This window comes from Mastacembelus armatus, chromosome 9, assembly GCF_900324485.2.
Source record: "Mastacembelus armatus chromosome 9, fMasArm1.2, whole genome shotgun sequence".
Taxonomy (NCBI): domain Eukaryota; kingdom Metazoa; phylum Chordata; class Actinopteri; order Synbranchiformes; family Mastacembelidae; genus Mastacembelus; species Mastacembelus armatus.
This window is the reverse complement of record NC_046641.1, coordinates 3,662,141-3,720,480: the sequence shown is the minus strand read 5'-3', so window position 1 is coordinate 3,720,480 and position 58,340 is coordinate 3,662,141. Positions and strand designations below refer to the sequence as shown.

Genomic DNA, 58,340 nt, shown 5'->3' with positions numbered 1-58,340 from the left:
AACACAAGAAGGATAGATTTTAAAATCTTATTGTTAGTTTATAAAGCACTAAATGGTTGTGGACCAAAATATACTCAAGATGTATTAGTTCCCTATGAGGTTTCCAGACCCCTCAGGTCATCTGGGACAGGTCTACTGTGAGTTCCCAGAACCAGAACCAAACAAAGTGAAGCAGCATTCAGTTACTATGCTCCTCACTTGTGGAACAAACTTCCTGAACACCTGAGGCCTGCTCAAACTGTCAGCTCATTCAAATCAGGACTGAAAACACTGTTATTTACTGCTGCCTTCAAATAACTGTTCATCCTTGTTTTCTTAATGTGCTTTTACATCTTATTTTAATTAACTTTATTTTATTTAAATTTATTTTATTTATAAATGTATCTGTTTTTAAATGCTCTTTTCCATGCTTTTAATGTAATTATATGCCTTGTCAAGCACTCCGAATTGCGTAGTGTATGAATGGTGCTATACAAGACTGGTGTTGGCCCACCTGAAGAACATCACTGGACCCTTCCTGGACCCCCTGCAGTTTGCCTACCGATCCAATCGGTCCGTGGATGATGCAGTCAATATGGGGCTGCACTACACCCTGCAACATCTGGACAAACCAGGGACTTATGTGAGGATTCTGTCTGTGGACTTCAGCTCGGCATTCAACACCATCATCCCATCACTCCTCCAGAATAAACTCTCCCAGCTCTCCGTTCCTGACTCTACCTGTCAGTGGATTACAAGCTTCCTGACGGATAGGCAACAGCTAGTGAAGATGGGGAAATTTACTTCTGGCTCCCGCATCACCAGCACCGGCGCCCCCCCAGGGGTGTGTTCTCTCCCCACTGCTCTTCTCCCTCTACACAAACGACTGCACCTCCCGTGACTCCTCTGTGAAACTCCTGAAGTTTGCAGATGACACCACTGTCATTAGTCTCATCCAGGACGGTGAAGAGTCTGCATACAGACAGGAGGTGGAGCAGCTGGCTCGCTGGTGCAGTCATAACAACCTGGAGCTAAACACGCTCAAAACAGTGGAGATGGTTGTGGACTTCAGGAGAAATGCCCCCACCCACCCCCCTCTCACCATCATGAACAGCACTGTAGCATCAGTGGAGTCATTCAGGTTCCTGGGCACCACCATCTCTCAGGACCTGAAGTTGAGCCTGCACATCCAACTCCAAACCTCCCAGCAGAGGTTGTACTTCCTGCGCCAGCTGAAGAAGTTCAACCTTCCACAGACGCTGCTGACCCAGTTCTACTCAGCGGTCATCGAGTCTGTCCTGTGCTCCTCCATCACTGTCTGGTTTAGCTCCGCCTCTAAATCAGACATCCGAAGACTCCAGAGGACAGTTCGGACCGCTGAGAAGATCATCGGTGTTACCCTACCCACCCTCCAAGACCTGTTCACCTCCAGGGTGAGAAAACAAGCTCAGAAAATCACTCTGGACGCCACCCACCCGAGCCACCACCTCTTCCAACTCTTACCCTCTGGCCGGCGCTTCAGAGCTCCAAACATCAAGACAGCCCGGCACAAAGGAAGCGTCTTCCCTCAGGCCATCCAACTCTTAAACTCATAGCTCTCCACCATTCCCTTCCACCGCCTGCACTATGACACTGGCACCTTTTTGCTCTTTGCACACTAATTAGTTCCCCCTTTCATCCTGTTTCTCAGGTTATCTGTGCATTTTTCTTTTAGTTTTTTTTGTAGCATTCCTGTAGCATTTATGTTTACTGTTTGACCCTCTGTAGCAGTTGTATTTATACCTGTTTGCACTGGAGTACCCCCCCGTACCTAAACAAATTCCTTGTGTGTGTGTGTGTGCACACTCACTTGCCAATAAAGCTCATTCTGATTCTGATTCTGATGTACATAGGAAAAATAGCAGGAAAACTGAAATCCTCCCCATGACAGACCCCATACAAACTACAAGAGAAGCTCTGCTTCGGGGTGGTTTTGAATCAAGGACCTTTTGCATGTGAGACAGAAGTGATAACCACTACACTACAGAAACTGAAATGCTGAGATATGACACTGGGAAATGCAGCATCGTACACTAAGTCCATAGGACACTTTGTTTGGAGAATCTAAAGTCAAATGGTCCAACTGTGTGTCGTCTTTAGGAAATCACAAAGGAGACCTGAGAGATTTCTTGAAAACATACAGTTGTGTTCCTGTAGTGTAGATGTTAACACGTTTGCTTCACATGCAGAAGGCCCCTGCACCAGCCTTGAAAGTTAGGAGATAAGTGCAGCCACATTTCAATTTACAGCAGCTTTTTCATTGGCCAAGATTCAAACCCAGGGCTCCCACGTGGCAGGCAAAAATTCTACCATTGAACCACCAATGCATTGGGTGCGCTTGGAATGTGATGTGCAGCATGACTCCTGATCTTCTACATGTCCAATTTGATGAAGCACAGTTTGTCCAGTGTTCTCCTGTTCCTCCCTGGATCAAAAATCTCCATATCACTGCTGATAACATGTCCAGTCTCCCAGATCAGTTTGTTAATCCCTGTGATGTCCTTTTTACTGCGGTTGTTCCCCCAACAGACCCCAGCAAAGTACAGGGCACTTGCAGCCAGAGACTGGTAGAAAATCTCCAGCATCTTTCTGCAGACATTAAAGGATCAGAGCTTCCTCAGGAAGTAGAGTCTACTTATGTCCTTCTTGTACATACTCTTGCTGTTGTCCTTCTAGTCCAGCTTGTAGTCTACTTGTAGTGGTCCACTACTTCCACCTCCTGAAGTCTACAATGAGCTCCTTCATCTTGTCCACATTCAGGAGTAGGTGGTTAGGCAGGGACCACTCCACAAAGTCTCTCTCTTATATTGTATTTTGTTTGATTATTGTGATTCTGAAAATAAACTTAAGTTATCAGACAAATTTACTGATAGAAGACAATTTGATTTGTCATTTAAATCAATATTGCCATTTTATCTCTTTTTCAGCGCAGTCACAAATCAGACCTGTTTTTAGACTGGTTTGTTCAAAGCACAGAAAGCTGAAATGCTAATGAGCCTACACCCAAACTTGCCCCATGTCTGAAAGAATGCTAATGATTCTATTCAGTCCTCATTAACTCATGATTACAGTGAATCCAACAGCTCACTGGAAGTGTTAAGTGTCCACTGGACACACAATATTGTTCTTTTAATGGGGCTGGTCAAAAACAAGAGCAACAGACTTGCAACAATCAGCTCCATTCATTCACACATCAGTGGGCTGCATTCAGGCTATTTGCATAGTTACTAAAGCTGAGAATTGCACCATCATGGGTGATGGCTCTCAGACTTGGGAAGGCGTTGGCAGAATGTCATTACTTGGAAAAACACATTTCAGATCCAGTTCAAATAAAATCAGTTCGTTCCTGCTCATGTCTAAACATGTTATAGCTAAACTGAATTCATCTGTTTGTACCAGAGTTTAAACAGTGTCAAAGTACAACAAGTGAATTTGTTAGTTCTTGGCCTAATATGTCACCTGGATTTCTGACATTTGCTTCATTTTCTGTGTAAAGTGACTTTTTTAACCTCAGGCAGTACCACTTTGCTTTGTACCAGTTAATGGGCTTGAAGTGCTAAAATGGGAATTAAATCTGATAAAGTGGAGGTGTTATCCCAAAGTTTGAACCGGTGTGTGCTGTGTGACAGAACTGATGCCAATGCATTCTTCTCTAAATAGGAATTAGGGCTGTGAAAGTTAACATGATTCAGGACTCATGGGACCAACAGTTGTTATTGCGTATGTTCAATGAATTGTGTATGTGTATGTTATTGTGTTTGCACAAAGTCGGCCTATACAGTGGGTACGGAAAGTATTCAGACCCCTTTAAATTTTTCACTCTTTGTGTCATTGCAGCCATCTGCCAAAATCAAAAAATTCATTTTATTTCTCATTAATGTACACTCAGCACCCCATCTTGACAGAAAAAAACAGAAATGTAGAAATGTTTGCAAATTTATTAAAAAAGAAAAACTGAAATATCACATGGTCATAAGTATTCAGACCATTTGCAGTGACACTCATATTTAACTCACATGCTGTCCATTTCTTCTGATCCTCCTTGAGATGGTTCTGCTCCTTCATTGGAGTCCAGCTGTGTTTAATTAAACTGATTGGACTTGATTAGGAAAGGCACACACCTGTCTATATAAGACCTCACAGCTCACAGTGCATGTTAGAGAAAATGAGAATCATGAGGTTGAAGGAACTGCCCAAGGAGCTCAGAGACAGAATTGTGGCAAGGCACAGATCTGGCCAAGGTTACAAAAGAATTTCTGCAGCACTCAAGGTTCCTAAGAGCACAGTGGCCTCCATAATCCTCAAATGGAAAAAGTTTGGGACGACCAGAACTCTTCCTAGACCTGGCCGTCCAGCCAAACTGAGCAATCGTGGGAGAAGAGCCTTGGTGAGAGAGGTAAAGAAGAACCCAAAGATCACTGTGGCTGAGCTCCAGAGATGCAGTAGGGAGATGGGAGAAAGTTCCACAAAGTCAACTATCACTGCAGCCCTCCACCAGTCGGGGCTTTATGGCAGAGTGGCCCGACGGAAGCCCGCATAGAGTTTGCCAAAAAAACACATGAAGGACTCCCAGACTATGAGAAATAAGATTCTCTGGTCTGATGAGACCAACATTGAACTTTTTGGCGTTAATTCTAAGCGGTATGTGTGGAGAAAACCAGGCACTGCTCATCACCTGCCCAATACAATCCCTACAGTGAAACATGGTGGTGGGAGCATCATGTTGTGGGGGTGTTTTTCAGCTGCAGGGACAGGACGACTGGTTGCAATTGAAGGAAAGATGAATGCGGCCAAGTACAGAGATATCCTGGAAGAAAACCTCTTCCAGAGTGCTCAGGACCTCAGACTGGGCCGAAGGTTCACCTTTCAACAGGACAATGACCCTAAGCACACAGCTAAAATAACAAAGGAGTGGCTTCGGAACAACTCTGTGACCGTTCTTGACTGGCCCAGCCAGAGCCCTGACCTAAACCCAATTGAGCATCTCTGGAGAGTCCTGAAAATGGCTGTTCACCAGCGTTCACCATCCAACCTGACAGAACTGGAGAGGATCTGCAATGAAGAATGGCAGAGGATCCCCAAATCGAGGTGTGAAAAACTTGTTGCATCATTCCCAAGAAGACTCATGGCTGTACTAGCTCAAAAGGGTGCTTCTACTCAATACTGAGCACAGGGTCTGAATACTTATGACCATGTGATATTTCAGTTTTTCTTTTTTAATAAATTTGCAAAAATTTCTACATTTCTGTTTTTTTCTGTCAAGATGGGGTGCTGAGTGTACATTAATGAGAAATAAAATGAACTTTTTTGATTTTGGCAGATGGCTGCAATGACACAAAGAGTGAAAAATTTAAAGGGGTCTGAATACTTTCCGTACCCACTGTATGTTGTTGTCAGCACTGTCCTGCCTTGTCTTCCTGTGCACTTCTGTTAAGTTCTTAAAATGCACCTTAAGTTAATTTTTTTTTTTTTTAATTATAATTTCGTTTTTTTGTCATAGCTCTATGTTTGTCTGCGTCACTGCACTTTGTGTTCTGTTTTTAGACTGGTTTGTTCAAAGCACAGAAAGCTGAAATGCTAATGAGCCTACACCCATCTGTGTAGCACCTCTGGTCAAGGAGGAACGTTGTTTCGCTTCACTGTGTACATCGTGTGCTATATATGGTTGAAGTGACAATAAAGCTTCTTTGACTTTGACAAGTTGTTCAGTTAGCAGTGTTGTAAATGCCATTAGTTATGTTGTGGTTGAACTTAGGTCTATGTGTGATGTGGGGCCAGTGGCTATGGCTGAGAACAATATGAAGATAGACACCATGTTTAAGGAACCTGTGGTGATTCATTAAGTTAATGTAAGTGTTCAATAACAGTACCAGAGTTTAAACAACGTCAAAGTACAACAGGTGAATTTGTTAGTTCTTGGCCTAATATGTCACCTGGAAAACACTGTCACTGTAGCAAAAAGAGACAAAATCCTTTTCCATTGACTTGGTTGGATTATTTCTGTTCATGTCAAAGCAACTTGTGGAACTTGTCTGATTGTGAGGCAGACAAACCAAACACATGTAATCATTGTACTACATGTATACACTATGTCCCAGCTGCAGACTGTAAGGAAAAAGAGCATCCTCCCCCTTGATTCATTGTTCACCACCTTCCTGCTTCACTGAGACTCTCTCCTTTTTACTAAAACATGAAGTTAGTGAAGAAAATCAAAGTGAGCTGCTGAAAACATGAAGCTGCTTTTATTTTCCGTCTGAACTCAGTCGCCATTGTTTCACAGTTCCTGAAATCTGACTCCTTAGGAACCGTAACTAAGGGGCGGAGATTAACGGGCTCATAGTGACTGCAGCCTCTGTGAGCTGTGATTCTTTGAGAACAGGAGAACAAAGAGCAACAACGTGAACGCTAAAAACACGTGATAATCACAGTATAAATGATCGATCAGGACCACTACAGCAGCGGGATGATAAACGGGAACCAGGACCCGGATTTTATTCACCAAGACCACTACAAGAATGGATGTAAAGGCGAGAATTATGCGTTTAAAAATAAAATTAAACATCAGGCCCCGGACCCAGATTTGATCGACCCGGGCGAGAACAAGAATAACCAGAGCAATGAGTCCAGCTTGTCCTTTGCTCCCAGCGATCAACAGGTCAGTGTTCAGGGTTTAAATTTCACTTCATAAACTAAATACCCGAGACCGTACAGTTACAGTGAAGAATATGGTTCAACAATGATGGAATTCTACATGTGTTGATTATATTTATACAAATACAACAGAATGATCTTAGGAAGAGTGCCAAAAGCAGGTCCTAAAAACCTAAATAATGTTCGTCAAAATGTTTTTGGACGACCATTTTGTTGCAGATATATCCAGAACAGACGCTGTTAAAAACACTCAGCTGGTGAGACAAGGAATTCAGAGATTATATGAAGGAATGTGATGAAATCAATTTAGTGGCAAAATGATTGTGAATTTAGGAATTTTTGAACCAAATTAAATAGGAAGAAAAATGAAATACAGTATAAAACTACAGCTGCAATTACAGAGTAGAATTGTTGAATAATATTTAAATGTTCTCTGTGAAGCTCTGTTTACTCCATCTTTCCTGGAAATTCTGGGAAAATGTAGTTTCTTTTTTTTTTTGCTTGCACACGTCTCTTCACTTCTTTTCCACACTCTCTGTTGCTCTGGACTGTTGATCCTAGGTCCTTAAAATCCTCCACCTTCTTCACCTCTACTCCCTGTAACCTCACCGTTCTACTTGAGTCCCTCTCATTTACACACATTATTGAAATAACTAAAACTCATTAATACGAAAAATTATTTAATTTGCTTGTTTTCACAGTAAGTTTATTGCAAAACTTTTGAAGGTTTTTATTTTAAAATGTGATTTTTCCAACACCAGTGTCTTATTTTATTTTTGTTTTCCCCAGTGTCCTTTTTATTTTATAATGCTGTTTTTTTTGCAGCACTGTTCAGAACTTCTGAGCTGAGTTTTCAGTTTCAGTTCGATTTTGAATCACAAGGTCCAGGACTTACCCCTTTGCCACTGGGGTGAATGTGAAAAGAAAAAACAAAGGTCCTTCATTTGAGATAATGCAGGGTCCTTTCAGAATTCTCTCAATCTCTTCGGCTCGTCTATGCTACACCATTTTGTTTAATGTCATTTGTTCCCCCTTTGTCCCTGACAAGGGATAAATGACAATTTATTTTTTGTCAAATAAATTGATCTTTCTTAGGAGGTCAACCCATTTTGGGGACGTAAATATTTTGGTCATCATACTCCATTACTGTCACCTTGTTTTTGCAGGTATGAAATGGAGATGTCATCCAATTTAAGAGGCATCTTGAGATAGAACTGAATTTGCCAAGTCTTATGAAGTATCAAGTCTTATGATTTATAGACATTTAAATGTATTTTATGAGTTTTAGGTTGTTCTAGCATGTTATTTCACACCGACTTTCCTTATATTTTTCTATAAAAACAGAAAGGAGGAAAGCATCTCGAATCTCACTGCTGTCAGCACTGCAACAAGACCTTTGCAACATCGCAGAGCTTAAAGATCCATCAACATGTTCACACTGGAGAAAAGCCATACAGCTGTGACCAGTGTGGAAAAGCCTTCTCACAGTTAGGCTCCCTGAAAAGACATCATCGTATTCACTCTGGAGAAAAGCCATACAGCTGTGACCAGTGTGGAAAAGCCTTCACAGTGGTAGCCTCCCTGAAAACACATCAGCGTATTCACTCTGGAGAAAAGCCATATAGCTGTGACCAGTGTGGAAAAGCCTTCAAAGAGTTAGGCCACCTGAAAAAACATCAGCGTATTCACTCTGGAGAAAAGTCATACAGCTGTGACCAGTGTGGAAAAGCCTTCAAAGACTTAGGCACCCTGAAAAAACATCAGCGTATTCACTCTGGAGAAAAGCCATACAGCTGTGACCAGTGTGGAAAAGCCTTCACAGATTTAGGCCACCTGAAAAAACATCAGCGTATTCACTCTGGAGAAAAGCCATACAACTGTGACCAGTGTGGAAAAGCCTTCACAGTGTTAGCCTCCCTGAGAACACATCAGCGTATTCACTCTGGAGAGAAGCCGTACTGGTGCGACCACTGTGGAAAAGCCTTCTCATGGTTAGGCTCCCTGAAAACACATCAGCGTATTCACTCTGGAGAGAAGCCGTACTCGTGCGACCAGTGTGGAAAAGCCTTCACAGAGTTAGGCTCCCTGAAAACACATCAGCGTATTCACTCTGGAGAGAAGCCGTACTCGTGCGACCAGTGTGGAAAAGCCTTCTCACAGTTAGGCTCCCTGAAAACACATCAGCGTATTCACTCTGGAGAGAAGCCGTACTGGTGCGACCAGTGTGGAAAAGCCTTCACAGAGTTAGGCTCCCTGAAAACACATCAGCGTATTCACTCTGGAGAGAAGCCGTATTGGTGTGACCAGTGTGGAAAAGCCTTCACAGAGTTAGGCTCCCTGAAAAAACATCAGCGTATTCACTCTGGAGAGAAGCCGTACTCGTGCGACCAGTGTGGAAAAGCTTTCACATGGTTAAACCGTCTGAAAACACATCAGCGTATTCACTTTGGAGAGAAGCCATATAGCTGTGACCAGTGTGGAAAAGCCTTCACATTGTTAGTCTCCCTCAAAAGACATCAGCGTATTCACCCTGGAGAAAAGCCATACTGGTGTGAACCGTGTGGAAAAGCCTTTACAGAGTTAGTCTCCCTCAAAAACCATAAGCGTATTCACTCTGGAGAGAAGCCATACTGGTGTGAGCAATGTGGAAAAACTTTTATTAGTTCAAGTGCTCTAACAGCCCATCAGCGCATTCACACGAAGAAGAAACGTTAAAACTGACCACTGTGGTTGAAGTCTATATCAGAAAGCATAAGGACCCACCAAGACATTACACTGCTGTAAACAGAACATGTCCACAGGTCCAAAACCCTTGAAAATGTCCAGCATTTTGATAGTCAAGGGCCTCTTAATTGCTGGTGGAATCTGTGGGAGAAACTGTGGCTTAGGAGGTAGAGCAGGTCAACTGGTTCTGATTTGAATTATCAATTGATGATGTGGTTATGATGGATTAAGTCACTTGTTTAAACTGGTGGTGATTGGTCAGTTTGTCTTAAATAGTTATTCAGCTCATAGATGATGTATTAGAAATTCACTGAAATGCTCAAAGGGGAAATGTGGTGTAAAAATCCCACTGACATGATCTTCTTCACTTGATATAGCTGGATGTCAGTCAGTGTGTGAATAAAACTCGGAAAGACATTTCTCTGGTGTGTGAGTCTTTATTAACACAAACTGTCTCCACAGATTTACTAATAGAAAATTACTTTTAGAACCCTGGTGTTTCTGGGTTCATAAACAATTTATATATTCCAGCTACTTTCTTAATCAGAGGCTATATCCTGTTTATTGTTTAACGTTGAGGCACTGCTGGGACTTGAACTCAGGATCTCCTGCTTACTAGACAAACACCAACTAAACCACAGCACCACCTTTGGCAAAGTTTAAAATATATCCATTATTCCACATCGTCTGAGTTTTCACAGACACAGGAAAATGCAAGAACTGATTTTAGCTCTTGAGCCTGGAAAGTTTAGAAAGACTGACCCTGTTCATATTTCCTTCCTTTCTCCTTGCTCCATTCTCCTGTTTCATAAAGGATTCATGTTTGTCAGCAATGAGACATAAAGACCTTGTTTGTGTGCTGTAGTCAGAAGCAGTTCATACAACACATCCAGGTAAATGAAAATAAACCAAGAGTTATTGTTATATTATATTTCACCATCCAAAGTCCAAATCCTCTCTGCAGAACAGCGGAAACTGAATTGAATTGAAAAATTGTGCACTATTATTAATATTATTATAATGTACAGTTCTTCTATGACTAGTGCATGTTGTGCCATGGAGACATGGCTTTGTATGTTTGATGTTTAGAACAGTGGAATAAAGTTGCAATGTGAAAACCCCCATTCAGGCTCCTCACGCTAAGCTATCATGGGTACCATTCCCTCAGCAGGCACATGAGAAAACAGTTGTTACAGTGCAGGATAATGCAGAATAATGGATATAAGAAGTGCCTGCTTTGGCCCTTGTTTTGTTTTGTTTTGCACTCAGTCATATGAATGGTAGGGGAAACACTGTTGGTCTAATTGCTCAGAGGGGTACAGGTTCAGGTTCATGTTTCTGGTGTCGTCTACAGATGTGGCAAATTATGGAGGTGTCAGAGGCCAAGGAGTGATTCTGTAATGCCCTTTAGATAGGAAGCAAAAGGAACTCATATGACTTCATTACCACAAAGGTCAATGTGATGACTTTGTAGCCAATATGTTAATCTTGACTTTTTAGTGACAGTGATGATGGCGGATTATTGAGACAGGGAGGAAAATGGTGTGTATCCAGTGAGGCTTTGAAGATAACACCGGTCAGAGCTGGACAGTGCTTCAGGGTGGAGCAAGAGACAGAATCTGGTCTGGCTGCCTTGTCTAAGTTTTGTCTCTTGCACACTCTGTAAGTTATTGTTGCTCTCCTTGATGGTGAGAGCCATTGTATCAGGGGGAAGTATTCGTCTTTAGTGAGGAGCTGAGCAGTGCTCAGAGCTTCTGCTATGATGGGAGAGTTGGAGTTGGAGTGAATGAGAGGAGCTGGGGGGGTCATGTTGGGACTGTCCCTTTGTCTTTCAAATCAACTAGAACTGATTCAGGTTGTTGGCCCAGGTTGTTAATGGCGTGTGGGTATTTCTTCTTAGTCATTTTAAGTTGATGATCTGTCTGAGTCCCTTCAGAGAGAAGCGCAGTAATAAGCTGAGAATTGTTTTTTGAAGTTTCTCAGCACAGCCGTTAGCATCCCTCACCTTCCTGTTAAATCTGTATTTAACTATTTAAAACTGGCCTTGTTGCCACTTCTAAGTGCATCTTAAGTTTCCAACCTTGGGTTTCTGAGTTTTGCTGTGAACCCGAGTTTGTTGTTGTAATTCACCCTGGTCGGTGACAATACAAAGCAGTCCTCACAGAAACTGATGCTGGTTGTCTCAGCCTCTGTGTACTTGTCCAGAAAAGATCCCAGTGTGTGCTAGACTTGATGTCTCTTCATAGGGTTCACAGAGTAAATTCTAGTCTGTGGTGTCAAAACAACTTTGCAGTGTCTGTTAGCTTCCTGTGACCATCACTGTATTGTTTCTGAAGTAACTGGCTGCTGCTGGGTAATGGGTGTGTAGGTGGAGGTGGGAAATACCAGCCTATGGTCTGATCAGTAGATGGGGGACATGGCACTGAAAGTTTTAAAGTTAAAGTTCTGTATTCTGTGGCAGGGAAGTTAATGAACTGATTGTCAGTGTTGCAGAACGAGACATGTTATTATAATCTCATGAAATAAGCATGAAATGAAATTCACACCATCTGTTGTTGGGAAGAAATTTGTTGTGATTGCATATTTTTAAATTCATGTTTTATTCACAATCACGTTTTCCTTAAGAGTAGAAGGAGGAAAGAATTTTCTCCTTCCTGCTTTCCTTTTGGCCCTGGTTAAAGCAAGACCAAGAGTCTCCACATCTGAGGTTTGGGCTGCACAAAGAACTAAAACAAGAGAAAAACACATTTTCAAATATAACTGCTTTAACTCAGATGTACTCAGATGTTAGACACAGCAGATGCTGGTGGTACACAGGAGGGACAAACATTTGACCAATGAAAAGCTGTTTCAGAGAGCGAGGGAGGTTGGTGTTCACCAGAGAGAAAGGCTGGAGATAAGGTAAAGGAGCTTTCAGACAGAGCTATGCTCAGAAAGCTGCCTGAGATCTGCAGCTTCTCCTCCAATGATGGATGATGTTGAAATCTGCTTCCCAGAACTCCTTAACTCCTCCTGCAGGAGGCCACCCACTTCCTCACTCTGAGGAAGTGTTCATTTGCACCCTGATATTCTTCTTTCTGCTTGCTGCCATTCTCAACCTGCTGATCATTATCTCCATCTCCCACTACAGGCACTGACAAACCTGATCAGTCAGATCATGTGACGTGATGTTCAGGATTCATTACAGAGTTTGTGTTGTGTGTGAGCTGTTGTAAGAAATATGGTTAGAAAAGAGTTGTAGTATCTGAGAATGTCAAAATGTTTATGTGAGGCCAAATTTGTGCACAAATCATATTTGACATTGTCAGTTATTTTCTACAGCTACAAATCTTTTCTACACATCTGCAAACTTTAATTTCTTTTTTTCCTCAGGTTTACAGAGGCCACTATAACACATAGGCTGTTCAATTCTTTATGATCATTTCAAAAGCTCCCAGCCTGATCTGAGCACACAGCAGTGGCTTCAGCCTCCTTGTATTTTGATAGACTGTTTTGAATGATTCTTCCTGCTGTTGTTGCAGAGTCGCTGTTTTTTATGACGTTCTTTTGTTTCAGGCAGCTTCACTCCCCAACAAACCTCCTCATTCTGTCTCTGGCTGTGTCAGACTTCATCATGGGTTTCCTTGTGATGCCCGTTGAAATATTTATGATGTGGACCTGCTGGATGCTGGGTGACCTCATGTGCTCTCTACTTCTTGCTCCCTATTACAGTTGTCTCTGTTACCATAGGAAATATTGTGCTCATATCAGTCGACCGCTATGTGGCAATTTGTGACCCCCTGCATTACTCGACCAGATTCACTGAAAGAACAATTACCATCGGTGTTTGTATGTTTAGGGGGCAGTTGTGGCCTAATGGCTAGGGAGTTGGACTTGTAACCTGAAAATTGCAGGTTTGAGTCTCAGGTCTGGCAGGAGTTGTCGGTGGTATAGAATGAATAGCCAGTACTCTGTCCACCGTCAATACCACGACTGAGGTGAGACCCTTGAGCAAGGCGCCGCAGCATTGGCTGCCCACTGCTCCAGTTGTGTTTGCATGGTGTGAGTGTGTGTGAGGCTTGTAGTTTGTATGGTGTCTGTCATGGGGAGGATTTCGGTTTTCCTGCTATTTTTCCTATGTACATCAGAATCAGAATCAGAATGAGCTTTATTGCCAAGTGAGTGTGCACACACACACAAGGAATTTGTTTAGGTACGGGGGGGGGGGGGTACTCCAGTGCAAACAGATATAAATACAACTGCTACAGAGGGTCAAACAGTAAACACAAATGCTACAGAAATGCTACAAAAAAACTAAAAGAAAAATGCACAGATAACCTGAAAAACAGGATGAAAGGGGGAACTAATTAGTGTGCAAAGAGCAAAAAGGTGCCAGTGTCATAGTGCAGGTGGTGGAAGGTGTGAGGATTTTACAACAGAGCAAATGGTCACCAACTTAAACCAATGTGGGGGCTGAATGTTTGCTTGACCCTTTCATGGTATGTGGTTCTGTCTGTTTTATTGGTTTAGTGTTTTAGGGTAGGAAGTTGTAAATAACTGCCAACAATTTGTTTCTTTGATGGTAAGAAGACTGAAGATAGTACCTGAACAAACGTGGAGTCTGTTCAAGATTAGTCCACCCCTTTCTTGTCAAAATGTATATAAACTGGTCTTTTAAGACAGACGGGAGAGGACTTTCTGCAAGGACGTCCTCTCCGGGCCCGTGATTAAACCTGAGATGATTCATCACACTTGTGGTTGTTTTCTGAGAATTAGCAACTCTCAAACTTAAAGAAATTTCTACCACAATTTGGCGACGAGGATGGGATGGACAGGCCACTGACCGGCGCCTGTTCTGGACCGAAGGAACCACCGGTGGTAAAATTTAAAAATGAAGGGAAAGTTCCGCTCCGACAAACGGAGGGCTGGAATCCCGCCTGAGGTCAGAACGGGTGGCGGACAGTGGATGCTCCATTCATTTGATAAGTGAGTACAGTGTTATGAATCATTTCTTGTGTATGTCTGTTAAGTGTTGATTTATGTTTTTGGTCTGCGTCAAAATGAAAAACCCTAGGTGTGTGTGTTTGGTAATCACGTGATCTTTGTAATCCCTCCTGGTAATGAGACCAGTGTGTCTGAGGGACAGACGCCAGATGATGAAAAAATAATCCTAAAAAACAAAAAACAAAAAAGAAGAAAAAAAAAAAAGAAACAACGAGAAAACCCCACTGGCTGAGGATTACAAACGTAAGTCTTCCTTCGGGAAGCCATATGGTTTATTAAGGAAATGACCCGTACGTGGAAAACATGAAAAATTAAGACAGTACTGAAGAAGTAAGCTCTGATTGTTAATGAGAAGTTCGATAATGTTGTTAATGTGAACTAAGCTGTTAAATGAGTACGCTATTGTCTATGAGGAGTAAGATGTTATTGTCTATAAGAAGTGAACTATTATTGTCTATAAGAACCACCTTAGAATTTGTCCCATATCATGAACTGGGCATATGAATGAGGTGATAATTTTATAAGCTTTGTGGTGACTCCTTCAGTGTCTTGTATGCACAATGTGTGTACAATAAGGGTACGTTGCTCGGAACGAAAGTGTCATACAAACTACCTGGCTGAAGAAAGTTACCCAAAGTTAGTGTTTGTCTGATAAGATTTCCCATACAATGAGATGGGAAGATCAGTGTGAATGAGAACTCTTGTGTGTGTGTTATAAGCCCAATGAAAGTGTAAGCACCAGCCCCAGTGCTAAATGATGGTAGATAAATGGGTTAAAAATGTGGTTATAGAATGTTGTTGAGAAGGAGAAGAGGAAGTGAAAGAAGGAAAACAAAGAAGGAAGAAATAAATTGGCACTCTTTTCAAGAGTTTAGAAAGGGAGGCAGAAATAGAAGTAAGAAAAAACTGCTGCAGAATTAAGGGTAAAGTTAGAGAAGTGATGTTGAGGAGAATAAGAAGGTAAAATTGAAATGTAGGGTGAGAAAGTAGAAGTTATGTGTTACAGGTTCGTCAAACTCCGATGGGGACACATCAGACCCACAACACAGCACCAGTGGGGTCACAACAATTCACCGCTACGATGGACACCTTGGATGAAGCTGTGCGGACTGCAATTCCTCTGAGAGTCTGCTGGTTTCAGATTCATGATACTGGACAAAAGGGGGGTGAGTTTCCAGCTGATTATTGCACCCGCATGGTGACTGTATTCGCTGCACACTCCGGATAATGCGGCATACTGTCACCTGTGGAAAACTGCATTAATAAATATCTCAACCTGGCCCAAGGAGCTGCGTCATGATGTCATGTGTCGGCTGGGAAACAAAGACTGAAAAATGTATGGACACATGTCTTACACGCAGAAAGAAACCGAGAGGAGTCAGACATGGACCGGGTAAAAAAATAAAATTCTCCGCTCACCAGCAGGAAACTACACAACCTCGCAGAAGGAGCCTGCGATCTCGACAGAACAATGCAAGGAGATGTCAGGGAAACCAAGGATTTGTTCAGAATAAGCTTCAAAGAGAACAGTTTCACACTTTAAAGGACATGGACACATATCCTATAACTGAATCAACAAAGACTGATGACATACAATTGAATGATTGGACCTCAGGAAACCCATATGATGACAGTGCTAAAGAAATACCCTGACTAATAATGTAATGTTTTTTTCCCTCTGATTGGTAATTATAATTGTGTTGACACTTTGTGTCAAAAGGGGGGAATGTGAGGATTTTACAACAGAGCAAATGGTCACCAACTTAAACCAATGTGGGGGCTGAATGTTTGCTTGACCCTTTCATGGTATGTGGTTCTGTCTGTTTTATTGGTTTAGTGTTTTAGGGTAGGAAGTTGTAAATAACTGCCAACAATTTGTTTCTTTGATGGTAAGAAGACTGAAGATAGTACCTGAACAAACGTGGAGTCTGTTCAAGATTAGTCCACCCCTTTCTTGTCAAAATGTATATAAACTGGTCTTTTAAGACAGACGGGAGAGGACTTTCTGCAAGGACGTCCTCTCCGGGCCCGTGATTAAACCTGAGATGATTCATCACACTTGTGGTTGTTTTCTGAGAATTAGCAACTCTCAAACTTAAAGAAATTTCTACCACAAAGGGAATGGTGGAGAGCTATGAGTTTAAGAGTTGGATGGCCTGAGGGAAGAAGCTTCCTTCGTGCCGGGCTGTCTTGATGTTTGGAGCTCTGAAGCGCCGGCCAGAAGGTAAGAGTTGGAAGAGGTGGTGGCTCGGGTGGGTGGCGTCCAGAGTGATTTTGAACTTCTTCAGCTGGCGCAGGAAGTACAACCTCTGCTGGGAGGTTTGGAGTAGGATGTGCAGAGGGGGGTGGGTGGGGGCATTTCTCCTGAAGTCCACAACCATCTCCACTATTTTGAGTGTGTTTTGTCCAGAATGTGCTGTTGTGGTTTTGTCCTGCTCATGAGAACAGACTTTATGTACAGATCCACCAGGGCACTCTGGGAAAACAGCACATATAAGGATATATGTTACAGTCATGCTTGCACATTATTTCTAAAATTTTAAGATCACTAGTCAGACGTGATTAATAAATTCTCACCTTATTCTTCTCTATTGTAGCTTTGTCTTTCTGAGTCGTGCAGAAGTCTAAACACAACCCTAGCATGGCCAGACTTGTAGGGCTCTGATCCAGACTCAATAGAGTGCTGATGTATTCATCAACCAGTCCAGGAATCTGTTAAAGACAGACAAAGTGTCAGACCAATCCATCTTTCCTGTCTCTCTTCAGTTGTTCTCCGCTCTAAGATCCATGGCTGCTTCTAGGTGTAAACAAATGGAATTATACTTCAATCCATGCCCAATATCACAAATGTCTCATCTGATTTTAAAGGGTCACAGATCTAGTAGTTTCTAATTGATTCTGAGTTTTTAAGACAATAGTCTACATCCCCATTCAGACAGCATTAATATTATAGGGAGAAATAACTGATAGAAGTCAGTGTTGAATTGCATCCAGTGGAAAAAACAAGACCTTCATCAGGTTTTCTATTATTTCATTTGTAGTAGTGCTTCACTATTAGTATCAGTATTACATTTCAAATAACTTAAATGTCTGCCCAAACTGGACTTGTACTACAAACAGACTAGCGAATTTAATTTATGCTTTTGATGGGATGAAAATCCCTGACCAGTGCAGATCATCTTGTCAGGACACCAAACCCCACATTAAGTGAGACACATAAACTGAATGAGTGGAGTGAATACAAAGGGCAGCTCAGTCTCATTATCAGACTCGTTCATCCCCTCTGACAGAGCCAACATGTATGTGTTTCTGTGCTGTGTATTTGATACTTACCTCCTGCCAGAGATGTCTGACATGCTTGAGACCAGATTTCTGAGCGGTGGTCTTGGCTCCACCCACTACTTCAGCCACAAGAAGGCTCTGTATCTCCACCTAATGGAGAGGACAAAACACCGTGAAGCCATGAAGTGATGCCAACAGCCAAAATAAAACTATGACTGTTGTCATATGTGGGAAAATTTGGAGCAATGGTGAAATAACACTTCCATGAGAACTGTCACACTCTGTATAGACAGTTTTCTTACACAGGGTCGATAACTATGAATGCGTAAGTCAAACTCTTTCACTAACCATTTTCTTCCAGATGGGTCCTTCTCTTTTCTCTGGGGCAGAACACACATTGGAGACCAAAAGGCAGGTCCAAGACAAGCCAATGAAGGCAGCAGAGCCTGTTCCTTTACTGTAAGTGTAATGAGACAAGCATGAGAGGGAGGAAGATAACCTGGAAAATATGCAGTCAATTTTTAATTAAGGTGATGTTTGTTTTTAATGTTTTTCATTGCCTTATCACCCAATCATAAATATCCTTCCTACTTTAACTTAATTCTGCCTCATATTATATAAAATCTTGCATAAACCTTTGAATAACATAATAACATTTATTTTGTTTAGAGTAAAACATATCAAACACATCTTCCATACTGAGAAATGTGCAATCTAAAGTTCTGAGCAGGACCTGGGCTGTCCAGTTTTGCTGATGACTCCACTGTTCAGCAGGCAGTGGGGGAGGCTGGTCACCAGGATGTCAGGCTGAGTGTCAGCCAGCTGGGCAATCACTGAGAGCAGCTCTCTGTGTGATGCCGCATCCCTGAGAAGCACACATACCCGTGTAAACATACAGGACAAGAATACACAAAGGATTCACAAGAATACAACAAAAAAAAAAAGAACGAAACCTCACATTATATTTGGTATGGTTTACAAAGTGACTGTGTACACCTACTGATATCTGTGTGGGGTGAGACAGAAGAGTTTGCATAGTCCTTTGATGGCAGGCTCTGGTAACTCTAAAAACGACAAATTAAAGAAGCATTAGTGTTGATTATAGCACCTTTTAACTACAGCATCATAGTGTGGGGAGGTTCATAACAAAATTTCTTACCTTTGCCCTTTAGACACTGTTTCAGCTCTCCAAATATCTCCCTTCGCTATTTCACACTGGCTGTAGTCACTTTCTGAGCAAATTTCTTCAGTGTGTCTGAAACCTGACAGACGTCTCAGTTACTATGAGGATTGCTTTAATGACATCAGTGAAGTGAATGGCAGCAGAGACGCTGTGAGTCATGATGATGTGGGACTACAGCTGTGCCACATATTGAATGTTATTGCTGCATCACCATAAGATCAAGATCGATCTCGATGACAAGAGTTGGCCATTTTTTATTTGATATGGACAGGTCCTCGACCCAATCACGTAGCAGAAATGTAAGACTGAGCAGCACGGCACAAGCACGTGTTTACTGCCACCACCCACTTGCGATATAACTCTGCTCTAACAACTCATTCCGTCATTGTTTTGACAGAAAGCACAAACAGCCGATGATAATGAAACTAATGCCGCACTGAACCAATCATGTGGCTGGAAGAGAGTTACAGCACATCAGTTAGGTTGACACACAGCACAAAACGTGGAGGAGCAGCCAGCAGCAGCTCACATGCTGATGTTTGGGCTGCTGTCGCTGTGTAAGACAGTAGGTCAGGAGTGGGGCCTGATTAAAGAGAAGATGAACAGAACAGAAAATGAACAGAAAACAACGCGAGCGTCAGCATCAATGATGAAAACACCCAAACAGACACAGCCCGGGGCTCAAAAGACAAGAGCATTGTTGAGAGCAAGGGTCTGGGGACTTTAGTGGTGTGGAGATATTTCATATATTTGAAGCAACTATTAACTATTTATAACTTATAACTATTTTATTTATTTAGTTGTATAGTGTACTATGTTAACCATGTTCAATTTTTAAGAAGAAAATTAATTTTTAAATCAAAATGAACCTTACATCTTTATCTAATGTTGGTCACGTAGGAGTAAAAAGGAACTAATGCAATAGTCCTTTGGTTTATATCATGATATATATCGATATCGTCTGATACGAAAAAAATGATCGTGATGAGATTTTTTTCCACATCGCCCAGCCAAAGGCAGCTTACCCACACACTTGAGTCTGGAACTAGGAGCCACTGTCAATATATTTCAGCTGGCTTCATAAAAATGACACTGCAGAATTACACACCAACGTAAGAGGAAAAATGTTTCTCCTAAACAAACGTCAGCGTCCTGCCTCAACAGGAGGGGCCGCAGCAGTGAAACACAAGCCGAGGACTGTAATACTCAGGCAGGATTATATAAGTCTGAAAAGTTTTCATGGCGTCGACACTTATCCTTGCTCAGGAGTCATCATCTCCACACAGGGCGCTAATCTGTCTGCCTCAGGCCATTCTCACCACAGGATGTCAATGACAGTAAGCAGCTACTTAACAAAGCGACACCGTGTCGTAGTGTCGCCGTGAGCTGCTCTGAGGCTACGTAGCTCTATGCTAGCTGCTGCTCGCTGTAACATGGAATCTACGGAACTGGAGTTTTAACGAAATATTTATTTTTTACTTCTTCTCAGTGACCATTTTTAGCCTGGTTGACACGGCTAAACATAACAATCTCACCAAAACAAAAGTAAACTCGACAGGGAGAAAACATAAAATCAACACTGAGTGTAAGGGACCAGTAGACATACTGTTGAATACACTCTTCTTCTGGCTTATGAAAATATATATAGAGCCACCTTGTGGTGTCGCCACACAACTGCATGCTCTGTGAGTGTTACATATTTCCCCACCGGTAACAGAAAGGCTGACCCCAGCCGCGCACGACCGAGAACGTCAAGGCTTCCAACACACTATACATAGTGGCAAGGGAAAAGCAACACAATACATTAAAGGTAAATAAGGAAACCTGCTGACACTGACACACATATTAGTAGACACAGAATACAACAAAAAATAAACAAAACAGGCATGACATGTTGCTGAGGGTAAAAGGAGAGAACAATACTCAAAAGTTCACTCTGTCAAAAAAGTTCAGAAGTGGAAAATATCTTCAATAAATGAACTCAACACAGGAGTAAACAGAGATGAAACAACTCTCATAGTGCAGAACACAATCAGAACATGGTGACCTAAATGTCGCAACACAACAAAAATAAACACAGAAGTGTCACAGTTCTAGACCTATAAGAAAATGTCAAGACCACCTAAGAGACGTCAAGTCTGTCAGTATGGTAAGCATGAGTCCACCTGGAGTCAGACCAGGCAGAGGTCACCCTGGGGCAGCGACGAGGTCTGAAGTCGTATCGACAGGCACCTTCCGAGTCAGGGTAGGTCACCGTTTGTGGAATGTTCAATTCAATTCAATTCAATTTTATTTGTATAGCGCCAAATCACAATACAAATCATCTCAAGGCACTTTACAAAAACTAAAACTAAAAACCCAACAATTCCCTTATGAGCAAGCACTTGGCGACAGTGGAGAGGAAAAAACTCCCTTTAACGGAAGAAAAAACCTCCAGCAGAACCGGGCTCAGTTTGGGCGGCCATCTGCCTCGACCGGTTGGGGTGAGTGGATAGAGCAGAGAGAAATGAACAGCAACAATAAACAACAAATAGACACTGCAGGTTGGTGGGACCAGTAACTGCACATCAGCGATATACAGCTCCAGGACCAGGGACACCTGCAGAAGGTACAGAGAGAATAGAGAGAGAGGGAGAGAGCACAAACTAGGGGAGAGAGAGAACACAAGGTTAGTAAGATTCAATGGTGGAATGTACATGAGGTGGGAGAGAAGGGGGGGGTTAGGGTAGTGGAGCTCAGTGCACCGATGGTCCTCGGGCAGTCTAGGCCTATAGCAGCATAACTAAGGGATGGTTCAGGGTTGCCTGAAGCCAGCCCTAACTATACGCTTTGTCAAAGAGGAAGGTTTTAAGTCTAGCCTTAAAAGTATAGAGAGTGTCTGCCTCCTGAACCCAGGCTGGGAGCTGGTTCCATAGGAGAGGAGCTTGATAACTAAAGGCTCTGCCTCCCATTCTGCTTTTGGAAACTCTGGGAACCACAAGTAGACCTGCACTCTGAGAGCGAAGTGGTCGATTGGGATAATATGGTACTATGAAGTCTTTAAGGTATGAAGGAGCTTGATTATGAAGGGATTTGTATGTGAAAAGAAGGATTTTAAATTCTGTTCTATATTTTACAGGGAGCCAATGAAGAGAAGCCAATATAGGAGAAATATGATCTCTCCTGCTAGTTCCTGTCAGGACTCTGGCTGCGGCATTCTGGATTAATTGGAGGCTTTTTATGGAGATACTAGAACATCCAGATAGTAATGAGTTACAGTAATCTAGCCTTGAGTTAACAAATGCATGGACTAGTTTTTCTGCATCATTTTGAGACAGGATGTTCCTAATTTTGGAAATGTTGCGCAGGTGAAAGAATGCAGTTCTAGAGATTTGTTTTATGTGTGAGTTAAAGGACATGTCCTGGTCAAAAATAACTCCAAGGTTTTTTACAGTAGTGCTAGAGGCCAGGGTTATGCCATCTAGAGTAGCTATTATTTGAGAAAAGTTATTTCTGAGATTTTTTGGCCCAAATATAATGACTTCTGTTTTTTCCGAGTTTAAAAGTAAAAAGTTACTGGTCATCCAGGCCTTTATGTCAGTTAGACAGGCTTGAAGTCTGGTTAACTGGTTTGTGTTAACAGGTTTAATAGATAGATATAACTGAGTGTCATCTGCATAGCAGTGGTAATTAATAGAGTGCTTCCTAATGACATATCCTAAAGGAAGCATGTACAGGGTGAACAGAATCGGTCCTAGCATGGAGCCTTGTGGAACTCCATAACTAACTTTTGTTCGTGTGGAAGGTTCATCATGGACATGAACAAACTGGAATCTGTCCGATAAATAGGATTGGAACCACTTTAACGCTGTTCCTCTGATACCAATCACATGCTCCAGTCTCTGTAATAAGATGTTGTGGTCAATGGTGTCGAATGCTGCACTAAGGTCTAGGAGGACAAGTATTGAAACAAGTCCATTATCTGAGGCTAAGAGAAGATCGTTGGTAACTTTCAACAGTGCTGTTTCTGTACTATGATGTGCTCTAAATCCTGATTGAAAATCTTCAAATAGTTCATTCCTGTGTAAGTGGTCTGATAGCTGCTTAGCAACAGCTTTTTCTAGGATTTTAGAAATAAATGGCAGGTTGGATATTGGTCTATAATTAGCCAAGACTCCTGGATCAAGACTAGGCGTTTTGAGTAAAGGTTTGATTACTGCAGTCTTAAAGGCCTGTGGTACGTAGCCTGATACTAGAGATAAATTTACCAAGTCCAATAAAGATGAGTTGATTAATGGCAGGGTGTCTTTAAGCAGTCTAGTCAAGATGGGGTCTAAGAGACACGTTGATGATTTCGATGAAGCAACTACTGATGTAAATTCAGAGAGATCTATGGGAGAGAAGCAGTCTAAACATAACTGAGGTCCTACAGATGATTCAAGAGCTACTGTAGTAGAAGATTCATTTATTGCAGGTATAGGAAGCATCTGCTGAATTTTATCTCTAATAGTTGTGATTTTATTTGTAAAGAAACTCATAAATTGATCACTGCTGAGAGCTAAGGGAACACTGGGCTCAACAGAGCTGTGACTTTTTGTCAGCCTGGCTACAGTGCTGAAAAGAAACCTGGGATTGTTCTTATTTTCCTCTATTAGTGATGAATAGTATGCAGTTCTGGCTTTACGGAGAGCTTTTTTATATGTTAGTAGACTGTTTTTCCAGGCTAGAAAAATTTCCTCTAAGTTTGTGGAACGCCACTTCCTTTCCAGCCTTCGTGATGCCTGCTTTAAGGTACGAATATGTAAATTATACCATGGGGCTAGTCTTCTCTGATTCACTAACTTCTTTTTCAGAGGGGCTACAGAATCAAGCATTTCACACAGTGAGGTTACAGCGCTGTCAACAACATGATCAATTTGGTAGGGAGTGGGATTGAAGCAACTGCCCTCCACTATGTTTATACTTGGCATAGATGTCAGGAAATAGCACTAAATACCGGTCAAAATAGAAAGGTACTTGACTAGTACCGGAATGTAGCAGTTAATGAATTGTTTAGAGTTTAGTTAGTTTTTAGGTGTGTTAAACTATAGCTAGTCTGTTGCTAATCTGTAGACGAACTATACAACACACACAACACGATACGCTTGCAAGACAAAGTGATTCGCTTACCCGGAGAGCAACACCAACAGGTAGTGCAATCAAAGTTTGCCATGTTGTGTACAAAGTCACATTCAATCTCCGTGGTAGGTACAGGAATGTCAGGGTTATCATGATCCGTAATGACAACTGGGGACACACAACAACCACTGGAATCCTGAGCATTGTAGCTCATATCTGAGTCTCCCTGACCCACAGCAATAGGAGCAGAGCGTAAACTTTTGGATGTAGAAGTAGACTCCCAGGTATGGAAAGGTCACAGGTTAACCACATGGAAAACACCAGCATCTGTACCAGTATCCAGTCTAATCAGTCTGTAGTTGACAGGTCCAAGCTTTTGACTGACTCGAAAAGGGCCTGTATATAGAGGAGCCAGTTTAGCTGTGAAGCTAGATAGGGCATCAGACCTAGGGTGAGACTTCACCCTGACAAGGTCACCAACTTCATAGGTAGTATGTCGCCGTCTCAAATCATAGTAATGTTTTTGTCTGTCATGACTAAGTGCAAGCATTGCTCTAGCATGATCATGGGCTGAATGAATGGAGTCCCTTAGGGTTTCAGGATAGGGAATACCTGGATCCTCCACTCCATCTCGTGAGGGCTGTATCAAGAGATCAACAGGGGTCTCTAACTCACACCCGTACAACATCATGGAAGGACTGAGACCGGTGCTCTCATGAGGAGCCGTCCTGAGTGCAAAGCAGATCTGGGAGATAAATTTGTCCCAAGAAGTGTGCTTGTCTCCCACATATGCACGTATTGCTGTCTTAAGGGTTCGATTCACCCGTTCAGTTGCATTTGTTTGTGGGTGGTAAGCGGTTGTGAGCCTATGGGTGGAACCTAGGGTAGAGATGACACTTTCAAACAGATCACTCACAATGAGTGAGCCCCTATCTGAAATAAGATACGTAGGAGTACAATGTCTAGCAAAAATCTCACTGACAAATTTACTGGCTGCCACAAGAGCTGAAGCCTCCTTCACAGCACACACCTCAACCCACTTTGAAAAATAGTCTACAAAGACTATTATGTAGGCATTTCCTGAAGGCGTGCGGGGCAGAGGCCCAATGAAATCCACACCAGTGTATTCCCAGGGTTTCTGAGGTGAGATAGGAACCATGAATCCAGCTGGTTTCCTCTGGCTGGGCTTAGAGAGCTGACAGATGGTGCAAGATGTAACATAGCGCTTAATATCCGTCGCCATGTTGGGCCAGAAGAATCTGAGGCGTAATCTGGACAAAGTCTTTGCAACACCTAAGTGGCCTGCAGTAGGGTGGTCATGATAATAATTGAGCAGGGAGCCACTAATAGATGTTGGGACATAAAGCTTGAGTGCTTTTAACGGGTGTAGTCCACATTTCGCTGTTGGATCTTTAAAGTATAGCAGATCATCATACACAGAAAACTGAGGGTCCTTGTTATTATCTGCATCGCAATGCGATTCCTGCTCCAGATCTCTGAGTAATGGTCCTGTAACAGGATCATCCAGCTGAAGCTGTCTCAAATGGTTCCGATCAGTAACTATCACTGGTGGTAATGTGCGGAGGTCGAGACTACCTATGACAGCGTATTCATGTAGGATATCTATAGGATTATCATTGGAGGGGGGGAGGGGATTTCTGGACAAGGCATCTGGGACTTTGTTATTAGAGCCAGGCTTGTGCACAATGGTAAAGTCAAAGTCCTGTAGCCTGAGAGACCAGCGAGCCAGCCTGCCAGAAGGGTTAGGGCGGCACATCAACCATTTTAGGCTGTTGTGATCAGAGAAGACAGTGACATGAAGGCCCTCAACATAAGGTCTAAAATGTTCAAGTGACCAAATAACAGCCAAACATTCTTTTTCAGGGGTTGAGTAAGACCTTTCTGCTTTGTGGAGGGACCGACTTGCATAGGCCACTACAACCTCATGACCCTCATCACCACGCTGCATCAAAGCTGCCCCGAGACCAAGGTCACAAGCATCAGCGTGAATGAAAAACGGGCAACTGAAGTTGGGGAGCCTAAGGACAGGAGCTGAAGTGACACTGGTTTTAAGAAAGTCCATAGATCTCTGGCAGTTGTCATCCCAGTGGAATGAAGAGTCCGATCTGGTTAAGGCATGAAGGGGTTCTGCATGACGCGCATAGTCCGGAATAAAACGGAGATAGTATCCCGTTAGGCCGAGGAACTGTCTGACCTGTTTCACAGTTGATGGCGTTTTGAATTCCATTACTGCGCTGACCTTTTCAGGGTCTGGTTTTATACCAGAAGGCGTAATTCTGTAACCAAGAAATGAAGTTCACTCAGACAGAACTGGCATTTGCGGAGCTTTAAAGACAGTCCTGCAGCTTGGAGTCGCAGAAGCACTTCTTCCAGGTCGAACAGGTGCTGTTTGAACGTAGGGGAGACGACAACAATATCGTCTAAGTAGACAGCACAGGTTTTATAGACAAGTCCAGCTAATACCGTGTTCATGAGTCTCTGAAATGTTGGTGCATTGCAGAGTCCAAAGGGGAGCACACGAAAATGGAACAGACCACAGTGAGAAATGAAAGCTGTTTTCGGTCTGGATTCCTCAGCAACTGCCACCTGCCAGTATCCACGGGCTAAGTCCAACGTTGTGATGTACCGACCTCTTGCCAAAAAATCAAGGGATTCATCAATACGTGGTAATGGGTAAGAGTCCTTTAGCGTGACTTGGTTTAAACCTCAAAAGTCCACGCAGAACCTTGGGTCAGCACCAGGCTTGTTAACAATGACCACCGGCGCAGTCCATGGGCTTGAAGAAGGTTCAATTATACCCTCTTTCAGCATCTGTTGAATTTGGTCTTCAATGATTTTCTTTTTTACAGGGGAAGTACGATATGGTGGCAAATTGATGGGCTTTGCCTCACCAGTGATTATGACATGTTCGACTTGAGATGTGCGTCCCAGACGGCCGCTGCACATGTGACCAAACTGTTTGAGAAGGCTCGACATGGCTAACTTCTGATGTTGATGAGGTTGCTTCAGCAACTTTATCATCAATTTCAGTAGTTAGGGTGTCCAGTGACATGATGGTTTCACAGCTAGATATATGACCAACAGGACAATCATCGTCCACAATGGGACAAGGAGTTTCATCCAAGAGCAACGTTCTGGAGGGGATGTGAATAGTCAATGAAGCTCTGGCCATAAAGTCCATTCCCAGAATGAAAGGTGATGACAGATTTCGGATGATGACAAAACGCTGATAAAATCGCTTGTTCAAAAACCCGATTGACAACCAGGTCACACCATCAGGGGTGCAGGGTCCGCCATCCGCAAGGTTCAAAGGTGGGCCGTCCCACTGTTTTGTCTTTTCGGGATATTTGCCATTAAAGAGGATTAGGTCGGCTCGCACAGCCGAGAGAGAAGCACCTGTGTCAAGAGTAGCATCCATTGCCACTGCATTGAAGTTTACCTTAGTTCTCAGAGGGGTGTTCCAGGGGGATTGAGACACAGTGTTCTCTACATGACCGAGGACCAATGGGAGTTCAGGGGAAATGGTAGGGTGTTGAGGCATAACTAATTTCTTGGGGGAGGGTTGCCTCGACGAAACGTCCTCCCCCCTCTGAAGTTTCCCTTATGGACAGCAACCTGAGAGTCACCCGACACATCAGAGGTAGAAATCGATGCTTGTGTCACCTCTGTGTATGGGGCTACATAAGGAGCCGGAGTAGGATGAACAGACGTCCTAACAGTAGTCGGAGATATAGGCGGACTTTCGTTACAACTTGGGCAGTTTCTGGATGTGAAACCTGGCCGGGAGCATTTGAAGCAATATGTGTCAGCTCCTCGACTCCCAGAGGAACGAGGGCGTTGCTGGCAACCCGAGCCAAGGACCGTGTGGAGTTCATGAGCTCGGAGTAGCAGGTCCATGCTAGATGTGATACGTGTACCATACAGCGCTACTCTGTATTTCTCCCCAGAATGTTTGCATATTAACTCAATCTGCTCTTGTTCTGATGGTGGGCTCCTTAGCTTGCCGAATTCACTAAGCATGTGAGCCACAAATGTAGGGAGGGGCTCTTCAGGTGCCTGCACGCGATCCAAAATGCCCCGTAAGATACGTTCCTGATCGTCCGACGGCAGAATAACCGTTTTGAAGAGCTGGCAGAATTGTGTCCAGGTAACAACGTGAGAGCTGAGGACCTTAAACCACTCTTTAGGCTCCTTTGCAAGAAAATGGGGTAGCTTGTGAAGTGTCTGAGCATCAGTCAGGTTTAGCGAGGATCTATACACATTGACAGCTTGTAACCACTCCTCCGGGTGTACTTTACCATCACCGGCGAACACTGGGGGCTCCAACTTGGCATGACGTAATGCCGCCGCTATCACCCGCGATGTATTAGTAAGCTCAGAGACATGAGGTTGTAGAAAAGAGCCAGTCAGTCCAGTCGCATGCTCGGGCATGGGTTTGGTATCCAAAGGAACCGATATTTTCTGTGAAGCTGGGGCACATATGGAGTTGAGAAAGCCATGGGGGGTTGCTGGATTTTATGGGAGCCATCGATTTTGGTGACTGGGGTGCTTAAGTGTCTAAGTACATTGCGCTGGATGACGAGAGAATCCTGTAAGCATTCCTTTAGCTTCTCCACTTCTGCTTTCAGATCGCTGACCCGTAGGTCAAGACGTGATTGTGGGGGACAAGGGGGAATGTCATTAGTGAGAGCTAAAAAGTCTGCTTCAGAATCAGATTCAGTAACATCGTCTGTCAAGTCTGGATGAGTAGCCATCCCACACTGTTGCATCAAACACAAAAAGAGTATAACAGTACGAGAAAAATTATCACGGCTACCAGACAAGCGTTTCATAAGCTAAGAAATAATGTACTATTTGTACTTAATATCAACTAAAAAACACACTTCGAAGATTAAATGGTGACACGTAGAATTAACAAAATGACCCCCCCAACACAGTCAACCCTGTGTAATAGACTGTTTCAACAGAAAACTGATCTTTTTAAGAAAATTCACAGTGTCCTTTTTTGTATTAGTCCATTAATATTTCAGTTTCAGTTAAATTTATTCTTTCTTCTTTTTCCCAATGTCCACTGCCGTTGTCCTGCATGAAATAACTCACGTACATAGGAAAAGTCTCTTACTCGTGCAGTCCGTTTTCTCCGTAGCGATGAAAAAGTGTTGCATCGATTATAAATCCCACGTATTGAGAAGGATTGTCTAGGAAGTCCCTTAAGCTCACGTTAGCATGAAGGTAGACTAACAGTCCTCCGTATTAAACAACGTGAAGCCTGGGCAACAACGCGAGGCTCCATGTGTGTTGAATGAAGGCCGCAGTAGTAGCAGGCTAATGTTCCCGAAGCTAACTGAGAACGGTCACAGCTTGTCGTAGTTCCAAGTTAACACAAAACTGTTTATCTTCGCCTCCGTCAAGTCAACAAACTTGTCACGATGGATAAACCGAAGAAAACTTCAATCTTATCACTAACATATCCGCTTGAAAATGTGTCCAGAGAACGATGTTCGGGCGCCACTTTGTAACAAGGAATCTATGGAACTGGAGTTTTAACGAAATATTTATTTTTTACTTCTTCTCAGTGACCATATTTAGCCTGGTCGACACGGCTAAACATAACAATCTCACCAAAACAAAAGTAAACTCGACAGGGAGAAAACATAAAATCAACACTGAGTGTAAGGGACGCATAGACATACTGTTGAATACACTCTTCTTCTGGCTTATGAAAATATATATAGAGCCACCTTGTGGTGTCGCCACACAACTGCATGCTCTGTGAGTGTTATATCGTTTCTGCACGAGTATCCCGTTCGACACCCAAACCCACCAAAATCACCATAAAACAACACACTAGATACCGTGAACTTGTTTTCTACAGTACGGAATTACCGTTTTGTAGGCGGGTAGCACACTATTGAAAAACAGCCACACAAACCTACGTGTCCGCTGCCATCTTGCCGGTCTTGATACCCGGAAGAACTTGCTTATGTCACTTCCAGGTCACAACAGGTACGTAATTTTTTTTTTTGTTGAATAGACCTATAATAATGTAAACATCGACAATATTATGTTGGACGTTGAAAATAAATCCTAATTAAAATACATATCTTCAAACATGTTCCATTAACGTGTTGAAATGTGGGTAAACTCCTAAAGGTTTAGGAAGAAAACACGTGGAATTAAAAGCGTCACACATCACATTTACACACATTTAAGAACAATAAAATTTGATATATTCCCACCTGCTACCCTCACTCAGGAGTAAGAGAAAATGGTATTCAAAGGGATGCAACTCAATCGCAAACCAAAGCTGTTTTAGAACAGAAAGATGTCCCCTCAAATAAAGCAAAAAAAGTACACAAAGTAGTTTTAAAGTTATTTTATACTGTGTATCGTTTACTTTTTGAGTTGGCAAAAATAAGTTAAAAAGAAAATGCTTTAGTCCTTGAATACTGCAATAGAACCATGGCATGAATACGTTTTCTAAATGTATGAATGTTGAATGTTGAATATATATGTATATATGAATAATGTTGAATATATATTAGGATCCTAAGAGCTCAGATTTGATGGAGAGAGTGTTACAAACCAAGCTTAATAAGGTATTTTGGTACAATCCCAATTCCTAAAAAGTTGGGGCACTGTGTAAAATCTACATAAAACAGAATGCAATGACTTCTAAATCTCATAAACCAAATTTTTATTCACAATATAACATAGCATATCAAATGTTTAAATGTACCATTTAAAAAAAAATTATAAGATAATTTTGAAACTTGGACAGCATAGTTGCAAATAGGGATTAGGGTGTAAAGTGGGTCTACAACAGCCAACAACAGTTGTGTAGTGATCCAAGAGGCTGAGAATTGGTGACCTCTCCTGGACAGAAATGTTACAAACTTTTTTTGGTTCGTTTTATAAAATCTAAAGACATGATATTAGTATAATTGGGCTGTTTTAGTGTAAGTAGAGTGGTAATGGAATATAATTCATAAAGCTGTGCTTGGAAAGTGTTTTTTTGTAAGATTTGTGAGCATGTACATTATGCTTGTAACTGTATACAGAAAACTGTTTTTCTTTGCTTTTTCTGAAAAAAGTTAAAGTTAATTGAAACACAAGAACACAAGAAGGATAGATTTAAAAATCTTATTGCTACTTTATACAGCACTAAATGGTTGTGGGCCAAAATATATTCAAGATGTATTAGTTCCCTATGAGGTTTCCAGACCCCTCAGGTCATCTGGGACAGGTCTACTGTGAGTTCCCAGAACCAGAACCAAACAAAGTGAAGCAGCAATCAGTTACTATGCTCCTCACTTGTGGAACAAACTTCCTGAACACCTGAGGTCTGCTCACTGTTGTTTACTGCTGCCTTCAAATAACTGTTCATCCTTGTTTTCTTAATGTGCTTTTACATCTTATTTTAATTAACTTTATTTTATTTAAATTTATTTTATTTATAAATGTATTTGTTTTTAAATGCTCTTTTCCATGCTTTTAATGTAATTATATGCCTTGTCAAGCACTCCGAATTGCGTAGTGTATGAATGGTGCTATACAAGACTGGTGTTGGCCCACCTGAAGAAAATCACTGGACCCTTCCTGGACCCCCTGCAGTTTGCCTACCGATCCAATCGGTCCGTGGATGATGCAGTCAATATGGGGCTGCACTACATCCTGCAACATCTGGACAAACCAGGGACTTATGTGAGGATTCTGTCTGTGGACTTCAGCTCGGCATTCAACACCATCATCCCATCAACTCTCCCAGCTCTCCGTTCCTGACTCTACCTGTCAGTGGATTACAAGCTTCCTGACGGATAGGCAGCAGCTAGTGAAGATGGGGAAATTTACTTCTGGCTCCCGCATCACCAGCACCGGCGCCCCCCCAGGGGTGTGATCTCTCCCCACTGCTCTTCTCCCTCTGCACAAACGACTGCACCTCCCGTGACTCCTCTGTGAAACTCCTGAAGTTTGCAGATGACACCACTGTCATTAGTCTCATCCAGGACGGTGAAGAGTCTGCATACAGACAGGAGGTGGAGCAGCTGGCTTGCTGGTGCAGTCACAACAACCTGGAGCTAAACACGCTCAAAACAGTGGAGATGGTTGTGGACTTCAGGAGAAATGCCCCCACCCACCCCCCTCTCACCATCATGAACAGCACTGTAGCATCAGTGGAGTCATTCAGGTTCCTGGGCACCACCATCTCTCAGGACCTGAAGTGGAGCCTGCACATCCAACTCCAAACCTCCCAGCAGAGGTTGTACTTCCTGCGCCAGCTGAAGAAGTTCAACCTTCCACAGACGCTGCTGACCCAGTTCTACTCAGCGGTCATCGAGTCTGCCCTGTGCCCCTCCATCACTGTCTGGTCTAGCTCCGCCTCTAAATCAGACATCCGAAGACTCCAGAGGACAGTTCGGACCGCTGAGAAGAGCATCGATGTTACCCTACCCACCCTCCAAGACCTGTTCACATCCACAGTGAGAAAACAAGCTCAGAAAATCACTCTGGATGCCACCCACCTGAGCCACCACCTCTTCCAACTCTTACCCTCTGGCCGGCGCTTCAGAGCTCCAAACATCAAGACAGCCCGGCACAAAGGAAGCGTCTTCCCTCAGGCCATCCAACTCTTAAACTCATAGCTCTCCACCATTCCCTTCCACCGCCTGCACTATGACACTGGCACCTTTTTGCTCTTTGCACACTAATTAGTTCCCCCTTTCATCCTGTTTCTCAGGTTATCTGTGCATTTTTCTTTTAGTTTTTTTTGTAGCATTCCTGTAGCATTTATGTTTACTGTTTGACCCTCTGTAGCAGTTGTATTTATATCTGTTTGCACTGGAGTACCCCCCCGTACCTAAACAAATTCCTTGTGTGTGTGTGTGCACACTCACTTGCCAATAAAGCTCATTCTGATTCTGATTCTGATGTACATAGGAAAAATAGCAGGAAAACTGAAGTCCTCCCCATGACAGACCCCATACAAACTACAAGAGAAGCTCTGCTTCGGGGTGGTTTTGAATCAAGGACCTTTTGCATGTGAGACAGAAGGGATAACCACTACACTACAGGATCTGAAATGCTGAGATATGACACTGGGAAATGCAGCATCGTACACTAAGTCCATAGGACACTTTGTTTGGAGAATATAAAGTCAAATTGTCCAACAGTGTGTCGTCTTTAGGAAATCACAAAGGAGACCTGAGAGATTTCTTGAAAACATACAGTTGTGTTCCTGTAGTGTAGATGTTAACACGTTTGCTTCACATGCAGAAGGCCCCTGCACCAGCCTTGAAAGTTAGGAGATAAGTACAGCCACATCAATTTACAGCAGCTTTTTCATTGGCCAAGATTCAAACCCAGGGCTCCCACGTGGCAGGCAAAAATTCTACCATTGAACCACCAATGCATTGGGTGCAGCATGACTCCTGATCTTCTACATGTCCAATTTGATGAAGCACAGTTTGTCCAGTGTTCTCCTCTTCCTCCCTGGATCAAAAATCTCCATATCACTGCTGATAACATGTCCAGTCTCCCAGATCAGTTTGTTAATCCCTGTGATGTCCTTTTTACTGCGGTTGTTCCCCCAACAGACCCCAGCAAAGTACAGGGCACTTGCAGCCAGAGACTGGTAGAAAATCTCCAGCATCTTTCTGCAGACATTAAAGGATCAGAGCTTCCTCAGGAAGTAGAGTCTACTTATGTCCTTCTTGTACATACTCTTGCTGTTGTCCTCCTAGTCCAGCTTGTAGTCTACTTGTAGTGGTCCACTACTTCCACCTCCTGAAGTCTACAATGAGCTCCTTCATCTTGTCCACATTCAGGAGTAGGTGGTTAGGCAGGGACCACTCCACAAAGTCTCTCTCTTATATTGTATTTTGTTTGATTATTGTGATTCTGAAAATAAACTTAAGTTATCAGACAAATTTACTGATAGAAGAGAATTTGATTTGTCATTTAAATCAATATTTCCATTTTATCTCTTTTTCAGCGCAGTCACAAATCAGACCTGTTTTTAGACTGGTTTGTTCAAAGCACAGAAAGCTGAAATGCTAATGAGCCTACACCCAAACTTGCCCCATGTCTGAAAGAATGCTAATGATTCTATTCAGTCCTCATTAACTCATGATTACAGTGAATCCAACAGCTCACTGGAAGTGTTAAGTGTCCACTGGACACACAATATTGTTCTTTTAATGGGGCTGGTCAAAAACAACAGCAACAGACTTGCAACAATCAGCTCCATTCATTCACACATCAGTGGGCTGCATTCAGGCTATTTGCATAGTTACTAAAGCTGAGAATTGCACCATCATGGGTGATGGCTCTCAGACTTGGGAAGGCGTTGGCAGAATGTCATTACTTGGAAAAACACATTTCAGATCCAGTTCAAATAAAATCAGTTCGTTCCTGCTCATGTCTAAACATGTTATAGCTAAACTGAATTCATCTGTTTGTACCAGAGTTTAAACAGTGTCAAAGTACAACAAGTGAATTTGTTAGTTCTTGGCCTAATATGTCACCTGGATTTCTGACATTTGCTTCATTTTCTGTGTAAAGTGACTTTTTTAACCTCAGGCAGTACCACTTTGCTTTGTACCAGTTAATGGGCTTGAAGTGCTTAAATGGGAATTAAATCTGATAAAGTGGAGGTGTTATCCCAAAGTTTGAACCGGTGTGTGCTGTGTGACAGAACTGATGCCAATGCATTCTTATCTCTAAATAGGAATTAGGGCTGTGAAAGTTAACATGATTCAGGACTCATGGGACCAACAGTTGTTATTGTGTATGTTCAATGAATTGTGTATGTGTATGCTATTGTGTTTGCACAAAGTCGGCCTATATGTTGTTGTCAGCACTGTCCTGTCCTGCCTTGTCTTCCTGTGCACTTCTGTTAAGTTCTTAAAATGCACCTTAAGTATAGTTTAATTTTTTTTTTTTTATTATAATTTCGTTTTTTTGTCATAGCTCTATGTTTGTCTGCGTCACTGCACTTTGTGTTTTGTTTTTAGACTGGTTTGTTCAAAGCACAGAAAGCTGAAATGCTAATGAGCCTACACCCATCTGTGTAGCACCTCTGGTCAAGGAGGAACGTTGTTTCGCTTCACTGTGTACATCGTGTGCTATATATGGTTGAAGTGACAATAAAGCTTCTTTGACTTTGACAAGTTGTTAGCAGTGTTATAAATGCCATTAGCTATGTTGTGGTTGAACTTGGGTCTATGTGTGATGTGGGGCCAGTGGCTATGGCTGAGAACAATATGAAGATAGACATGTTTAAGGAACCTGTGGTGATGCATTAAGTTAATGTAAGTGTTCAATAACAGTACCAGAGTTTAAACAACGTCAAAGTACAACAGGTGAATTTGTTAGTTCTTGGCCTAATATGTCACCTGGAAAACACTGTCACTGTAGCAAAAAGAGACAAAATCCTTTTCCATTGACTTGGTTGGATTATTTCTGTTCATGTCAAAGCAACTTGTGGAACTTGTCTGATTGTGAGGCAGACAAACCAAACACATGTAATCATTGTACTACATGTATACACTATGTCCCAGCTGCAGACTGTAAGGAAAAAGAGCATCCTCCCCCTTGATTCATTGTTCACCACCTTCCTGCTTCACTGAGACTCTCTCCTTTTTACGAAAACATGAAGTTAGTGAAGAAAATCAAAGTGAGCTGCTGAAAACATGAAGCTGCTTTTATTTTCCGTCTGAACTCAGTCGCCATTGTTTCACAGTTCCTGAAATCTGACTCCTTAGGAACCGTAACTAAGGGGCGGAGATTAACGGGCTCATAGTGACTGCAGCCTCTGTGAGCTGTGATTCTTTGAGAACAGGAGAACAAAGAGCAACAACGTGAACGCTAAAAACACGTGATAATCACAGTATAAATGATCGATCAAGACCACTACAGCAGCGGGATGATAAACGGGAACCAAGACCCGGATTTTATTCACCAAGACCACTACAAGAATGGATGTAAAGGCGAGAATTATGCGTTTAAAAATAAAATTAAACATCAGGACCCGGACCCAGATTTGATCGACCCGGGCGAGAACAAGAATAACCAGAGCAATGAGTCCAGCTTGTCCTTTGCTCCCAGCGATCAACAGGTCAGTGTTCAGGGTTTAAATTTCACTTCATAAACTAAATACCCGAGACCGTACAGTTACAGTGAAGAATATGGTTCAACAATGATGGAATTCTACATGTGTTGATTATATTTATACAAATACAACAGAATGATCTTAGGAAGACTGCCAAAAGCAGGTCCTAAAAACCTAAATAATGTTCGTCAAAATGTTTTTGGACGACCATTTTGTTGCAGATATATCCAGAACAGACGCTGTTAAAAACACTCAACTGGTGAGACAAGGAATTCAGAGATTATATGAAGGAATGTGATGAAATCAATTTAGTGGCAAAATGATTGTGAATTTAGGAATTTTTGAACCAAATTAAATCGGAAGAAAAATGAAATACAGTATAAAACTACAGCTGCAATTACAGAGTAGAATTGTTGAATAATATTTAAATGTTCTCTGTTGCTCTGGACTGTTGATCCTAGGTCCTTAAAATCCTCCACCTTCTTCACCTCTACTCCCTGTAACCTCACTGTTACTACTTGAGTCCCTCTCATTTACACACATTATTAAAATAACTAAAACTCATTAATACGAAAAATTATTCAATCTGCTTGTTTTCAGTGTTTATTGCAAAACTTTTTTTAAATTGAAGGTTTTTATTTTAAAATGTGATTTTTTTTTTTCCAACACCAGTGTCTTATTTTATTTTTGTTTTCCCCAGTGTCCTTTTTATTTTATAATGCTGTTTTTTTTTTTTGCAGAACTGTTCAGAACTTCTAGCACTGTTGCCTCACAGCAAGAAGGTCGTGGGTTCGCATCCCGGCTTTTCTGTGTGGAGTTTGCATGTTCTCCCTGTGCTTGCGTGGGTTTACTCCGGGTACTCCGGTTTCCTCCCACAGTCCAAAAAACATGCATGTTAGGTTGATTGGTGACGCTAAAATTGCCCGTAGGAGTGAGTGTGAGTGTGTGAGGTTGTCTGTCTTTGTGTGTCTATATGTGGCCCTGCGACAGACTGGTGACCTGTCCAGGGTGTACCCCTGCCTTCCACCCGAGAGAGAGCTGGGATAGGCTCCAGCAGATCCCCGTGACCCTGAACCAGGAAAAAGCGGGTATAGAAGATGGATGGATGGATGGATGTTCAGAACTTCTGAGCTGAGTTTTCAGTTTCAGTTCGAGTTTGAATCACAAGGTCCAGGATTTACCCGTTTGCCACTGGGGTGAATGTGAAAAGAAAAAACAAAGGTCCTTCATTTGAGATAATGCAGGGTCCTTTCAGAATCCTCTCAATCTCTTCGGCTCGTCTATGCTACACCATTTTGTTTAATGTCATTTGTTCCCCTTTTGTCCCTGACAAACACGTATACTTGTAATCTGTGTGGGTCTGTACTGTCCCTTGTACAGAAACCATCTGACAGGCTTCTATTATTTTTTTGTCAAATAAATTGATCTTTCTTAGGAGGTCAACCCATTTTGGGGATGTAAATATTTTGGTCATCATACTCCATTACTGTCACCTTGTTTTTGCAGGTATGACATGGAGATGTCATCCAATTTAAGAGACATCTTTCTTGAGATAGAACTGAATTTGCCAAGTCTTATGAAGTATCAAGTCTTATGATTTATAGACATTTAAATGTATTTTATGAGTTTTAGGTTGTTCTATCATGTTATTTCACACCGACTTTCCATATATTTTTCTATAAAAACAGAAAGGAGGAAAGCATCTCAAATCTCACTGCTGTCAGCACTGCAACAAGACCTTTGCAACATCGCAGAGCTTAAAGATCCATCAACATGTTCACACTGGAGAAAAGCCGTACAGCTGTGACCAGTGTGGAAAAGCCTTCTCATGGTTAGGCCGCCTGAAAAAACATCAGCGTATTCACTCTGGAGAAAAGCCGTACAGCTGTGACCAGTGTGGAAAAGCCTTCACAGAGTTAGGCCACCTGAAAAAACATCAGCGTATTCACTCTGGAGAAAAGCCATACAGCTGTGACCAGTGTGGAAAAGCCTTCACACAGTTAGGCTCCCTGAAAAGACATCATCGTATTCACTCTGGAGAAAAGCCATACAGCTGTGACCAGTGTGGAAAAGTCTTCACAGAGTTAGGCCACCTGAAAACACATCAGCATATTCACTCTGGAGAGAAGCCGTACTCGTGCGACCAGTGTGGAAAAGCCTTCACAGAGTTAGGCCGTCTGAAAACACATCAGCGTATTCACTCTGGAGAAAAGCCATACAGCTGTGACCAGTGTGGAAAAGCCTTCGCAGTGTTAGCCTCCCTGAAAAAACATCAGCGTATTCACTCTGGAGAGAAGCCATACAGCTGTGACCAGTGTGGAAAAGCCTTCTCACAGTTAGGCCACCTGAAAACACATCAGCGTATTCACTCTGGAGAGAAGCCATACAGCTGTGACCAGTGTGGAAAAGCCTTCTCACAGTCGGGCTCCCTGAAAAGACATCAGCGTATTCACTCTGGAGAGAAGCCGTACTCGTGCGACCAGTGTGGAAAAGCCTTCACAGAGTTAGGCTCCCTGAAAAAACATCAGCGTATTCACTCTGGAGAGAAGCCATATAGCTGTGACCAGTGTGGAAAAGCCTTCACATTGTTAGTCTCCCTCAAAAGACATCAGCGTATTCACCCTGGAGAGAAGCCATACTGGTGTGAGCAATGTGGAAAAACTTTCATTAGTTCAAGTGCTCTAACAGCCCATCAGTGCATTCACACGAAGAAGAAACGTTAAAACTGACCACTGTGGTTGAAGTCTATATCAGAAAGCATAAGGGCCCACCAAGACATTACACTGCTGTAAACAGAACATGTCCACAGGTCCAAAACCCTTGAAAATGTCCAGCATTTTGATAGTCAAGGGCCTCTTAATTGCTGATGGAATCTGTGGGAGAAACTGTGGCTTAGGAGGTAGAGCAGGTCAACTGGTTCTGATTTGAATTATCAATTGATGATGTGGTTATGATGGATTAAGTCACTTGTTTAAACTGGTGGTGATTGGTCAGTTTGTCTTAAATAGTTATTCAGCTCATAGATGATGTATTAGAAATTCACTGAAATGCTCAAAGGGGAAATGTGGTGTAAAAATCCCACTGACATGATCTTCTTCACTTGATGTAGCTGGATGTCAGTCAGTGTGTGAATAAAACTCGGAAAGACATTTCTCTTGTGTGTGAGTCTTTATTAACACAAACTGTCTCCACAGTTTTACTAATAGAAAATTACTTTTAGAACCCTGGTGTTTCTGGGTTCATAAACAATTTATATATTCCAGCTACTTTCTTAATCAGAGGCTATATCCTGTTTATTGTTTAACGTTGAGTCACTGGCGGGACTTGAACTCAGGATCTCCTGCTTACTAGACAAACACCAACTAAGCCACAGCACCACCTTTGGCAAAGTTTAAAATATATCCATTATTCCACATCGTCTGAGTTTTCACAGACACAGGAAAATGCAAGAACTGATTTTAGCTCTTGAGCCTGGAAAGTTTAGAAAGACTGACCCTGTTCATATTTCCTTCCTTTCTCCTTGCTCCATTCTCCTGTTTCATAAAGGATTCATGTTTGTCAGCTCCTCTTCGGTGAGCTAAATTCTCCAGTAAAAGTTGATCTCTAAAAATCTGTTCCAAAATAAAAAAGGTACAAAATGAAGTGTCAGTGCCTTGATTCAGTCATCAGAACAATCAACACCATCATGGACTATTCTGAGACAAATCTATGTCAAACAGGAAATATTGGGATTTAGATTTTATGCAGGTCATACAACTAATCACAGTTACAGGGCAGAGCTCAGTTTAACCTGAATTATGTTCATATAGTGGTTCCATGGTGACAGATTATGAATCAGTGCAGTAACATTAGAATGTAAGTAGACAGAATACAGTAAAAAAGGGGACGCTGGGCGGTTAGAGGCCATCAGGAGAAGAATGTGTTGACCAAGGAATCGTTCAATTTTCATTTATTTGGTGCCATCTTTCCAGACTGAGCCTGCTCCATTTATCCTCAAGAGCTGATCCGTGTAGGTTCTCTTCATGAATTCAGGTGTGGTGTAAACTTGATGACCAGCTCCAGGAAACTCCTTTAAACATTTATTTTGTTTTATCATTTGGTAAACCACGACTGCAATCAGACATAAAGAACTTGTTTGTGTGCTGTAGTCAGAAGCAGTTCATACAACACATCCAGGTAAATGAAAATAAACCAATAGTTATTGTTATATTATATTTCACCATCCAAAGTCCAAATCCTCTCTGCAGAACAGCGGAAACTGAATTGAATTGAAAAATTGTGCACTATTATTAATTTTATTATAATGTACAGTTCTTCTATGACTAGTGCATGTTGTGCCATGGAGACATGGCTTTGTATGTTTGATGTTTAGAACAGTGGAATAAAGTTGCAATGTGAAAACCCCCATTCAGGCTCCTCATGCTAAGCTATCATGGGTACCATTCCCTCAGCAGGCACATGAGAAAACAGTTGTCACAGTGCAGGATAATGCAGAATAATGGATATAAGAAGTGCCTGCTTTGGCCCTTGTTTTGTTTTGTTTTGTTTGCACTCACTCATATGAATGGTAGGGGAAACACTGTTGGTCTAATCGCTCAGAGGGGTACAGGTTCAGGAGGGCAAAGTGGATGCCCATGTTTCTGGTGTCGTCTACAGATCTGGCAAATTATGGAGGTGTCAGAGGCCAAGGAGTGATTCTGTAATGCCCTTAAGATAGGAAGCAAAAGGAACTCATATGACTTCATTACCACAAAGGTCAATGTGATGACTTTGTAGCCAATATGTTAATCTTGACTTTTTAGTGACAGTGATGATGGCGGATTATTGAGACAGGGAGGAAAATGGTGTGTATCCAGTGAGGCTTTGAAGATGAACACCGGTCAGAGCTGGACAGTGCTTCAGGGTGGAGCAAGAGACAGAATCTGGTCTGGCTGCCTTGTCTAAGTTTTGTCTCTTGCACACTCTGTAAGTTATTGTTGCTCTCCTTGATGGTGAGAGCCATTGTATCAGGGGGAAGTATTCGTCTTTAGTGAGGAGCTGAGCAGTGCTCAGAGCTTCTGCTATGATGGGAGAGTTGGAGTTGGAGTGAATGAGAGGAGCTGGGGGGGTCATGTTGGGACTGTCCCTTTGTCTTTCAAATCAACTAGAACTGATTCAGGTTGTTGGCCCAGGTTGTTAATGGCGTGTGGGTATTTCTTCTTAGTCATTTTAAGTTGATGATCTGTCTGAGTCCCTTCAGAGAGAAGCGCAGTAATAAGCTGAGAATTGTTTTTTGAAGTTTCTCAGCACAGCCGTTAGCATCCCTCACCTTCCTGTTAAATCTGTATTTAACTATTTAAAACTGGCCTTGTTGCCACTTCTAAGTGCATCTTAAGTTTCCAACCTTGGGTTTCTGAGTTTTGCTGTGAACCCGAGTTTGTTGTTGTAATTCACCCTGGTCGGTGACAATACAAAGCAGTCCTCACAGAAACTGATGCTGGTTGTCTCAGCCTCTGTGTACTTGTCCAGAAAAGATCCCAGTGTGTGCTAGACTTGATGTCTCTTCATAGGGTTCACAGAGTAAATTCTAGTCTGTGGTGTCAAAACAACTTTGCAGTGTCTGTTAGCTTCCTGTGACCATCACTGTATTGTTTCTGAAGTAACTGGCTGCTGCTGGGTAATGGGTGCGTAGGTGGAGGTGGGAAATACCAGCCTGTGGTCTGATCGGTAGATGGGGGACATGGCACTGAAAGTTTTAAAGTTAAAGTTCTGTATTCTGTGGCAGGGAAGTTAATGAACTGATTGTCAGTGTTGCAGAACGAGACATGTTATTATAATCTCATGACATAAGCATGAAATGAAATTCACACCATCTGTTGTTGGGAAGAAATTTGTTGTGATTGCATATTTTTAAATTCATGTTTTATTCACAATCACGATTTCCTTAACAGTAGAAGGAGGAAAGAATTTTCTCCTTCCTGCTTTCCTTTTGGCCCTGGTCAAAGCAAGACCAAGAGTCTCCACACCTGAGGTTTGGGCTGCACAAAGAACTAAAACAAGAGAAAAACACATTTACAAATATAACTGCTTTAACTCAGATGTACTCAGATGTTAGACACAGCAGATGCTGGTGGTACACAGGAGGGACAAACATTTGGCCAATGAAAAGCTGTTTCAGAGAGCGAGGGAGGTTGGTGTTCACCAGAGAGAAAGGCTGGAGATAAGGTAAAGGAGCTTTCAGACAGAGCTATGCTCAGAAACCTGCCTGAGCTCTGCAGCTTCTCCTCCAATGATGGATGATGTTGAAATCTGCTTCCCAGAACTCCTTAACTCCTCCTGCAGGAGGCCACCCACTTCCTCACTCTGAGGAGGTGTTCATTTGCACCCTGATATTCTTCTTTCTGCCATTCTCAACCTGCTGATCATTATCTCCATCTCCCACTACAGGCACTGACAAACCTGATCAGTCAGATCATGTGACGTGATGTTCAGGATTCATTACAGAGTTTGTGTTGTGTGTGAGCTGTTGTAAGAAATATGGTTAGAAAAGAGTTGTAGGATCTGAGAATGTCAAAATGTTTATGTGAGGCCAAATTCGTGCACAAATCATATTTGACACTGTCAGTTATTTTCTACATCTACAAATCTTTTCTACACATCTGCAAACTTTAATTTCTTCTTTTGTCTCAGGTTTACAGAGGCTACTATAACACATAGGCTGTTCAATTCTTTATGATCATTTCAAAAGCTCCCAGCCTGATCTGAGCACACAGCAGTGGCTTCAGCCTCCTTGTATTTTGATAGACTGTTTTGAATGATTCTTCCTGCTGTTGTTGCAGAGTCGCTGCTGCTTTTTATGACGTTCTCTTGTTTCAGGCAGCTTCACTCCCCAACAAACCTCCTCATTCTGTCTCTGGCCGTGTCAGACTTCATCATGGGTTTCCTTGTGATGCCCGTTGAAATATTTATGATGTGGACCTGCTGGATGCTGGGTGACCTCATGTGCTCTCTACTTTTTGCTCCCTATTACAGTTGTCTCTGTTACCATAGGAAATATTGTGCTCATATCAGTCGACCGCTATGTGGCAATTTGTGACCCCCTGCATTACTCGACAAGATTCGCTGAAAGAACAATTACCATCGGTGTTTGTATGTTTAGGGGGCAGTCGTGGCCTAATGGCTAGGGAGTTGGACTTGTAACCTGAAAATTGCAGGTTTGAGTCTCAGGTCTGGCAGGAGTTGTCGGTGGCATAGAGTGAATAGCCAGTGCTCTGTCCACCCTCAATACCAAGACTGAGGTGAGACCTTTGAGCAAGGTGCCGCAGCATTGGCTGCCCACTGCTCCAGTTGGGAGTATTGATGAACACTGGGCTGAGATGGTAAAAAATTCTATAATTTATGCTTTTGATGGGATGAAAATCCCTGACCAGTGCAGATCATCTTGTCAGGACACCAAACCCCACATTAAGTGAGACACATAAACTGAATGAGTGGAGTGAATACAAAGGGCAGCTCAGTCTGATTATCAGACTCGCTCATCCCCTCTGACAGAGCCAACATGTATGTGTTTCTGTGCTGTGTATTTGATACTTACCTCCTGCCAGAGATGTCTGACATGCTTGAGACCAGATTTCTGAGCGGTGGTCTTGGCTCCACCCACTACTTCAGCCACAAGAAGGCTCTGTATCTCCACCTAATGGAGAGGACAAAACACCGTGAAGCCATGAAGTGATGCCAACAGCCTCCATCACTGTCTGGTTTAGCTCCGCCTCTAAATCAGACATCCGAAGACTCCAGAGGACAGTTCGGACCGCTGAGAAGAGCATCGGTGTTACCCTACCCACCCTCCAAGACCTGTTCACATCCACAGTGAGAAAACAAGCTCAGAAAATCACTCTGGATGCCACCCACCCGAGCCACCACCTCTTCCAACTCTTACCCTCTGGCCGGCGCTTCAGAGCTCCAAACATCAAGACAGCCCGGCACAAAGGAAGCGTCTTCCCTCAGGCCATCCAACTCTTAAACTCATAGCTCTCCACCATTCCCTTCCATCACCTGCACTATGACACTGGCACCTTTTTGCTCTTTGCACACTAATTAGTTCCCCTTTCATCCTGTTTTTCAGGTTATCTGTGCATTTTTATTTTAGTTTTTTTGTAGCATTTCTGTAGCATTTATGTTTACTGTTTGACCCTTTGTAGCAGTTGTATTTATATCTGTTTGCACTGGAGTACCCTCCCGTACCTAAACAAATTCCTTGTGTGTGTGTGTGTGCACACTCACTTGCCAATAAAGCTCATTCTGATTCTGATTCTGATGTACATAGGAAAAATAGCAGGAAAACTGAAATCCTCCCCATGACAGACCCCATACAAACTACAAGAGAAGCTCTGCTTCGGGGTGGTTTTGAATCAAGGACCTTTTGCATGTGAGACAGAAGGGATAACCACTACACTACAGGATCTGAAATGCTGAGATATGACACTGGGAAATGCAGCATCGTACACTAAGTCCATAGGACACTTTGTTTGGAGAATCTAAAGTCAAATGGTCCAACTGTGTGTCGTCTTTAGGAAATCACAAAGGAGACCTGAGAGATTTCTTGAAAACATACAGTTGTGTTCCTGTAGTGTAGATGTTAACACGTTTGCTTCACATGCAGAAGGCCCCTGCACCAGCCTTGAAAGTTAGGAGATAAGTGCAGCCACATTTCAATTTACAGCAGCTTTTTCATTGGCCAAGATTCAAACCCAGGGCTCCCACGTGGCAGGCAAAAATTCTACCATTGAACCACCAATGCATTGGGTGCGCTTGGAATGTGATGTGCAGCATGACTCCTGATCTTCTACATGTCCAATTTGATGAAGCACAGTTTGTCCAGTGTTCTCCTCTTCCTCCCTGGATCAAAAATCTCCATATCACTGCTGATAACATGTCCAGTCTCCCAGATCAGTTTGTTAATCCCTGTGATGTCCTTTTTACTGCGGTTGTTCCCCCAACAGACCCCAGCAAAGTACAGGGCACTTGCAGCCAGAGACTGGTAGAAAATCTCCAGCATCTTTCTGCAGACATTAAAGGATCAGAGCTTCCTCAGGAAGTAGAGTCTACTTATGTCCTTCTTGTACATACTCTTGCTGTTGTCCTTCTAGTCCAGCTTGTAGTCTACTTGTAGTGGTCCACTACTTCCACCTCCTGAAGTCTACAATGAGCTCCTTCATCTTGTCCACATTCAGGAGTAGGTGGTTAGGCAGGGACCACTCCACAATGTCTCTCTCTTATATTGTATTTTGTTTGATTATTGTGATTCTGAAAATAAACTTGAGCTATCAGACAAATTTACTGATAGAAGACAATTTGATTTGTCATTTAAATCAATATTTCCATTTTATCTCTTTTTCAGCTCAGTCACAAATCAGACCTGTTTTTAGACTGGTTTGTTCAAAGCACAGAAAGCTGAAATGCTAATGAGCCTACACCCAAACTTGCCCCATGTCTGAAAGAATGCTAATGATTCTATTCAGTCCTCATTAACTCATGATTACAGTGAATCCAACAGCTCACTGGAAGTGTTAAGTGTCCACTGGACATACAATATTGTTCTTTTAATGGGGCTGGTCAAAAACAACAGCAACAGACTTGCAACAATCAGCTCCATTCATTCACACATCAGTGGGCTGCATTCAGGCTATTTGCATAGTTACTAAAGCTGAGAATTGCACCATCATGGGTGATGGCTCTCAGACTTGGGAAGGCGTTGGCAGAATGTCATTACTTGGAAAAACACATTTCAGATCCAGTTCAAATAAAATCAGTTCGTTCCTGCTCATGTCTAAACATGTTATAGCTAAACTGAATTCATCTGTTTGTACCAGAGTTTAAACAGTGTCAAAGTACAACAAGTGAATTTGTTAGTTCTTGGCCTAATATGTCACCTGGATTTCTGACATTTGCTTCATTTTCTGTGTAAAGTGACTTTTTTAACCTCAGGCAGTACCACTTTGCTTTGTACCAGTTAATGGGCTTGAAGTGCTAAAATGGGAATTAAATCTGATAAAGTGGAGGTGTTATCCCAAAGTTTGAACCGGTGTGTGCTGTGTGACAGAACTGATGCCAATGCATTCTTATCTCTAAATAGGAATTAGGGCTGTCAAAGTTAACATGATTCAGGACTCATGGGACCAACAGTTGTTATTGTGTATGTTCAATGAATTGTGTATGTGTATGCTATTGTGTTTGCACAAAGTCGGCCTATATGTTGTTGTCAGCACTGTCCTGTCCTGCCTTGTCTTCCTGTGCACTTCTGTTAAGTTCTTAAAATGCACCTTAAGTATAGTTTAATTTTTTTTTTTTTAATTATAATTTCGTTTTTTTGTCATAGCTCTATGTTTGTCTGTGTCACTGCACTTTGTGTTCTGTTTTTAGACTGGTTTGTTCAAAGCACAGAAAGCTGAAATGCTAATGAGCCTACACCCATCTGTGTAGCACCTCTGGTCAAGGAGGAACGTTGTTTCGCTTCACTGTGTACATCGTGTGCTATATATGGTTGAAGTGACAATAAAGCTTCTTTGACTTTGACAAGTTGTTCAGTTAGCAGTGTTGTAAATGCCATTAGCTATGTTGTGGTTGAACTTAGGTCTATGTGTGATGTGGGGCCAGTGGCTATGGCTGAGAACAATATGAAGATAGACACCATGTTTAAGGAACCTGTGGTGATTCATTAAGTTAATGTAAGTGTTCAATAACAGTACCAGAGTTTAAACAACGTCAAAGTACAACAGGTGAATTTGTTAGTTCTTGGCCTAATATGTCACCTGGACACTGTCACTGTAGCAAAAAGAGACAAAATCCTTTTCCATTGACTTGGTTGGATTATTTCTGTTCATGTCAAAGCAACTTGTGGAACTTGTCTGATTGTGAGGCAGACAAACCAAACACATGTAATCATTGTACTACATGTATACAGTATGTCCCAGCTGCAGACTGTAAGGAAAAAGAGCATCCTCCCCCTTGATTCATTGTTCACCACCTTCCTGCTTCACTGAGACTCTCTCCTTTTTACGAAAACATGAAGTTAGTGAAGAAAATCAAAGTGAGCTGCTGAAAACATGAAGCTGCTTTTATTTTCCGTCTGAACTCAGTCGCCATTGTTTCACAGTTCCTGAAATCTGACTCCTTAGGAACCGTAACTAAGGGGCGGAGATTAACGGGCTCATAGTGACTGCAGCCTCTGTGAGCTGTGATTCTTTGAGAACAGGAGAACAAAGAGCAACAACGTGGACGCTAAAAACACGTGATAATCACAGTATAAATGATCGATCAGGACCACTACAGCAGCGGGATGATAAACGGGAACCAGGACCCGGATTTTATTCACGAAGACCACTACAAGAATGGATGTAAAGGCGAGAATTATGCGTTTAAAAATAAGATTAAACATCAGGACCCGGACCCAGATTTGATCGACCCGGGCGAGAACAAGAATAACCAGAGCAATGAGTCCAGCTTGTCTTTTGCTCCCAGCGATCAACAGGTCAGTGTTCAGGGTTTAAATTTCACTTCATAAACTAAATACCCGAGACCGTACAGTTACAGTGAAGAATATGGTTCAACAATGATGGAATTCTACATGTGTTGATTATATTTATACAAATACAACAGAATGATCTTAGGAAGAGTGCCAAAAGCAGGTCCTAAAAACCTAAATAATGTTCGTCAAAATGTTTTTGGACGACCATTTTGTTGCAGATATATCCAGAACAGACGCTGTTAAAAACACTCAGCTGGTGAGACAAGGAATTCAGAGATTATATGAAGGAATGTGATGAAATCAATTTAGTGGCAAAATGATTGTGAATTTAGGAATTTTTGAACCAAATTAAATAGGAAGAAAAATGAAATACAGTATAAAACTACAGCTGCAATTACAGAGTAGAATTGTTGAATAATATTTAAATGTTCTCTGTTGCTCTGGACTGTTGATCCTAGGTCCTTAAAATCCTCCACCTTCTTCACCTCTACTCCCTGTAACCTCACTGTTACTACTTGAGTCCCTCTCATTTACACACATTATTAAAATAATTAAAACTCATTAATACGAAAAATTATTTAATTTGCTTGTTTTCACAGTAAGTTTATTGCAAAACTTTTTTTAAATTGAAGGTTTTTATTTTAAAATGTGATTTTTTTCCAACACCAGTGTCTTATTTTATTTTTGTTTTCCCCAGTGTCCTTTTTATTTTATAATGCAGTTTTTTTTTTTTGCAGAACTGTTCAGAACTTCTGAGCTGAGTTTTCAGTTTCAGTTCGATTTTTAATCACAAGGTCCAGGATTTACCCGTTTGCCACTGAGGTGAATGTGAAAAGAAAAAACAAAGGTCCTTCATTTGAGATAATGCAGGGTCCTTTCAGAATTCTCTCAATCTCTTCGGCTCGTCTATGCTACACCATTTTGTTTAATGTCATTTGTTCCCCTTTTGTCCCTAACGAACACGTATAACTGTAATCTGTGTGGGTCTGTACTGTCCCTTGTACAGAAACCCAGTCCACTTAAAGTATCTCCATCTGACAGGCTTCTATTATTTTTTTGTCAAATAAATTGATCTTAGGAGGTCAACCCATTTTGGGGACGTAAATATTTTGGTCATCATGTCACCTTGTTTTTGCAGGTATGACATGGCGATGTCATCCAATTTAAGAGACATCTTTCTTGAGATAGAACTGAATTTGCCAAGTCTTATGAAGTATCAAGTCTTATGATTTATAGACATTTAAATGTATTTTATGAGTTTTAGGTTGTTCTATCATGTTATTTCACACCGACTTTCCATATATTTTTCTATAAAAACAGAAAGGAGGAAAGCATCTCAAATCTCACTGCTGTCAGCACTGCAACAAGACCTTTGCAACATCGCAGAGCTTAAAGATCCATCAACATGTTCACACTGGAGAAAAGCCGTACTGCTGTGACCAGTGTGGAAAAGCCTTCTCACAGTTAGGCCACCTGAAAACACATCAGCGTATTCACTCTGGAGAAAAGCCATACAGCTGTGACCAGTGTGGAAAAGCCTTCACAGAGTTAGGCCACCTGAAAAAACATCAGCGTATTCACTCTGGAGAAAAGCCATACAGCTGTGACCAGTGTGGAAAAGCCTTCACAGAGTTAGGCCACCTGAAAAAACATCAGCGTATTCACTCTGGAGAAAAGCCATACAGCTGTGACCAGTGTGGAAAAGCCTTCACAGAGTTAGGCCACCTGAAAAAACATCAGCGTATTCACTCTGGAGAAAAGCCATACAGCTGTGACCAGTGTGGAAAAGCCTTCACATTGTTAGCCTCCCTGAAAACACATCAGCGTATTCACTCTGGAGAGAAGCCGTACTGGTGCAACCAGTGTGGAAAAGCCTTCTCACAGTTAGGCTCCCTGAAAAGACATCAGCATGCTCACTCTGGAGAGAAGCCGTACTGGTGTGACCAGTGTGGAAAAGCCTTCACAGAGTTAGGCTCCCTGAAAAGACATCAGCGTATTCACTCTGGAGAGAAGCCGTACTGGTGCGACCAGTGTGGAAAAGCTTTCTCACTGTTAGGTCGCCTGAAAACACATCAGCGTATTCACTCTGGAGAGAAGCCGTACTGGTGTGACCAGTGTGGAAAAGCCTTCACAGAGTTAGGCTCCCTGAAAACACATCAGCGTATTCACTCTGGAGAGAAGCCGTACTCATGCGACCAGTGTGGAAAAGCCTTCACATGGTTAAACCGTCTGAAAACACATCAGCGTATTCACTCTGGAGAGAAGCCATATAGCTGTGACCAGTGTGGAAAAGCCTTCACATTGTTAGTCTCCCTCAAAAGACATCAGCGTATTCACTCTGGAGAGAAGCCATACTGGTGTGAGCAATGTGGAAAAACTTTCATTAGTTCAAGTGCTCTAACAGCCCATCAGCGCATTCACACGAAGAATAAACGTTAAAACTGACCACTGTGGTTGAAGTCTATATCAGAAAGCATAAGGGCCCACCAAGACATTACACTGCTGTAAACAGAACATGTCCACAGGTCCAAAACCCTTGAAAATGTCCAGCATTTTGATAGTCAAGGGCCTCTTAATTGCTGGTGGAATCTGTGGGAGAAACTGTGGCTTAGGAGGTAGAGCAGGTCAACTGTGGTTCTGATTTGAATTATCAATTGATGATGTGGTTATGATGGATTAACTCACTTGTTTAAACTGGTGGTGATTGGTCAGTTTGTCTTAAATAGTTATTCAGCTCATGGATGATATATTAGAAATTCACTGAAATGCTCAAAGGGGAAATGTGGTGTAAAAATCCCTCTGACATGATCTTCTTCACTTGATGTAGCTGGATGTCAGTCAGTGTGTGAATAAAACTCGGAAAGACATTTCTCTGGTGTGTGAGTCTTTATTAACACAAACTGTCTCCACAGTTTTACTAATAGAAAATTACTTTTAGAACCCTGGTGTTTCTGGGTTCATAAACAATTTATATATTCCAGCTACTTTCTTAATCAGAGGCTATATCCTGTTTATTGTTTAACGTTGAGGCACTGGTGGGACTTGAACTCAGGATCTCCTGCTTACTAGACAAACACCAACTAAGCCACAGCACCACCTTTGGCAAAGTTTAAAATATATCCATTATTCCACATCGTCTGAGTTTTCACAGACACAGGAAAATGCAAGAACTGATTTTAGCTCCTGAGCCTGGAAAGTTTAGAAAGACTGACCCTGTTCATATTTCCTTCCTTTCTCCTTGCTCCATTCTCCTGTTTCGTAAAGGATTCATGTTTGTCAGCTCCTCTTCGGTGAGCTAAATTCTCCAGTAAAAGTTGATCTCTAAAAATCTGTTCCAAAATAAAAAAGGTACAAAAAGATGTAGTGTCAGTGCCTTGATTCAGTCATCAGAACAACACCAACATGGACTATTCTGAGACAAATCTATGTCAAACAGGAAATATTGGGATTTAGATTTTATGCAGGTCATACAACTAATCATAGTTACAGGGCAGAGCTCAGTTTAACCTGAATTATGTTCATATAGTGGTTCCATGGTGACAGATTATGAATCAGTGCAGTAACATTAGAATGTAAGTAGACAGAATTACAGTAAAAAAGGGGACGCTGGGCGGTTAGAGGCCCTCAGGAGAAGAATGTGTTGACCAAGGAATCGTTCAATTTTCATTTATTTGGTGCCATCTTTCCAGACTGAGCCTGCTCCATTTATCCTCAAGAGCTGATCTTTGTAGGTTCTCTTCATGAATTCAGGTGTGGTGTAAACTTGATGACCAGCTCCAGGAAACTCCTTTAAACATTTATTTTGTTTTATCATTTGGTAAACCACGACTGCAATCAGACATAAAGAACTTGTTTGTGTGCTGTAGTCAGAAGCAGTTCATACAACACAGCCAGGTAAATGAAAATAAACCAATAGTTATTGTTATATTATATTTCACCATCCAAAGTCCAAATCCTCTCTGCAGAACAGCGGAAACTGAATTGAATTGAAAAATTGTGCACTATTATTAATTTTATTATAATGTACAGTTCTTCTATGACTAGTGCATGTTGTGCCATGGAGACATGGCTTTGTATGTTTGATGTTTAGAACAGTGGAATAAAGTTGCAATGTGAAAACCCCCATTCAGGCTCCTCACGCTAAGCTATCATGGGTACCATTCCCTCAGCAGGCACATGAGAAAACAGTTGTCACAGTGCAGGATAATGCAGAATAATGGATATAAGAAGTGCCTGCTTTGGCCCTTGTTTTGTTTTGTTTTGTTTTGCACTCAGTCATATGAATGGTAGGGGAAACACTGTTGGTCTAATCGCTCAGAGGGGTACAGGTTCAGGAGGGCAAAGTGGATGCCCATGTTTCTGGTGTCGTCTACAGATCTGGCAAATTATGGAGGTGTCAGAGGCCAAGGAGTGATTCTGTAATGCCCTTAAGATAGGAAGCAAAAGGAACTCATATGACTTCATTACCACAAAGGTCAATGTGATGACTTTGTAGCCAATATGTTAATCTTGACTTTTTAGTGACAGTGATGATGGCGGATTATTGAGACAGGGAGGAAAATGGTGTGTATCCAGTGAGGCTTTGAAGATGAACACCGGTCAGAGCTGGACAGTGCTTCAGGGTGGAGCAAGAGACAGAATCTGGTCTGGCTGCCTTGTCTAAGTTTTGTCTCTTGCACACTCTGTAAGTTATTGTTGCTCTCCTTGATGGTGAGAGCCATTGTATCAGGGGGAAGTATTCGTCTTTAGTGAGGAGCTGAGCAATGCTCAGAGCTTCTGCTATGATGGGGGAGTTGGAGTTGGAGTGAATGAGAGGAGCTGGGGGGGTCATGTTGGGACTGTCCCTTTGTCTTTCAAATCAACTAGAACTGATTCAGGTTGTTGGCCCAGGTTGTTAATGGCGTGTGGGTATTTCTTCTTAGTCATTTTAAGTTGATGATCTGTCTGAGTCCCTTCAGAGAGAAGCGCAGTAATAAGCTGAGAATTGTTTTTTGAAGTTTCTCAGCACAGCCGTTAGCATCCCTCACCTTCCTGTTAAATCTGTATTTAACTATTTAAAACTGGCCTTGTTGCCACTTCTAAGTGCATCTTAAGTTTCCAACCTTGGGTTTCTGAGTTTTGCTGTGAACCCGAGTTTGTTGTTGTAATTCACCCTGGTCGGTGACAATACAAAGCAGTCCTCACAGAAACTGATGCTGGTTGTCTCAGCCTCTGTGTACTTGTCCAGAAAAGATCCCAGTGTGTGCTAGACTTGATGTCTCTTCATAGGGTTCACAGAGTAAATTCTAGTCTGTGGTGTCAAAACAACTTTGCAGTGTCTGTTAGCTTCCTGTGACCATCACTGTATTGTTTCTGAAGTAACTGGCTGCTGCTGGGTAATGGGTGTGTAGGTGGAGGTGGGAAATACCAGCCTGTGGTCTGATCGGTAGATGGGGACATGGCACTGAAAGTTTTAAAGTTAAAGTTCTGTATTCTGTGGCAGGGAAGTTAATGAAATGATTGTCAGTGTTGCAGAACGAGACATGTTATTATAATCTCATGAAATAAGCATGAAATGAAATTCACACCTGTTCTGTTGTTGGGAAGAAATTTGTTGTGATTGCATATTTTTAAATTCATGTTTTATTCACAATCACGTTTTCCTTAAGAGTAGAAGGAGGAAAGAATTTTCTCCTTCCTGCTTTCCTTTTGGCCCTGGTCAAAGCAAGACCAAGAGTCTCCACATCTGAGGTTTGGGCTGCACAAAGAACTAAAACAAGAGAAAAACACATTTACAAATATAACTGCTTTAACTCAGATGTACTCAGATGTTAGACACAGCAGATGCTGGTGGTACACAGGAGGGACAAACATTTGACCAATGAAAAGCTGTTTCAGAGAGCGAGGGAGGTTGGTGTTCACCAGAGAGAAAGGCTGGAGATAAGGTAAAGGAGCTTTCAGACTGAGCTATGCTCAGAAACCTGCCTGAGCTCTGCAGCTTCTCCTCCAATGATGGATGATGTTGAAATCTGCTTCCCAGAACTCCTTAACTCCTCCTGCAGGAGGCCACCCACTTCCTCACTCTGAGGAGGTGTTCATTTGCACCCTGATATTCTTTCTGCTTGCTGCCATTCTCAACCTGCTGATCATTATCTCCAGTCAGATCATGTGACGTGATGTTCAGGATTCATTACAGTTTGTGTTGTGTGTGAGCTGTTGTAAGACATATGGTTAGAAAAGAGTTGTAGTATCTGAGAATGTCAAAATGTTTATGTGAGGCCAAATTTGTGCACAAATCATATTTGACATTGTCAGTTATTTTCTACAGCTACAAATCTTTTCTACACATCTGCAAACTTTAATTTCTTCTTTTGTCTCAGGTTTATAGAGGCCACTATAGCACATAGGCTGTTCAATTCTTTATGATCATTTCAAAAGCTCCCAGCCTGATCTGAGCACACAGCAGTGGCTTCAGCCTCCTTGTATTTTGATAGACTGTTTTGAATGATTCTTCCTGCTGTTGTTGCAGAGTCGCTGCTGTTTTTTATGACGTTCTCTTGTTTCAGGCAGCTTCACTCCCCAACAAACCTCCTCATTCTGTCTCTGGCCGTGTCAGACCTCATCATGGGTTTCCTTGTGATGCCCGTTGAAATATTTATGATGTGGACCTGCTGGATGCTGGGTGACCTCATGTGCTCTCTACTTTTTGCTCCCTATTACAGTTGTTTCTGTTACCATAGGAAATATTGTGCTCATATCAGTCGACCGCTATGTGGCAATTTGTGACCCCCTGCATTACTCGACCAGATTCGCCGAAAGAACAATTACCATCGGTGTTTGTATGTTTAGGGGGCAGTCGTGGCCTAATGGCTAGGGAGTTGGACTTGTAACCTGAAAATTGCAGGTTTGAGTCTCAGGTCTGGCAGGAGTTGTCGGTGGCATAGAGTGAATAGCCAGTACTCTGTCCACCCTCAATACCACAACTGAGGTGAGACCCTTGAGCAAGGCGCCGCAGCATTGGCTGCCCACTGCTCCAGTTGTGTTTGCATGGTGTGAATGTGTGTGAGGCTTGTAGTTTGTATGGCGTCTGTCATGGGGAGGATTTCGGTTTTCCTGCTATTTTTCCTATGTACATCAGAATCAGAATGAGCTTTATTGGCAAGTGAGTGTGCACACACACACACAAGGAATTTGTTTAGGTACGGGGGGGTACTCCAGTGCAAACACATATAAATACAACTGCTACAGAGGGTCAAACAGTAAACATAAATGCTACAGAAATGCTACAAAAAAACTAAAAGAAAAATGCACAGATAACCTGAAAAACAGGATGAAAGGGGGAACTAATTAGTGTGCAAAGAGCAAAAAGGTGCCAGTGTCATAGTGCAGGTGGTGGAAGGGAATGGTGGAGAGCTACGAGTTTAAGAGTTGGATGGCCTGAGGGAAGAAGCTTCCTTCGTGCCGGGCTGTCTTGATGTTTGGAGCTCTGAAGCGCTAGCCAGAGGGTAAGAGTTGGAAGAGGTGGTGGCTCGGGTGGGTGGCGTCCAGAGTGATTTTCTGAGCTCGTTTTCTCACTCTGGAGGTGAACAGGTCTTGGAGGGTGGGTAGGGTAACACCGATGATCTTCTCAGCGGTCCGAACTGTCCTCTGGAGTCTTCGGATGTCTGATTTAGAGGCGGAGCTAAACCAGACAGTGATGGAGGAGCACAGGACAGACTCGATGACCGCTGAGTAGAACTGGGTCAGCAGCGTCTGTGGAAGGTTGAACTTCTTCAGCTGGCGCAGGAAGTACAACCTCTGCTGGGAGGTTTGGAGTTGGATGTGCAGGCTCCACTTCAGGTCCTGAGAGATGGTGGTGCCCAGGAACCTGAATGACTCCACTGATGCTATAGTGCTGTTCATGATGGTGAGAGGGGGGTGGGTGGGGGCATTTCTCCTGAAGTCCACAACCATCTCCACTGTTTTGAGCGTGTTTTGTCCAGAATGTGCTGTTGTGGTTTTGTCTTGCTCATGAGAACAGACTTTATGTACAGATCCAACAGGGCACTCTGGGAAAACAGCACATATAAGGATATATGTGACAGTCATGCTTGCACATTATTTCTAAAATTTTAAGATCACTAGTCAGACGTGATTAATAAATTCTCACCTTATTCTTCTCTATTGTAGCTTTGTCTTTCTGAGTCGTGCAGAAGTCTAAACACAACCCTAGCATGGCCAGACTTGTTGGGCTCTGATCCAGACTCAATAGAGTGCTGATGTATTCATCAACCAGTCCAGGAATCTGTTAAAGACAGACAAAGTGTCAGACCAATCCATCTTTCCTGTCTCTCTTCAGTTGTTCTCCGCTCTAAGATCCATGGCTGCTTCTAGGTGTAAACATTGAATTATACTTCAATCTATGCCCAATATCACAAATGTCTCATCTGATTTTAAAGGGTCACAGATCTAGTAGTTTTTAATTGATTCTGAGTTTTTAAGACAATAGTCTACGTCCCCATTCAGACAGCATTAATATTATAGGGAGAAATAACTGATAGAAGTCAGTGTTGAATTGCATCCAGTGGAAAAAACAAGACCTTCATCAGGTTTTCTATTATTTGATTTGTAGTAGTGCTTCACTATTAGTATCAGTATTACATTTCAAATAACTTAAATGTCTGCCCAAACTGGACTTGTACTACAAACAGACTAGCGAATTTAATTTATGCTTTTAATGGGATGAAAATCCCTGACCAGTGCAGATCATCTTGTCAGGACACCAAACCCCACATTAAGTGAGACACAAACTGAATGAGTGGAGTGAATACAAAGGGCAACTCAGTCTCATTATCAGACTCGTTCATCCCCTCTGACAGAGCCAACATGTATGTGTTTCTGTGCTGTGTATTTGATACTTACCTCCTGCCAGAGATGTCTGACATGCTTGAGACCAGATTTCTGAGCGGTGGTCTTGGCTCCACCCACTACTTCAGCCACAAGAAGGCTCTGTATCTCCACCTAATGGAGAGGACAAAACACCGTGAAGCCATGAAGTGATGCCAACAGCCAAAATAAAACTATGACTGTTGTCATATGTGGGAAAATTTGGAGCAATGGTGAAATAACACTTCCATGAGAACTGTCACACTCTGTATAGACAGTTTTCTTACACAGGGTCGATAACTATGAATGCGTAAGTCAAACTCTTTCACTAACCATTTTCTTCCAGATGGATCCTTCTCTTTTCTCTGGGGCAGAAAACACGCTGTAGACCAAAAGGCAGGTCCAAGACAAGCCAATGAAGGCAGCAGAGCCTGTTCCTTTACTGTAAGTGTAATGAGACAAGCATGAGAGGGAGGAAGATAACCTGGAAAATATGCAGTCTATTTTTAATTAAGGTGATGTTTGTTTTTAATGTTTTTCATTGCCTTATCACCCAATCATAAATATCCTTCCTACTTTAACTTAATTCTGCCTCATATTATACAAAATCTTGCATAAACCTTTGAATAGCATAATAACATTTATTTTGTTTAGAGTAAAACATATCAAACACATCTTCCATACTGAGAAATGTGCAATCTAAAGTTCTGAGCAGTACCTGGGCTGTCCAGTTTTGCTGATGACTCCACTGTTCAGCAGGCAGTGGGGGAGGCTGGTCACCAGGATGTCAGGCTGAGTGTCAGCCAGCTGGGCAATCACTGAGAGCAGCTCTCTGCGTGATGCCGCATCCCTGAGAAGCACACATACCCGTGTAAACATACAGGACAAGAATACACAAAGGATTCACAAGAATACAACAAAAAAAAAAAGAACGAAACCTCACATTATATTTGGTATGGTTTACAAAGTGACTGTGTACACCTACTGATATCTGTGTGAGGTGAGACAGAAGAGTTTGCATAGTCCTTTGATGGCAGGCTCTGGTAACTCTAAAAACGACAAATTAAAGAAGCATTAGTGTTGATTATAGCACCTTTTAACTACAGCATCATAGTGTGGGGAGGTTCATAACAAAATTTCTTACCTTTGCCCTTTAGACACTGTTCCAGCTCTCCAAATATCTCCCTTCGCTATTTCACACTGGCTGTAGTCACTTTCTGAGCAAATTTCTTCAGTGTGTCTGAAACCTGACAGACGTCTCAGTTACTATGAGGATTGCTTTAATGACATCAGTGAAGTGAATGGCAGCAGAGACGCTGTGAGTCATGATGATGTGGGACTACAGCTGTGCCACATATTGAATGTTATTGCTGCATCACCATAAGATCAAGATCGATCTCGATGACAAGAGTTGGCCATTTTTTATTTGATATGGACAGGTCCTCGACCCAATCACGTAGCAGAAATGTAAGACTGAGCAGCACGGCACAAGCACGTGTTTACTGCCACCACCCACTTGCGATATAACTCTGCTCTAACAACTCATTCCGTCATTGTTTTGACAGAAAGCACAAACAGCCGATGATAATGAAACTAATGCCGCACTGAACCAATCATGTGGCTGGAAGAGAGTTACAGCACATCAGTTAGGTTGACACACAGCACAAAACGTGGAGGAGCAGCCAGCAGCAGCTCACATGCTGATGTTTGGGCTGCTGTCGCTGTGTAAGACAGTAGGTCAGGAGTGGGGCCTGATTAAAGAGAAGATGAACAGAACAGAAAATGAACAGAAAACAACGCGAGCGTCAGCATCAATGATGAAAACACCCAAACAGACACAGCCCGGGGCTCAAAAGACGAGAGCATTGTTGAGAGCAAGGGTCTGGGGACTTTAGTGGTGTGGAGATATTTCATATATTTGA

The 58,340-nt window shown here is 42.3% G+C and overlaps 2 protein-coding genes and 1 long non-coding RNA gene across 3 annotated transcripts in view; 1 reads left to right on the top strand and 2 right to left on the bottom strand.

Moving 5' to 3' along the window:
- Positions 1-6,402: 6,402 nt before the first annotated feature.
- LOC113138500 (zinc finger protein 208-like) lies at positions 6,403-50,210 on the top strand. Its single transcript, XM_033325384.1, has 4 exons — positions 6,403-6,673; positions 8,014-9,339; positions 37,823-38,763; positions 48,963-50,210. The coding sequence occupies exons 1-4, from the start codon at positions 6,452-6,454 to the stop codon at positions 50,011-50,013; spliced, it is 3,540 nt and encodes a 1,179-aa protein (XP_033181275.1). The 5' UTR covers positions 6,403-6,451; the 3' UTR covers positions 50,014-50,210.
- Positions 16,781-18,981, bottom strand: LOC113138519 (uncharacterized). The gene is made up of 7 exons (XR_003296470.2): positions 18,818-18,981; positions 18,659-18,722; positions 18,392-18,523; positions 18,007-18,115; positions 17,710-17,808; positions 16,954-17,088; positions 16,781-16,852 (listed from the first exon to the last, which is right to left on the bottom strand). It is a non-coding gene; the product is annotated as an uncharacterized LOC113138519 (long non-coding RNA).
- A 5,024-nt stretch (positions 50,211-55,234) lies between the features above and the next one.
- LOC113138529 (eIF-2-alpha kinase activator GCN1-like) overlaps positions 55,235-58,340 on the bottom strand; it is a 3,381-nt gene continuing 275 nt past the window's right edge. The window contains exons 2-7 of the mRNA XM_026321056.1: positions 57,404-57,467; positions 57,137-57,268; positions 56,752-56,860; positions 56,455-56,553; positions 55,703-55,837; positions 55,235-55,601 (exon numbers count right to left, since the gene is read on the bottom strand). Of these exons, the coding sequence (XP_026176841.1) occupies positions 55,452-55,601; positions 55,703-55,837; positions 56,455-56,553; positions 56,752-56,860; positions 57,137-57,268; positions 57,404-57,467 (689 nt within the window). The 3' untranslated portion in view covers positions 55,235-55,451. The remainder of the gene's footprint in view (positions 55,602-55,702; positions 55,838-56,454; positions 56,554-56,751; positions 56,861-57,136; positions 57,269-57,403; positions 57,468-58,340) is intronic.

Coding starts and splice junctions, on each gene's coding strand:
- LOC113138500 (XM_033325384.1), top strand. CDS start 6,452: ATGATCGATCAGGACCACTACAGCAGCGGGATGATAAACGGGAACCAG. Junction 9,340..37,822: donor AAACTTTTATTAGTTCAAGT/GCTCTAACAGCC, acceptor GCAACATCGCAG/AGCTTAAAGATCCATCAACA. Junction 38,764..48,962: donor AGTGCTCTAACAGCCCATCA/GTGCATTCACAC, acceptor AACATCGCAGAG/CTTAAAGATCCATCAACATG.